Genomic DNA, 72089 nt, shown 5'->3' on the forward strand with positions numbered 1-72089 from the left:
GGGTAAGGAGGAGCTGTCAGTTTATATATGATCCAGAGGCTTGAACAACACTAGATTTATCCACTTCTACAATTGTGTACACCATTTTCTCATTCTATGTACATACACGTACAAGCATCACTGGATTTGCTTCTCTTGGGAACCTAGCCTACCACATTATGAAATACATAAAGAATCCAGAAAAAAAATTCCATTGTTGGAATTTGAGATGAGTAAAATGAAAACGAACCAATGAAAATTATAGAAATAAATGCTGTCTGACAAAAAAATGTGCCTTTAAATGTAGCAGCAGCAGCATGGGAAGTAAAAATCAGAATGTAATACTCCATATGTCCAGAGTTTGAAAATTAACATAAACATAATTGGAAATAGATTAAACTTAATAATAAATCCATATACTAAGCACATCATTCTATGAGTTGGACGATATGAAAAGAACATGAAATCAAAGTTTGTAAAGAGTCAAGAAACTGCGATATGCAGATAACATGATTTTGCTAGCTTATTGTCAGGAAGATTTGAAGCACTTAATGACAGAAATCAAAATACAGTTTCAGTATGTATTATAATTCAATGTAAAGAATACAAATATCCTCCCAACTGGACTTATTAATAATATCATTATAATGCTTAAAAAGTGAACTTTGTGAAGAATTTTCCTTGGATCCACAATAAATGTTCACAGAAGCAGTAGTCAATAAATTAAGCAAAGTATTGCATCAGGCTAATATCCTGCACAAGCCCTCTGTAATGTGTTAAAGAGCAAAGATGTCACTCTGAGGACCAATGTATGCCTGATTCAATCAGCAGTGTTTTCAAACACTTCATATGCCTGTATAAAATGAGCAATTAATAAGGGAGATGAGAAGAATTGATGCATTTGAATTATGGTGCTGGTAAAGAATACTGTAATTATCACAGACTTAAAGAGGACCAAACATATCAGTCTCGAAAGAAGTAAAGCCAGAACACTCCTTAGAAATAAGAATGGTGAGACTTTCTCTCGGGTACTTTGGACATGTTATCAGGTGGGAACAGCTCCTAGAAAAGAACCTCATGCTTTGTAAAATAGAGCAATGGTATAAAGCAGTGATTCTCAACCTGTGGGTTGTGACCCCTTTGGGGGGGGTCAAACGACCCTTTCAGAGGGGTCACCTGATTCATAACCATAGCAAAATTACATCAATGAAAATAATTTTATGGTTGGGAGCCACCACAACATGAGGAACTATTAAAAGGTTGCAGCATTAGGAAGGTTGAGAACCACTGGTATGAAGGAAGACTCTTGAAGAGAAAGAGATTGAAACCAGCTAAGCAATTGTGAGTGTGGCACATGACTGGGTACTGTTGTGTTCTGTTGTGCAGAGGGTTACTTTGAGGTGGAACTGACTCAAAGCCACCCAACAACAACAATTTCTTTCCTGAAAAATTGCCCACTCCCCTTTACACCACATCAAAATTTAGAAGTTTTGGAATCCTCAAGTGGCTTAAAATGTTTTCTTTTTAAAATAATCTGAAGGGGAAAGGTCAGGGCTCTTGTGTGGATGGGGTAAGGTTTCTGACCAAAATTCTCATAGGATAACCCTTGTTACCCACAATGAATGCATAGGTGCATTGTCCTGGTGGGAAAAAAAATCACAGCCTTGGAAATGCACTGGCACAGTTCTACCCTGTCCTAAAGGCTTGCTATGAGTCAGCATTGATTCAATGGCATTGAAAATGATGTCTCAGGGGGATGATTGATAATGTCCTCTAACAAATAAAAATGACAATTACGTATCTAAAGTGGATCAGAGACATATATAAGCCATAGATATACAAATGGATTTCAAGCTTGCACTTAATTCTAGCCCTAATCTAAGAACAATTAGTTCTTATGACATGACCCAGATTGATGCTCACTCTCCTAAAGAGATCACTGAAGATATGGGTGCTATAGCAAAGTGTGGTGAAGAAACTAGATGGTGTGCAGCTATCAGAAAGAAAAGTGATTTAAAGACTTGTCTTAAAACAAACAACCATCTAAGTGAGCTATCAGCTAAATCCACATAGAAGAAGCACACCAGCCTGTATGATCTCAAGGATTCTAAATACTAAAACCCAAATCAGAAGGAAGGAAAGGCATCAGAGCTCACATTTTAAACATCTAGTTTGGAGTTTGGAATAGCTGACAATGGAAGCCCCAAATCCATTTGTAGGGTCAACACAAGAATGAAGCCTCTGGTGAATCCCCACTGATCATAATTTAGGGATATGAATAGCCTTGTTATCTTACAGAGAGAAGTCCATTCTCGTGATATAGTTATGTTAAAATATGATATTTTATCATTTTATCTCCCATTTGACCCAGTTTAAAGTTGCTTCCGTTAAAAAAAATAAGGAAAGGGGAAATACTCGTAGATTAAGCCTCTAGTGAGTCCCCACTTCTGAACAGGAATGAGAATGGCCCTGTGGTCATACAGAATGTATTTGAAAGTGGATTATTGCAGATTCAGTTAGGTTAAACTGTAACACCCTTTGATTTTATCTCCCTTTGGATCCATTTTAAATTGTTCTAGTTTTCATATATTCTGCTTTCTTTTTCATTGGAATTTTTGTTTACATTTTTATTGTTCTTGGTTTCCTTTTAAAATATTTTATATATATGAAATGCAGGATAGGTAAATCTATAGGTACAGCAACTGAATTAATGGTTCTGTGGTAGTTATATAATCATTTGTCAATTTTAGAGGATCAAGAGTGAATGGGTGGAGTCTAGCCTTCCAATCAGGTCATAGCCAATGAGGCCTCTGTGTGGGCATGGACTTCCTCTGAGGATCCTGGGAACTCCTGTCTTTCTCCTTGGAGGCGGGACATATTCTCTTCTCTCTTCTCTCTCCTCTCCTCTCCTCTCCTCTCCTCTCCTCTCCTCTCCTCTCCTCTCCTCTCCTCTCCTCTCCTCCTCCTCCTCCTCCTCCTCCTCCTCCTCCTCCTCCTCCTCCTCCTCCTCCTCCTCCTCCTCCTCCTCCTCCTCCTCCTCCTCTCTTTTCTTCTTCTTCTTCTTCTTCTTCTTCTTCTTCTTCTTCTTCTTCTTCTTCTTCTCTCTCTCTCTCTCTCTCTCTCTCTCTCTCTCTCTCTCTCTCTCTCTCTCTCTCTCTCTCTCTCTCTCTCTCTCTCTCTCTCTCTCTCTCTCTCTCCCCTCTATCCCTCTTGGCTCCCTCCCTGAGAGACATTGCAACTGACAAAACACATGGAACTACTCTAGTGCCCTGAGTGGAAGAAGTCATATGGAGACTCCTGCCAGCACTGAGAAGCTTACACGGTCACTGAATTCACAAGACTTTCCACCAAATGACCTGTGATTGTCCTGCATTCAGCATCATTGCATGTGTTTCATGAGTCTGAAGAGGACTTTGTATATTCGTAGCTGTCATATGGGCTAATATCAGACTTATGGATTTGATTTGGACTGGGATGTTTTCTCAATATTCAATTGCTCTTGTGCTTAAAACGCTCTCTTATACACATATGAGTGTCTACGGATTTGTTTCTGTAGTCTACCCAAATTAACACAGCCTCTTTGAGAGTATGGCAGGGGAAAATGGTTGGAAATGGGAAAGTAATACCAGTGAGTGCAAGAATAAAGAAAATGTTCTAAAATTGATTGTGTTGACGATTGTGTAGCTCTTCTTGTTGTGACTGAACTATTGAATTGTATGTTATGTGAATTCTATGCCAATCAAACTGCTAAAAAAACAATAAAAACCGCACAATCATATCCATAGATGCAGAAAGCATCTGACAATATCCAATACCAATTCCTAATTAAAGTATGCAATAAATTAGGAATAGAAAGGAAAGCCCTCAACATAATAAAGGTCATTATGAAAAGCCAATAACCAACTTCAAGGTTACTGGGAAAACTTACTTCTTAATAACCCTGTATTCTTCAAGAAAATCTCTGGCGAGTATTCCACTGAAATTCCAAAAAAGAAAACAGTCACCACAACTCTCAGAGCTGCGCTATCTGCGTAGATTTCACTGGCCCAACCGATCCCTCTGGAATTAGTGTCTTGATAAAAACTTTTTTCCAAATAATTTTATTAGGACATAATTGAACATCATACCATTCAATAGTTCAGTCATATCAAGCAGTCTCATACAATTATGACCACAATCATTCCAAAATATGTTCTTCCTTCATGAACCTATTGATATCAGTTCTGCCACCCCCACCCCCCACCCATGTCACATGCTATACCTCCAGGATCCCTTATTCTAGTTACTATCTCTATAGATTCACCTATCCTGAGGTGTATATAATGAAAAACAGAAAACACAAAGAGTCAACAACGTCAAAATACAAGAGACAAACTTTTCTTATATGAAAAATAAAACCATAGAAAATATTAAAACCAGATCAAGCTCAAAGTATAGCAAAAGGGAGATCAAGTGGCAAGGCTTTAGCTGTTCAAGTCAGATTTATCCTTTTAATTGACTATAGTCATCTCTCTAATACTCTCTGTCTGATAACCAGGTTATTCCCATCCCTCACTTATGATCTGAGGGTAATCACCAGAGACTTATTCCATGTATTTGGGCATCTGCTGTTATCACAGCCTTCTACAAACCAGAATTTCACAATTTAAGTTCCCATAAAATTCCCTTTTTCAGATTTGGATTATGGCATTTACAATCTTTGGAACCAGATATTGTTGTGCTTCTTCCATGTGACCTTAATTTACATCTCACATAGATGGCTGTTTATTTGAAAACAAGTCTTTAAGACTCCAGACACTATTCTTTCAGATAGCTGGGCACCATCTGGTTTCTTCACCACAGTATGATATAGCACCCATGTCTTCCATGTTTCCTTCATGAGGGGAATCTTGAGCAAGGCCATGTTGTAAGAATTAATTATTCTAATACTGGAGCTAGGATTAAGTGGGAGCTCCAAACCCATTTCTAAGTCTATGTTCTTTATCTGCCTCTGCTTCACCTCAGAGACATCTATGTCGTATTATGATAATCTTATTGATAATCTCCCTGGATCACAAGATCCCTCTGTTTATAGTGCTATTGAATTAGCCCATGGTGATGAATTTAACACACCATTGAGAAAGAGAGATCAAGCAAGTGGAAGCTAACTACAAATGGAATTTCATGGACTATGGATTTAAACAGATTATGTCCTTATATAAGTGGACATGATTGGCACAAACAATGGCACTCTAATAATACTGTCAGGATTGTGCACTCCCTGGACATCATGTTTAGTAAAGTAGAGGGGCAGTGAAAAAGAAGACCTTTCACAAGGGGGATGGACACAGTGGCTGCAGCAATGGGCTCAAGCACGGGAACAATTGTGAGGATGGCTCAGACCTGACCTTTTTTTCCTTCTGTTGTGCCTGAGTAAACTATGAGTTGGAACTGACTTGATAGCACCTAGGAACGAGCAACAAGAATACTGAGGAATCTTGGCAACATAGTGGGCATGTGTTTTGCTGTAAAGACTGGATTGTAAACTCACTGGGGCAGTTTCTACCCTATCCTATAAGATTGCTATGAGTCTGAACTGACTGGTTTGGCAGTGAATTGTTTAGAACGAGACTAAGACAAATATATAACTGAGAAAACTTATGTGCTGTCATTTGTTGATTACAGACACATTTAAGCAAATGTTGTTTGAAATAAAACTACAGATAGGGGACCTTGAACCCAAGTAGCAATACTTTCGACTTAAGCTTGTACTATAAATAAATTTTCTGAAAAATTGTACAAGTTTATATGCAGTAAAAAATGACTTATTTTTGTTTTTCCTGATCATTTGTAAGAATGAGCACTTTATATTGCTGTTATTGAATTGTATTTATGTGTATGTGAATTATCTATTCATGTCTGTTCCACATTATAATACCAGAATTATAATATCTTTGACTTTCATTTGCATGATTATAAATTATTAATATCAACCATAATTTCTCAGAATGCTATATATGATTTCTTTTCAGGTATGATGCCTTTTGACAAAAGAATGTTAACTTTAATGGTACATATTATTTTGTATTGCCTTATATGATTACAAAGTTACTTCCTATTGAATGCAAATTTACCTACACACCCACTCATCACATATTGACATGGCTAGGTTCCAAGCACCAGGTAAATATGTGAAAATTGCCAAACCAGAGGATGATCACATCAGATTATAAAATGAAGAATGACTACATTATGACATGACTGCCAAACCACTTAGACTCATGGTTCACTCAACCTGTCATTTAAACTTAACCACCAAAACCCATTAAAGACTCACTACCATTGAATTGATATCAACTCACAGCAACCCTTTAGGACAGGGTAGAACTTCCCTTGTCACTTTCTGAGAGTGTAACTCTTATGAGAGTAGCACACCTTGGAGGTGACTGATGGTTTCGAACTGCTGATCTTGCAGTTAGCAGCCATACCTGTAATACTACGGCACCTGGCTCCTTTGTAACCATCATAGCCAGTATTACAGCCATTATTATTCTCTCCTCACAACTCAGGATTCTTCATGAGCAAAATAATCTGATAGTAGATATTTTGTCATTGTCATGAATATCAAATATCAGATAATGAAACAATCAAAAGTGAGGGATAAGATTATACTCCTCTAAATGTCATTGGCTTTTTAAATCTGCTGTTGTTTCTGGTTATCACTGAATCGATTCTAACTCATGATAACCCCACCTGGGAAGAGAACTGTCCCACAGGGTTTTTAAGGCCGTTTAATCTATCATCTGAAGTGCTTCTAAGTGGGTTTACAATGTCAACCTAGTATCCAGCCCTTAGTATTTGTGTTCTCATAAAACGCACTGTCATCAAATCCATTTTGACTCATAAAGCTCCTATAGGACAGAGCAGAACTGCTCCTAAGGGTTTCTGAGACTGTGCAGCTTTACAGAAGCAGACTGTTATGTATTTCTCCCAGAAAGCACTAGTGAGCTCAAACTGCCAACCTTTCCATTAACAGTCCAGAATTTAGTTCACTGTACCCAAAAAGGCATCTTCGCATCACCTAGAGACTCCTTTATTTTCTCATGATATATCTCTTGTTAAGTTATAGTCATATGATAAAAAATACAATGCATATTACCTAAGTTTGTAGGTATTATTTCTCTGTTTTAAAACATAGAAATTTACAATGTAAAAACTATCAAGAGGGAAGTTACAAAAGGCTATTTGATTATAATCATAAATCACTGCAGAATAAAGATATATACTTATTTACCACGTTCCATCACTTTTCTATCAGCTTGTTGTAATGTGGTGGCTTTTGTGTTGCTGGGATGCTGGAAACTTTGTCAGTGGTATTTCAAATACCAGCAGGGTCAGCCAGAGTTAACAGGATTCAGTGAGGGCCCAGACAATGAAGAAAGAGTCAGTTGCCCATTTTAGGAGGAAGTAGCCTAAGTAATGGGAGCAGAACCCTGTGGAAGATTGTGCTAGAGGACACGTCCTAAGGTTGCTATGAGTTGGAAAATATTAGATGACACCTAACAACAAGAATAGCTTACCTCTTTTGAAGTATTCTAAGGACATGGAAATGTTACTTTTTACGAGTGAAAAATCAAAATGTCTAAATATTTATATAGTACAACTATATTTATCTAAATATAAAAATTGGAGGGAAATACATCAAGATATTGTCAGTGTCTTGTTGGATTATGCTGGTTCACTTTGTATATATATTCCTTATTTTACAAACTACATTTAATAAGCATAACTTACTTATATTTTGGGGTATATGGGAAAATCTGCTTTCTTTTTTCCTATTACCATATCCAATCATGTTTAATGTTTTATTAATTTTTTTAAATATTAGCCTCATTCTGAAAATATAAAGAAACCATAGAATAGATGTCATAAGTTATTTAATTCAGACTAAAATACATTAGTGTTAAGATGAATTATCTTCAAGATGAATTATCTTCAAACACCCACTCATTTCACTAGTTTTTGGTGAGTATACAGTCTATACAAGTAATTGTGAAAAGGGTTTTATTTTAAGAAAAAAAATTAACAAGTTTCACTTAGCAAAATATACCTAAAAGGAAATCACAATATAAAGAAAAGTTTAAATCAAGGCCTCACCAATTCCTACAGTATTAGTATTATGTCTCAATTTCCAAAATTAATGATTAAAATCGTAAACCTTAATCTAAACGATTTTATTTTTTAAGGTGGTATGGATAAAATAGTATTATTCTAAAGGCAAAAATACAAATAATGAGTAAGACAGAAAAGACGCCATTCAACATTCAAAAAGCCAGGGAAGAAATTTCTGTCATGGAACAACTAAAAGCTACTTGCACCCAGCACAATTGCAGGTCGCCTCTATAGGGAAGTCAACTGGCCACTTATCCTTTTAGGTCTAGCCTAATCACAATTACAATGATCTCTTGCCTTTTGTTATCACATATCTCCTAGTATCTCAGTCTGCTTACCTCTGCAAATGGGAATTTGGCTCCCACTGACCTACATAGCCTTCTGCAAATTCGGTGTTCATAATTTTACCTCCGACACCTTTCTCTTCATCATATCCAATTTTGTAATCTTTGGATCACATGAGCTGGTGTTCTTCTTCTGTGTGGATTCAGTTGACTCCTCGCTTAGATGGCTGTTTGTTTGAATACAAGCCTTTAAGACCCCAGACACTATTTCATTTCAATTGATATCTGGGCACCATCTACTTTCTTCACCACACTTTTCTGTAGCACCTTTATTTTCAGTGCTTATTTCATTAAGGTGAGTATTGAGCAGGGCCATGATGTAAGAGGTTCTTAAGTTAGAGCTAGGACTTAGTGCAAGTCCAGAAGTTATTCTTGGATCTACTAGGAGGTACAAAAAAAAAAAAAACCAAACTCCCCCCCCCAAAAAAAAACACGCAGAAAAAAGCTCTGCTAGGTGGTCCCTTCATATTACACATTTTGCCCCCAATAGGCAAGAATCAAGCAAAATGCTCTGAGTTAGTGCAACCAGTGGCTTCACCTGGAAAGCTTCTCTCTGGTCACAGTGATTTTTTTGTGAAAGCAGTTTCACTCAAGCCTTGTTTCTTGTGATGGCCCATTTAAGAGAACAGCATGTGGCTGTGATATTTTCTTTCCTGCTAAGGAAAAATTCCACAGGAATTGTCACGTTGAGCACACCTTACAAGGACAGCACTATTTGAAAATCTCAAGTGTATGAGTGGTTTTCTCTTTTCAAAAAAAGGTTATCAATTGATGCCAAACTTCGTTCTGGACATGTATCAACTTCCCAAACTGACAAAAATGTCCATAAGTTCATGTACTTGTGCTCAAAGACAGATGATGGATCATTTAAAAGATGGGGAAGTTATGTGGACTATATTGGAGCTTGGTTCAGCAAATTTTAATTGGAGATTTGAGAATGAGAAGGATCTTTGTGAAATTTGCACCTTGGGTTCCAACTGCCAGGAAAGAGATTGTCAAGTGGACACATGTGTTGCTTGGAAATGACTCAGACATTTTTCTCAAGGTCATTACTGATAATGAGACATGATGTTATTATAATATTCTAAATCACTTTATTGGGGGCTGGTACAACCCCTATCATAATCCATATATACATATATCGTGTCAAGCACATTCGTACATTTGTTGCCATCATCTTTCTCAAAACATTTACTTTCTACTTGAGCCCTTGATATCAGCTCCTCATTCCCCCCTGCCCACTCCCTTGATAATTTATAAATTATTATTTGTCATATCTTACACTGTCCAACATCTCCCTTCACCCACTTTTCTGTTGTCTGTACCCCAGAGAGGAGGTTATATGTAGATCCTTGTAATCGGTTCCAGCTTTCTACCCCAACTTCCCTCCACCCTCCTGGTATCACCACTCTCACCACTGATCCTGAGGGGTTAATCTGTCCTGGATTCCCTGTGTTTCCAGTTCCTATCTCTACCAGTGTCCATCCTCTGGCATAGCTGGATGTGAAAGGTAGAATTGGGATCATGATAGTGGAGGTGAGGAAGCATTTAAGAACTAGAGGAAAGCTGTATGTTTCATCATTGCTACCCTGCACCCAGACGGGATTGTCTCCTCCCCATGACCCTTGTGTAAGGGCATGTCCAGTTGCCCACAAATGGGCTTTGGGTCCCCACTCCACACTCCCCCTCATTCACAATGTATTTTTGTTCCTTGATACCTGATACCTGATCCCTTCAACAAACACCTCGTGATCACACGCTGGTGTGCTTTTTTCATGTGGTCTTGGTTGCTTCTCAACTAGATGGCCACTTGTTTACCTTCAAGCCTTTAAGACCCTAGACTCTATATCTTTTGATAGCCGGCACCATCAGCTTTCTTCACCATATTTTCTTATGTACCTGCTTTATCTTCAGGAAACGTGTTGGGAAGGTGAGCATCATGGAATGCCAGCTTAATAGAACAAAGTGTTCTTGCATTGAGGGAGTACTTGAGTGGGGGCCCAATGTCCATCTGTTACCTTAATGTGAAACCTATAAATATATGCACATAGATCTATTTCCCCATCATCGTAAATAAGTATATTTACATATGTACATAGCCATATTTAGACCTCTACAAATGTCCTTTACCTATTAGTTTTTTCCTGTTTCCTTTTTCTTTCCTCTTGTCCCACTATCATCCTCAGCCTTCATTTGCATTTCAGTATTTCCTCTTGGTTACCTTATCCTTGCTGAAGCACTACCAGGCCTCTTACTCCCTCCTCATCCCTGATATTGGATCACTTCTTATCTTGTCCCTTAGTTTGTTAACACCACTTCCTTTCCCCCAACTCCCCTTCTTCCATGTCCTGTTGGTCTCATTGTTTTCTCCTCCAGATTGTTTTTCCAGCTATGCTCCCTTCTTGATTTGTTCCACTTTGGGAAATTCAAACCGCGCTTCTTCTCCACCGTGTGACCCCAGAAATATCCTCTTTCATGATCTGCTCCAGTAGGTGTACAGTGTAATATGTGCTGTATACGTTTGTCCGGTCACCTTTGTGTCCCATTAGCTCTCCACAGGGATGTCATCCTCTGAGCCCGGTGTGCCAGCATGGGGTCATGATGTTATTCTTATGACCCCAAATGTGAAAGCACAAATCCTCCAAGCCAGTGGAACACACCATCATCACCTTACCCCCCAAAGCTCAGCAAGTTAAGACAATCATCATCTGCTTTCCTTTTTTATGAGGGGGATAGTGCATTTGGGGTTCGTTCCACCACGTCAGAATGCTAATGAAGATTACTATTTAGGGGTTCTGAAAAATTGCATATAGGGGACTGGTTGTGCAACCACGACAATTTACCTGCTCCCACAGCCATCTCAGTGCCCCAGTTTTTGGCCAAAAAAATAGCATGTCTCTCTTGTCCCACACACCTGACCTCACTCCTTGCAAAATCTTTTTGTTTCTGTGAATGTAGAGGGACATGAAAGCACAGCGATTTAGAAAGGTAGAAAAGGTGAAGAAAAACCAACAAGGGAGGTGCTGTCAGCCCTCCAAACAGATAAGTTTGAAAAACATTTCCAAGAATGGAATCACAGATTTGACAAAGGTATTGAGTATAATGGAGAGTACTTGAAAGGTTGTTTTGTTAAAAAAATTAAATACATAAGGTTTATATGGAGGGGGAATCCATTTTTTTTGCGAGGGGGGCACCTCCTTGTAGGATTTTTTTGTGACTTGGGGATTAATGCATATGTCATTTCATTCCACAGTTCAAGCATGTGAAAAAATAATTGTACAATTGCTTCCAAATCAGTGTCCAAACATACTTTTCCTACCCGAGCTTCTTGGCGTCATCTCTTTATCTCTCCCACTCCTCTATGTCACCCCTCCCCCAAACCCCTTGCTATGTTTTCTTAACCTGTATTCTCAATGTCCATGGGTTTCATTTACTGAGAAACAGCAAAGCGAATAACACTGCATCAAGAGCATGACCTCCAATGGCGGCGTATCCTAATGTAAACAAGCATAAACTAGAATGAACAAACATGAGAAATGGTTCTTTTTGGTTTCAGGATCTAGTACCTCTTCAGTTTTTTAAAAAAACACAACATAACAAAACAAAAAAACAGATCTTCCAGTGTGTTTACTGTGATACAGTGTAAAAGATCCACATTTCACTACTTCAATTTGGGCATCACTCTGAAGTATGCCACCAAAATTGTGAGAGAAGCCAAACGTTTATCGTTTACTCATTATCTTTATCACATGCCTCTAGAAGGAAGTTTGCATGAACAAACAATGAATAGGTGATTTTTTAAATCCAGATTACACAAAACTCATGGTGCAAAATGGGTCTCACAGCTTCGATATAATAACTTTTCACCACTACTTGTTGGCTGTCCGTGAAATTTGATTGAAATAACTCAAGATATTCTATAAAATTAATCGTATACACACATGCTGTCTTGCTGACCACTATAGCCAGCTATGTAACAGCCACTAGCAGACTGGCTCTCAAGCGCAGTGTAAGTAGACAATGTATGTTGACGCCCTCATGCCCTACATCATTTGTCTGTTGGTCCCAATGATAGTGCCTTTGACTGAATTCAAGAAGAGCTCAATGTATCGGTTCTGCATATTGACCCTGTCTTTCGAAATTGTGGCAACAGCTTAATCATGAGAGCCAAACTCAACATCTGCTTCACTGGTCACTCTTCCATCAAGGCCAATCACAATATTTACTCTGATGGGGTTAAGTGGAGAGAAATTAATTTAATTGATCACAAAATTAAGACAAAGGAGTTATCAGTGTGAACTGACCATAATGACGTCTGATAATTTTTATCTATATTGTTAGAAATAGGAAAATAACTCAATGCCATCAAGTTAATACTCACTCACAGCAACCTTATCGGACAGAATAGGACTGACCCTATGGGTTTCCAAGACTATAACTCTTTACAATAGTAGAAAGTCTCATGTTTTTACTAAAGAGCAGTTTGTGATGTCTAGCTGCTGACCTTGTAATTAGAAGCCCAACTTGTAACTCATTATGCCACCAGCTTTCCTGTTCAAATATAATGCCCAATTTATAGACAGTATTAGTGCTTCTGTCTTAGCTACCACGATCCAATGAACACCCAAAGTATAATAAGATCATAATGTAATGATGAGGTTTTCATTGACTAGTTTTGGGGAGATCACCAGGCTTTTCTTCCTAGTCTACCTTATTCTGTAAGCTCCTCACAAGCCTGTTCAGCATAGCAACACACAAGCCTCCACTGGAAACAAGTGATGGCTTCGCTGGATGAGCATTGTCCAGTAGTCAAATTCAGGTCTCCTGCATGGAAGGCACGAATTCAGCCTGTGAACTGCCTCTACCATCTATGAATATCATTAGTCACACACATTTCTGTAAATGACCAGTCAACAAATATAATATTAAATTTGGTTCTAGATGTATGTTTTAAAGAAATTGACAAAAAAGAAGGCACTCAGAAAAGTTTTGCTAGAGTATTTGTGATTATTTTAAATAGTTAAAAGAAGAAAGGATGTTGAATCAGGACAAGACCAATTTTTAAATAGTTGATTATTGTATTAGGCAAGAGGTGGCTTTGTGTTAACTTTAAGTACAAAATTGTAAGAAAAGGTAATGAACCAAGTTTTACTATAGCATTTTTTCAGAATCTAGGAGTCAATCAGACAGAACTACTACAAAAATATTACCACTTTAAGTGCCAAATTGGACTGTGACACCCAGTATTTCCATTTCAACCTTGAAATTCTCTGATTATGATGTTTCATTCTGTTGTCCATAGGTTCCCTATGAGTCAGAACTGACTCATGACACCTTACAAAACAACAAGATTATCTGATTACTTAGGAATACTTAAGAAAACATGCATTTCTAAAGCATTTATTACAATAACAAATTCTAATGTGGCTTACTTTTTCGTATGACATTGCATCATATTATAAACTTAGAATTGTAATGTTCATTCAAGGAATGATGTATATACTATTTTTAATGTTTCAAAAATGAATGAAAAATTGAAGTAAATACTCTTTTTAAAATGTCCTAATGATAAACTCTGGAGACTCATTCAGATAATAGTATTTCAATTAGTATAAGATTTATTTATTATGATGCTATTCACATTATATTCACATTGCTCTATACATGACAGAAAAATGAATTATAGCAAAATCCATCACCATAGTATTAAAGCCCATCATTGCTCTCATAATTCATAGAGCGAAAATATAATTATGATTTAAGAATTAAATGTCACTCAAACCTTTTTTATTATGATGGAAGATGTATAATTATACTTCTTGAAAGATATTCATTCTTTTGACATTAGAGAATATAAAATAAAACAAGGGTTCTACCAGTGAGGATTTGAGTTATTTATCAATTTGGCATAAAATTTCTGCTCTCAGTTCAGAGTCGTGCCTGCTTTTTCATTTTGTAATCCATATGGTTGTTTCATTTTGAGTAATTTCATTTGGATTACCTATAAGTATTACTGAATACCAGTGTATATCAGCTAAATCACGGGAGGGTTTAATGAACTTAGAGAGAGAACAGGTGTTCCAATGACCTAGACTAAGTTGGGCATATTAATTCATCAATCATTGACTGAGTTCTTAATATAGCCAACTAAGCCTAAAAGTGGCCTAAGATATGATTTCTTCTGTTAACTAGTTTTTAGTGCAATTAACATAATAATTTCATGTGTAAATAAATAATGCTGAGTACAAGGTGATGAACAGTATAATTGAGGGAAAATGAAGGTATATTGGGATATCAGAGGAGAAAAATATTGATTTGAGGCTAGAGGGAATATAAAGGACAAGATTTTTGAATGGACTGCAAAAGAAAATATATTTAGGATTTGGACATGGAAAGATATGGGGCCAGGTGAAGAAGATATTTTTGGAGAGGAATGATGTTACAAAAAAAACTGCTGAGAAGTAGAAAGCATATTTAGTAACTGTGAGTACTTATGCCTGAATAGCATGAATGAGTGAATGTATTGAGACAGAGAACTGAAAAGTTGGGAACAGCATCTGGGGCTTGGAGTGTATTCTTGAATATGAAATTTGTTTGTTACTGAGGTATGTTTAAAGATGTGGAAACAAGTGAAAGCTATGGTCAGTGTGATTCTTCACCTTTCAGAAGTACCTTCACTGTATCTGACTAGTGAGATAGGCAAATAAATTTTCAACTTCTGTAAGTTCCCAAGCAGTTTTGATTGGTTGCAGTTCCTATCCAAAGATAGTTATAATTCCTAAGGGAGTTCATGGATCAATCAGAGTGTACCTAAAACTTTGTGCTGAGGAGGTATTAAATTTACTTCTTTCACCCAGACACCAGCACAGGACTCTGTCTTTCTCATTGCCATGCACTGATTGTTAGGTATAGTTGTATATATGTGCTCAATGAAAAGAAAATTGTTTTAACATCAGATTAAATAGGGTGTGGTTCAGACTCTCTCCCCTCCTTTGATTTTCACCCATGAAGTGATTTGAGAATGCACTGAAATGCTCCAAGTTCACTGTGCCTCCCTGCGGGCTCTGCTAACCCTCGCCAGGTCCAGAAGAACAGCATCTGTCACCCTTTCCTGCACTCTAAACCCTCAGTGAGCAGTAATTTCCCCAGACTGCTATCTAAAAGTGGTCATAATTCCAGGTTAGGAGAAAACCTCTGAGAGCTAGCCACAAGTCCTCACACTGGGGTTCCCTGCACTGCTAGCCACCCCGTGATTAAAGTCTAGGGTTTTGTGAATCCGCTTCCCAGCCAGGAATGGAGTGACTACATTGGCCATTCCCGTCCTGCCTCTCCCCAGCTCCATGCCTTCCAGTGTGGGTAATGATACATAATTAGACAATAATTTGCACCAATTGAAGAGCTGCTGGGATATTTACCTGTGAAAAAACTCAGGTCCACAGAGCACAACTGGCAGTGCAGACAGGGTAGAGACTGAAGGACACAGGAGGTTAACTGGGGGCAAAATCAGATCCAGTCAGCCCCAAACCCACTCTGAGCTGGTCCAACTCCACTGGGGGATAGCGCAGCACAGCCCCAATACCAGTGCACCCCACAAGCCCATTATATAAAAGGGAAAAATGTAAAAACTCTCAATTCCAGGCCATGATCCTTTGTGTAACTTTAAATTTAAGCCTGCATAACTCTACCATTAGCATTCATTAACATAACAAGGTAGCCAGAGTTAATCTCCAGAGTACAGCCTAGGGTTTTTTAACATAACAAAACAGGAAAAGCCAACAGGCACAACCACTCTCTGAAAAGTTGCAAATTGTGGTCTGACAGCCTAGATCTGAACCATGATTAATTAAGCTGCAGGCCTGCCCCCACTTGGTTGGCTCAGAAGTATACATCCCATCACCAACCTCACTCCACTGACTGGCAGCAGCACACTGCCTACATTGCAGTCTGACACATAGTAGGCCACAGGCAGTCCTCAAAAAAACTCTTACCAGTCACACAGAAAAAGAGTTTAGGGCCTCTTGGTCTCACAGAAACATGGCGCCCAATTCTTCCAAAATGACATGCAAACAGCAAAATACCACAACACACCCAACAAGGAAACAAGAAAAGCAAGACACAACAGTGGAGCTAATGACAACTCATGGAAGACTCAGACATGGATCTGTCACAAAAAGAAATATTCAGAAGGCTGCTTGGGAGGAATACAGGAGATGAGGGAAACAAAAGAGAATAGGGACACAATGATTGAAGAGATAAAGTCCACAATAGAGGGGATGAAGTCCACACATCAAAGGGAAATGCAAGAGCTAATAGATGAGGTAACAGAAGGAAAACCCAAGATCATGGATCTCACTAACAGACTAGAAGAGGCAGAGAATTGTACCAGTGATCTCGAGAACAAACATGCACACTTCAACAAATGGGAAAGACAGTCAAAAAGATAAAGAGGAGGAAGAAATTATTTGATCAATGACAGATGCTATGAAGAGGAGCAATATTCAAATAATTGGTCTACCTAAACAAGGCACAATGAAGAAGTCAATAGGTAAATGAGTGAGGGAATTTCTGGAAGCTAACTTTCCCACCTTAATGAATGAGAATCAGACACTCAAACAGTAGGCAGAGAGGACACCAATTACATGTAAATGCAGGAAGAACTCACCAAGCCATATAATAGTTAAATTATCCAACTTCAAGGAAAAAGAGAATATTTTAGTAGGAGATAAAATGGTCGTCACATACAATGGTGCTCAGGCAATAATATGATCAGACCTATCAGCAAAACCATGAAGAAGAGGAGAGATTGGAGTAACATCTTCTGAAAACTAAATAATAATAATAACAAACCTGCCCAAGAAAATTCTATCCTGCCAAACTATCTATTGAGACAGAAGACAAGATAAGAATCTTCCAAAACAAGGTAAAAACTCAAAGAATATGCTGTAAGACACAGCCCTGCAGAAAATTCTTGCCATCTCACTATGGTGATAAGACCAACATCCACTAAGCACCAACAGGAAACCACCATATATTCAAACTCCACCCAGAGGCCAATGCACTGATAAAAATTACCAAGATAATCTAGCCTCAGCAGGAAAAGAAGGCAAGAATGAAGCCCCCATACAAACACAGCACAATAATATAAAAGGGAGATAGGAAAACACCCATCACAACGGGTAGAAGATGAAAGCAACGAATCCACAGATTGTGCTAATAACTCACAAACAGAAGATGACAGCAATGAATCCACAGATCGTGCTAATAACTCACACAGAAGTAGAGATACAGACCAATATCTCTAATGTGCATAATCCTTAACAAAATATTGGCCAATAGAATACAAAAGTATATAAAACATAGCATCCACCATGATCAGGTGGGATTCTTCCCAGTGATGCAGAGATGGTTTAACATTGACAATCCATCAATATTACACACCACATCGATAATAAAGAATGTGATTCATGTGATAATTTTGATAGATGCATAAAAAGCATTTGACAACATCTAATACCTATTCCTAATTAAGAAACTCAATAATATAGGAATGGAAGGAAAGTCCCTCAAGTTAATACAAGCTATCTATGAAAAGCCAACAAACAACACATAGACAATGGAGAAAAGATGAAAATAATCCCGTTGCAAAAGGGGACCACACAAGGATGGCCCTTGTCCCCACTTCTATTCTACATTGTACTGGAGGTCCTAGCTAACAACATAAGACAGCAGAAAGACATTAAAAGTATCCAACTAAGAGAGGAGGAGGTAAACCTATCACTATTTCCAGACAACATGGTTCTATACATTGAAAATCTCAAAAGCTCCACATCAGGAGTACTGACAGCAATAGAAAAATATGGAAGAGTGGCCAGAAACAAAATCAATGAACAGAAGTTTATTGACTTGCTATATACACTGGACAAGATCATGGAAGAGGAAATCAAGAAGGCAGTACCCTTCATAATAGTCAAGAACAATTTTAAATGTCTAGGGATATATTTAACAAAAAAACCTATTACAGGAAACCAAAAGCAAACTCCACATATGGAAGATTATCCCATGCTCGTCGATCATCGATCGGAAGACTCAATACAGTAAAGATGGATGTCAATGTTACCCAAGGAACTATATAAGTTTAATGCTATCCTGGTTTAAATACCAAGAGAATTGGAAAAACTGACCTCTGATTTCATATGGAGAGGGAAGACGCCAGAATTAGCAGAGAACTCCTCAAGAAGAAGAACAAAGTTAGAGGGCTTACCTTACCTGACTTTAACACCTACTACACAGCCACAGTGGTCAAAACAGCATGGTTCTGGAATAATTACAGATACTCAGACCAATGAAAAACAACATAAACCCAAAATTAAAGCCATCCACATATAGACAACGAATTTTGACAAGGGCCCCAAAAGCATCAAGTGGGAGTCGGATGTCCTCTTGAACAAGCGGTGCTGGAAACAATGGGTATTCATTTGTAGAACAATGAAACAAGATGATTACCTCACCACCATGCACAAGAACAAACTCAAGGTAGATCACAGGCTTCGAGGTAAAGCCCTAAACTATCAAGACCCTTAATGAAGGAATTGGGACAAACACAAAAACCTTGCCTCAGGAAACACATAGACTAACTGCAATAGGGAAGGGTAAACACACTGGTGAACCTGAAATTGACAGTGGGATATACTAAGAATAAAAGACCTGTATGCACCAAAGACTTCACCAAGAGGATAACAAGAGATCCCACAGACTGGAAGAGGATTTTTAGCAATGACACAACTGACAAAGGCTTATTATTAAAATCTACAATAGCCTCCTAGGCTGCAAAAAGAGAAAATCAGTTAACCCCCCGAGAAAGTGGGCAAAAGACCAGAAAACAGGTTTCACTTGGGAGGAGACACATATGAGAAAATTCTCCAGATCATTGGCCATCAGAGAAATGCAAATTAAAACAACCACAAGAAACCATCTCACAACTTTGACCATAGCCCAAATCAGAAAAACAGAGATCAACAAATGTTGGAGAGGGCGAGATAGGAACTCTCCTCCACTGCTGGTGGTCGTGTTGCTATGTACAACCTCTGTGGAAAGAGATCTGATGATACTTAAAGTCAATGGAAATCAAGCTACCTTATGAATCAGTTATCCCTCTACTGAGCATATAGAGTGGAGGTATGAAATAAACCACGACCAGTCGTTTGCACGCCAATGTTTATTGCGGCGCAATTCACAATTGCAAATAATTGGAAACAACTTAAATTCCCATCGATCGAGAAGTGGATTAGTAAACTCTGGCACATAAGCACAATGGAGTATTATGCATCATTAAAAAGCACTGATGATCAAAGCAGCATGTCGTTTAATGGGAAGAGTTGAAGGAAATGATGCTAAGCAAAGTCAACCAATCACAAAAGGTCAAGTACAACATAAGTTCCCTGAGATAAGTATACTTAGCACAGTAGATATAGAAGAAAAGTCACTTATCTCATAATATATGGGTTGAGTTACAGGCAGTTGGGTGGAGGTCACACCAATCCAAAGAAGCATGTCTGAATTCAATAGGACCAGGTAACAGGAATCAGAAGACACCCAAACAAACCAACAAACCTAAACAAACATATTGTTGAGAATGATGGGGGTCAGAGCAGTGACCCAAAACCCATCTGTAAACAATGGGACATCTCCTCACAGAGGGGTCACAAGGAAAGGATGAGTCAACCAGGGTGCAGTAAAGCACCCATGAAACACACAATATTGCTCTGGGTCCTTGAGGATTTCTCACCCCCCCACTATCATGACCCCAGTCCTGCCTTTCACTGTGGCTAGACTGAAGCATGTGCACAGGTATAGGTAAGAGATAAGAATGCAGGACATATGGAATTCAGGAACAGGAGTGTGAGTAGCAATACCAGAAGGGTAGGGATAAGGTGGGGAGAAGAGGGGAGGAAGGGGGAACTGATTGCAATGATTGACAAATGACCACCACCACCCTCTCCTGGGGGACGAACAACAGAAACTGTAGAGGAAGGGAGACAGTGGTCGGTGTGAGATATAAAAATAATAATAATTTAAAATTTATCAAGGGGTCACAAGGGTTGGCAGTGAGGGAGGGAAATAAAAGAGCTGATACCAAGGGCTCAATAGAAAATAAATGTCTAGAAAATAATGATGTCAGTATATATACAAATGTACTTGCCAAAATTCATATATGGATTGCTATAAAAGCCCCCGATAGAGTGTTCTTTTAATAAAAAATAATATAAGGAGCTTACAGCAGCTTATATTTTGATCCAAGAATGAAATAAGACAATCATACCGAACTCTAACCCTGCCTCAGTTATCACATATGTAGTCAATGTGTTCTTGAACCAATTTCTGTTTTGATATATGTCAATAAGGTTACTTGAATTAGTAATATTTATAAAAGCTATGACACAATGTTCACAGAGATAACATAAGCAATAAAAATTGCAGTACAATTTCAAGGCAAACAGTGAGGTGCTTACATTTAACAAATATGCACACACATTGACCACTAAATTTCTATCACAGCATTGTGAAGTACAACAATACTAGGAATGCAGATAGAGCGGCTATAAAATTTACTACAGAAACCAGGACACATTTTAGATAGCAAGGAAAATATTAAATAATTATGGAATAAAAGTTGGTAAAACAGGGATATCCTAATCATGCTAAAATATATTATCTTCCTATATTTTGAAGAAATGATATGCTATTTGATGGAGTTGGAATATGAAAAACACTTGAGACTACAGAATAGCATATGACCAAACACAAGGTGGTGTGAATTAGAAAACATAAGGAACGAATTTGAGAAGGAAGTATAATAATCAAGGAAATAGTTTAGAAATCTAAAAAATGAGAAACCTTTGACTCAGCACAGGTGTAATGAATAAGTAGATGTGGAAGTTCAAAGAAGTCTCTGAGAAAAAGTTGAAAGTCAACTGAATGTGAGAGGAATCATGAGAAACTCTACTTGACCTGATTCTATGCTTGGGTCAGTGGAAGGATTATCTGAAAGGAATTTGCTAAGCATGACTCAGTCGGCTCCCATTGGCAGTCCTTTAGAAGCAGGCTTACAAGATAGCACTCCTTATTTCCCCTGTTAGAAGATGTTTTTTTTTTCTTTAGAAAGCCAACTACACTTATGGATTTTATGGATGTGATGCTCAATAGGACAGGATCTGATTACATCAGAAAGTAGTATGCAGTGTGTGCACTTTAAATAATAGTTTGCAATCTTTATGTAAATCAGTAAGTGTTTCTGCCTCTATCACTCCCTCCCAGCATGGCAGGAAAAGTGCAAACTTCATCCCTTTGGAAAGAAATGACTGATGAAATATTAATAAAGATTACTGACAAAGTAAGCACTATGACTCAGGTTGTAGAGAGCCGTGGGATCCAGATGGGGAACAAATTTATTCAGCATCAGAGCAAGTTATTTAGATGTTTGAAAGCAGATGACACCACCTTTATAAATTGCAGGGAGCCCTTGGGAGTAAAGAGGCATGAAGGTACAAAGGGAGGGGAAATATGGAAGAAGTGTTTTTTATTAGGATTAGATATCTGGGGAAAGGGAAGTAAATGTCAATAAAACCCCACAGCATATCTCAAAAATGCATGGAGGTATTCCTTTCATCGCTAAAATGGCCACATTTACCTAAGCCTTGCCTTTTGGACCACCACGGGAAATTATGTAAGTCAAAACATGTTCCTCAGCACAAAATTATTGAATTGAGTTTTTCAAATGCTATGCAAAGGTGTACGGATAAAGTAGATTATTTTTTAATTTGAGAAAATCAATTCATTGACTTGGACTTCTCAGTGAGAAGAAAAGCAAGGTGGGTCAGAGACAATTTTTCTCCTTTTAAGGGATTTTGTTTTATCACTCAGCTGGTAAGGAATCTGTGTTAAAATCAGACAGGGCCCACTGTCTCTTTAATGTAGAAGCTACACACACTTCCCTGAAACAAGGCTTATTTATATATCCAAGCAGATGGGTAGTCATAGCTTTCAATAATATGAAGTGTCAATGTTCAACAAGTGTGTCACTACCTTATCATCTCTGGCAACTGCCAAAGCAGTTTACAAGCATGACTTTTGTGGTGGAAGAGTAGTTATGCGCACCTATGTTTTTCAAGTGGTGCTTTTTGTGCTTTCTTATTCCACCACTAGATAGATCCTCCTTTTTTACCATTATTCCAACTTCACTAGGCCATGAGCTAAAGGTGACATTCTTCATATAAGTAAATTTCAACATCATTGGAGAGCTAAAATGAAACAGCATACAAAAATCAGGACATATGTCCATTTGCACTAAAAGGCTTTCAGTGAATTATTCAAGGTCAAGAAACTAGTTACTGAGGAACTCAAATCTAGCAAGTACCTTTCTTCAAAACCATACTGCTCTCCTGCACACTTGAAAGATTCTGAGAGCCTCTTTTGATAGTTATTTTCCTATAGACTGGAAGAGTAACTAAGGTCACTTTTGTAAAGGAAAGGGAATTAGAGGACTGAAACTTCCTCAAATTTTGCAGTTGTGACAGTGTGTAACTCATGGAAAAGGTGACATGGGTGAAAATCCAGAGAGTAGAATGGGGTCATCCTGACTTCAGATTTTGAGTGGAAACAGTAGTGAGTATATGTACACAATTTCATTGCTATCTTAAAAGAAAAGAAATTATTGTTAGAGGTATTATTGCATAGTTCAAGGCCAGAACAGTCACTCATGACTGAGAGGTTAATTGGGATGGTGACACAGGGTACCAGTTTTCAAGCTTGTACAGGAAAAGATCAGATGAGTTTCACTGTAAATCATTAAATGCAATTGGTATATATGCGGGGGATGCCCCCCCCGCAACCCTTTCCCCCCACCAAAAAGATAAAAGTTCAGCTGGGCATAGCGTCTGTAGTATACAATTTTTCCTGCTAGGTGAGCATCGAGCAACTCTCTCTGAGTGCACCCAGTGACATCACCTGGGAAGGTTCTCTCTGGTCACTGTGAATTTTTTTTCATAAAAGTAATTTAACTCAAACCTTGTGTTTTTTGTCTATTTGTTTATTTTTGGTGACAGCTGATTTAAGAGAACAGTGTGTAGCTGTGAAATTTTTAGTCCTGCTTGGGAAAAATGCAGCAGCAACTGTTGTAATGCTGAATACAGCTTACAAGGACAGCACTATGGGAAACACTCAAGTCTAGAGTGGTTTACTCATTTCAAAAAAAGTGAAATTTTGATTGATGACAAACCTTGTTCTGGACATCTGTCAACTTCTTCAATGGATGAAAATGTCAATTCACAGTGCATTTGGAGTTTATTCCACCAATCAGAATTTTAATCAGTCTTTCTATTTAGAGGTTCTGAAAAGATTGCATGACCATGTGCAATAAAAAAAGGGCTTGATTTGTTGCACACAGGGACTGGTTTTGCCACCACGATAATGCACCTGCTCATGCAGCCATCTCAGTGCACCCATTTTTGGTTAAAAAACCAACAGAATGCTTGTCTTGTTTCACGCACCTCACTCACCTGACCTCGCTCTGTGTGACTTCTTTTTGTTCCCATAAATCCAGAGGGACATGAAAAAACAGCAATTTTTTTTCATTTTTGCTCAGGTCCTATATTTCAATTTATATATCAGTAAAATAAACTCACTTAGCTCATCATTTAATCTCTAAAAAGATTCCAAATCAAGCCAAATTCACTGATGTTCGGTCAATTCCAACTTATAGGGAAGCTATCATACAGAATAGAGTTCCTTCCTAAGATTCCTGGAGTTGTGGTTTTGTTTTGTCTTGTGTTTTGCTGCTTCTGGTTTATTGAAAATACTACAGCATTGTGAAAAATATTCAAATGACTCTATGGGGTGTTTTGAAATTCATTCCAGCTGTTAGCTGAGTGACATGCAGGGTGGACAGACTTCCAAAGTCTAAAAGCTTCAACATTTGCTCAGGGTATTGATCCACCTTCATTGTGATCTCCTGATCCATGGCTGAGTCCTCTGGAATGTAATTATTTCTCGTCTCACTCTCCTCTTCCTGCAGCTTGATGAAAACACCTTTCAGGGCGCCTCTGTGCAGCTGTTTCAATTGTGTGGCATAGTCTGATATCTTGTTGGAGCTTCTTGCTGAGAATAATGGTGAATTCCTTGCACACGCGTTTGTTGGTGTAAAAGTCATTGCTCAGTCATGTGTAGTACTTTTCGGTGATGACCCAGGCTGCCTTCTCACTTTAGGTGTGAACATGGCCCCGCAGGAAGCGGAAAGGGGAAATAGGAAGCACAAGAAAGCTGGAGTTGTAAATTTTTATGGAAACAGACTGCCTCCTCTTTCTCCCTTGGTACAGCTGGTAGGTTAGAACCACCAAATTTTCTGATAGAAGATGATAGACAGCAAATTAGAATCTACAAGCCAGTAAAAAAAATTGCCAAATTGTCAGTTAAGGCTAACAGACAACAATGAATAAAGGCAACTGACATTCTTATAGCAAGCTAAAGGACATCATTTTGATGACTATACACAAGCAATTAAAAATACTTGCAATTAGAAGTCTTTTGGAGTACCAATGACATACCTAAATAAACACAAAAGGAATAATAATGGGCAGATATTAGATAATCGTGTTAGTCTTCAAGGAATCCATTCAATTTTATCATCTTTGATATGAACTTATAAAAGATAAAGCTTATATTTTGCTACCTTTCCATATATTTCTGAAAAAAACATATTTAAAATATCTCATTTCTCATTGGTACTAGATTTTAAAAAATTCACCATACAAAAATATGGATTGTAAAGACAGGGAAGTAAATGTAACTTAAGCAAATAATCAGAAGTAGGGCCATCCCTAGGGTATTGAGGGTCTTAGTTAAGTAACTTAATGAAAAATATATAAAATTAATGGGTCCATATGAAGTTGAATGGTATAGGGATGATGATTTAGAAAATTGATACAGAAGATTTAGCACAATGGGAAGAGAAATGATACTTTGTATTTGCTTATTGTGTAAATGTAAATGTAAAGTGTAGTAGTGTCCATGTGTAATTTATTTCCATTTAGGTCGAGAAATAATATCTTGATCTATTTTATTGCCAAATATCTACTCCTGGTTAATTTCAGATGGAAGTGAGTAAAAGTGTATGACTACAGATTCATACAAAGCTTTATTAAACATAAACTTTAAAATATGAAGTTATTGTTTCTCAAAATATTTTCTATCTAGGTCTATACACTCCTAAATGTGGTATTTCCATCTCTTTAATTAATCAGAAGGACCTGTGGCGGTGTAGTGGTTTATGTATTGGACTGCTACCTATAAGACCAGCAGTTCAAAATCGCCAGGTGCTAATTGGGAGAAAATAAGAAAAATTGTTAGCCATGGAAACCCACGGGGGCAGAATTAAATCTATAGTAGTGAGTTTTTTTGTTGTTGTTCTGTTTTGTTTTGTAATCTGCCACCCCCCCCAACCAAAATCAAAAATCCTCTGTGCTTTTCCATTTAAACAAGAGATTCCAGTTGTTTTCTTTTTAAAAAGTCTAGTGTGTAGTTTCCAATTTCTGAATATGTCTTTCCAATAATCCCCTGTGATAATCCTGGATTCCTTAAGAAAATCTATCCAGATTATCCTTTGAAAATTAAAAAAAAAAAGTCACCACAAGCTTCTGAGCTGACCTCCCTGCCTGGAATGTAACTTGCAGGGCCCCCCCAGAAGCCGCTTCTTTTACTGGGCCATTATTTTTAAGGCACCCGAACCAGACTAAAACAGGTGTGTTACTGAGAGAGCTTGCCTGTAGCCACTCACATATTTAAGACGTTTCTTTACATTCTGTTTTAAATAAAACCATGAATGAATGCACTGGAACCCTTTTCACTTAATCTCATATATGTCACCATAAAAAAAACCCATAGCAACCCTCTTATTATTCACAATATCATGATTCTTAAAAATGATATTTTAAAATAATGTAGATCTTCTTTCCTCTGCAATTCCCTAGTTTTATTTCTTTCATTCTGGCTACACCATTACTCAGGAAGCTGTATCATACACCTGGTCTCTCGTGAATGATTACTTCTGATGACTCTCTGAAGGTTGCTACTGTCCTTTGTTGGTGATGACCCCAAACAAGTCTTGCGAAGAGTATGAAGGGAAATGTGAATCACTTGTTTTTCCAGTTATGTCCAATTCATTGATTTTAATATTAGAATACATAGAATCACATCTTTAATTCATGTCTCATTTTGAATTCTTTACACTGTAATTTCTGTATTCCTATAATATCTCTTTCAATATTGATAGGACCTCTACTTTCCACACCTAAGCACCATAAGGGGTGCTAAACAAGGGATTCCTGGAAAAATTGAGAAGACTGCATTTGTTCAAGGAATTTTTGTCCCTGATACAGCATGGGGTTAAAACTGACTGTAGGGAGTTCAATAACCTCATATTGATTAAAGCCAAGAAAGAACACCAATTAAAATTGCCTAATGGCATTGTGAGGGCAACAATCTTGTTTGTCTGCAATGAAGATAACTGCAGTCACTCCCAGTGGACTATCTACCTCATGACCCTAAGCATATGAATTGGGTAGGATGACTCCTATGGGTGCCAGCAGCAGGGGGCATACAGGGTAAATGCTCACGAATACAACTCAAGCCCCAGGCTAAATGGTGAGTTATCAGTATGCCAAGACTTTTAACTCAGTTTCTAACTCAAGAGATGACCAAATCAGCAAGTTTGGACTATTAACACTATCCATTATGACACAAGAATATTATAGAAGTACTGTGTGGTAACTGGAAACCCAGCCCTGTATCAAGGATTTTCCTCTAAGCATAGATCCTAAAACTTCTTTGGTCAGCCCCACAGATAAGGTTTGACAATACATTATATAATAAGGAATGAGGCCTATGTGGATCTCAAGATAACATTCCCAGATGGCATTTTTCATCTTAGTGGGTCCCAAGTGTGAGAGAGACTTAGACAAATCCAAGAAAAGGACACTGGGTCATTGGCACCCACACAGACTTGAAATACTCTGATCAGAAGTCATTGCTCATCTCTACTTCTCCCACTCAATGAAAGTGGACTTTAAAAAATTAACTAAATCACGTGAAAGTGCATGGGACCTCAGGTCAAAGGTCGCTGAGGCTGGGGTCTGAAGCTCTTAGAAGGGTATACTACTGTGCAGAAGTATTGAGATCCAAAGAGAAGATGCAACAGAAGGCAGTGGAACACTTGTACATAGACTTTGTATGGAACTTTGATTGCTCTATTCTATGTCAAACACTTAGCTACTTTACCACAACATTCCATATATGATCTAGTTCCAGACACAACCTATGATTTACCCCAGGTGTCCTAGGTTGAGTCAATTAGAGTCCTCAGAAGTGAGTGTTAGGTACTTTGTCATGACCCTTTCTTTGGTATGGTCAACCAAAAGGGCTATGTGACTTTGAAACTGCTGGTTTATTTACTTCCATGGAGCATGATCTTACTGAGAAATAAAACAATAAAGAAACAAGCAGAACTAAAGAATGGAGAGAGAAAATCTAAATCTAGCCTAAGTCAAGATTATGCATAATCCTCCTGTTACTTATACAAGTTCAAGATGGATTTCTAATGTCTTACTGTGCTTAGACATTCCCCAAGTCTTATGATTTCAGTTATCAAATAACTCAAGTTTCTATTCCTATACTTGAACTCTACCCTGTGCTACAAATATGAATATATGGGCAACATTTCAGTGTCTCCACCTGGGTATATCAGCTTATCAAGCACAATATAGCTAAAAGAGTCCATGCAACTCCACCTCAAACTTAGTCCTCTACAATAGCTCTATATCAAGCATTGTCATCACCATCCACTCAGATGCTCAAGCCAAAAATATAGGTGTCATCCATGATTCCTTTCTTTCCCTTACCATCAAATGAAATCTATCAGAATCCTGAAAGCACCGGCTACGAAATATATTATAAATATGACAACTCTCTGTCTGAACTTCCACCATCTTAATCCCAGTGACCATCTTTTCTCACCTAAAGGACTAGAAAAGGCCCCAAACAGATTTTCCTTCTACCATCTGATTCCTGACATTCTTTCCTACCCAATAGACAGAGTAGTATTCTTGAAACACGTCAAGCCAAACCACTGCTGAAAACTATCTAGTGGTTTCCCATCACAATTTTAAAAATCATTTTATTGGGGCTTGTACAACTCTTATCATAATCCATACATGCATCCATTGTGTCAAGCACATTTGTATATGTGTTGCCATCATCATTCTCAAAATATTTTCTTTCTACTTGAGCCATTGGTATCAGCTCCTCATTTTTCCCTTCCTTCTCCCACCCTCCCTCCATATGAACCCTTGATAATTTAAAAATTATTATTTTTTTCATATATTAACACTGTCCAATGTCTCCTTAAAACCAACTTTTCTGTTGCCTGTCCCCCAGGGAGGGAGTTTTAAGTAGATCATTCTGATTGGTTCCCCTTTTCTCCCCCACCTTCTGCTTCTCCTCCAGGGATTTCTACTCTCATAATTGGTCCTGAGGGCTTTATCTGTCCTGGATTCCCTGTGTTTCCACTTCTTATCTGTACCAGTGTACATCCTCTGGTCTACCTGGATTTATAAGCTAGAGTTGGGATCATGATAGTGGGGAGAGGAAGTATTAAAGAACTAGAGGAAAGTTGTAAGTTTCATCAATGATATACTGCACTCTGACTGGCTCATCTCCTCACCGTGCCCCTTCTGTAAGGGAATATCCAGTTGCCTACAGATAGGCTTTGGGTGTCCACTCTGCACTCCCCCTCATTCACAATGAAATGACTTTTTTGTTCTTTGATGCCTGATACCTGATCCTGTCGATACCTCATTATCACACAGGCTGGTGTGTTTCTTCCATGAGGTCTTTGTTGCTTCTCAGCTAGATGGCCACATGTTTATCTTCAAGTCTTTCAGACCTCAGACTCTATATCTTTTGATAGCGAGGCACCATCAGCTTTCTTCAACACATTTGCTTATGCACCCACTTTGTCTTCATTGATTGTGTCAGGAAGGTGAGCATCATGGCATGCCAGGTTAATAGAACCAAGTGCTCTTGCATTAAGGGAGTACTTGAGTCAAGGCCCAATGTCCATGTGCTACCTTAACACCAAACCTACAAACATATGTACATATATCTATTTCCCCTTCATCATATATAAATATATTTACATATATATATGTGCCTTTATTAAGACTTCTATAAGTGCCCTTTGCCTCCTAGTTCTTTCCTCTATTTCCTTTTTCTTTGTTCTTATCCCACTATCATTGTTCAGCCTTCATTTGGGTTTCAGTAATTCCTCTCCACTACATTGTCCTTGATCAAGCCCTACCAGGCCTCCTACACCCTCCTTGTTATAGATTTTGGATCACTACTTGTTCCCTTGTCCTTGGGCTTGTTACTGCCCATTTCGTTTCCCCCGCCTTCCCATCTCCTATGTCCCCCAGAACTTTTGGTCATGTTGTTTTCTCCTCTAGATTGTTTATCCAGCCTATCTTATCTAGATAGACCTGCAGAAATAATAATATGCATAAAAAAACAAGACAGAACAAAACAAAGCAGCAAAAGAAAACAAAAGAATAACAACAACAATAACAAAAAAACCCAGACAGAAAAAAAAGAAAAGCCTATAAATAGTTCAAAGTCTCTTTGTTGACCTTTAGGTGTGTTTTCCAGTCGAGTCTGATGGGGTGCCACGCCCTGACCCCAAAGTCTATTTTTAGTATCCCCTAGGGACTTTGTTGCTCTGTACCCCTTGCTGTTCTGTTGAGCACCCTTTGTATTTTGCCCCACAAGACACTGTCCCATTACAATTTTAATGAACTTCAAATTCAAACAATGTACAAAAGAAAGGCCCTCATCATTCACCCCTCACTAACTTTTTTTCATCACTTCAAGTTGATCACTGTTCTCCTTCCATATTTCTTAGCTACATTAAACTTGATAATTGCACCAGAGACTTTGTGTTATATGTTTCTTTTCCTGGAATACTCTCTCTTCAGATTTATATATAACTAAAGAGAAGTATTTCACCATTTAATCCTCACCTAAAATAACAACCACCTGGAAAAAACCTTCAATGATAACCTAATCTAAAGCAGTTCACCACTTCATAAGTTATTTACTATCATAATTTCATTTATATTGTTCATAGTAATAATTACTTGATTGAAATCTGTTAGTGATCAAATTGGCACTATTACTGTAAAGTGTGTGTGGGGGTCAGTTCTTACTCATAGCAACATCATAAAATAGAATGAAATATCACTCTGTCCAGCACCATCCTCACAATTCTTGCTGTTTGAGCACATTGTTTTAGTCATTATGTCACTCCATCTTGTTGGGGTTCCTTCTTTTTTTCACTGGCCTTCTACATTACCAAGCATAATGCCCCTTTCCAGTCACTGGTCCAAAGTACATGTGATTAAATGTCAATATCCTTGGTTCTAATGAGCATTCTGGCTATACTTATTCCAAGACAGGCCTGGTTGCTCTTCTGAGAGTCTGTGGTAGTTACATAAATCTGGTGTCAATTTGAGAATTAAGTGTAGGGGTGGAATCTAGCCTGTCAATCAGTATATATAGCCAATGAGTCCTCTATATGGGAACGGCTTTCCCCTAAGGATTCTGGGAACTCCTGTATTTTCTCCTTAGAGGTGAGAGACTCTCTCTCTCTAGACTCACCCCCTGGGAGATATTGCAGCTGACAAAACACATGGAACTACACTGGTATTCTGAGCTGGAGAAGCCATGTGGAGCCTCCTGCCAATGTTGATATGCTTACACCACCAATGGATCCTCAAGATGTCCCTCCCACTGTCCTGTTATCTTCCTGCATTTGGCATCATTGCATGTGTTTTGTGCATCTGAAGAGGACTTTATAGATTGGTATGGGACATATGGGAAAATATTGGATTTATGGACTTACTCTGGACTGGCTTGGGATGTTTTCTCAATAATTAATTGTTCTTCTATATAAAGCTATTTCTTATACTCATATGAATGTCTATGATTTTGTTTCTCTAGTCTACCTAGACTAATATATTATGGTACCTTGGGACTGGGGTACTTGAGAAACAAATCATAAAGATGGAGAATAGATGTTTGTTTGACTTCTGCCTCATGGGAGTGTTTCTTCTATGTCTAGCCAGAGGTCAGATATGTCTGTGGAGTTTACAGGTTGTTTTCTGGAAAGAACATGGGAATTTAAAATTTTGATTCTTTGCATTGGTTGTAGTCTTTGGTTATTCCCATGAGAAATGGCAGAAATGAATGTGATTAATGTCTATTTTGAGCTCAGAGGACATAATCACCCCTTCAATTTCTTAGAGCTGCTTAGGGCAAATAGCTGCCAGAAGGTCAAATTGGCTGATAGAAGCCTAGCTCTGGTTTGATGCAGAGGCCTCATCCCACATTTTGTATCAATAGAATCGTTTAGATAAGGATAAAAATAAGATAGATAAGGATTGAACTTGAGTGTTTTAAGAATTGAGTTTAAGATCTGATTCTACATCATTTGTACTGATTTCTTCTGCTTATTATTGTTGATATAAGGATTTAGAGAAATGATTATTGTGAAGTATGAAAATAGAGAGCTTTTAAGCCCACTTGCCTTGAGTCATTAAAATTTGATCTTTAAGTGGGTTTAAGGCATGCCTGCAAAGAAGGCTCTGAAAAGATTTGCCCCATCCAATGGTTTAGAGTACTCAGGACATTTGCATTCCAAGAGACTTGCCTAGAGGACAAGATTGACAAATTGAAGAAAATCAAGGAACTCTTTGGAGTTTTGTATTTTGAACTAGTAGTTTTTGTCAGAAGCTGGAAAATATCTGGAACCGTGAAGAAAACTCTTCTCTAGGACTGAACATTAAAGGGAGCCTGGTCAGGCTGAAATGAAATGCATGCTGGTGACCACCTGGATCATCTTGTTGAGTGGAAGTGGGAGAAATACAGTAATAAAGAGATGGGATGTGTCTGGCCACTGACACCCATGGACCTGGTTCACAGGACCTACAAGAGAAGATGAGAGTGGGTTGACTGGTCTGAAGTTCATGACCTAGCACAAGCAGTCTAGGCTTGTTGGGAATTTGTGACAGTGCCCATGGTCTAAAGGCGAGGCGACCAATGGGCCACCAAGAGAGGCTAAGTGAGACAGCCCACATTGAGTTGACTTGAACCTGACAGGATGAAGTGAAGAGTTTTCAGCCTGTGAAATGGCGCATATTGCTGCAGACTTTATGGATGGCCTGTCCTAATTTCACTTTACTTATGGATGCAGACTCACAAGGTTCCACTGGAATGAAGATTCCTCAGATCAAAAAGTATGAGTGCCTCCTCAGGGCACTGGGTTGATGTAAGTGGGCAGTATACAAATTGGATACCCAAAATGAGGCAGATAAAGGCATGAAGTGATTGGATTACAAACTTTCATTGGTGGGGGAATATATTCATAGGATTATGGTATTAAGGTGTAGGTGTTACTTAACTGTAATTGTTAGGCATAGGATATTTTTGTTTGTTCACTTATAGAATGTTATGTTTAAATGAGAGTTGCACATTTTTGAATTGTATGCATTTTAGTTTTATCCTGTTAAATCCAGATATGATTTTATTATTGTTTGTTTGAAAATTGTATATGGCTAAAAAGTTGTATGAAGGTGTCAATTTGGTAAGGGATGGTCTGTGGTAGTTACACAATCTGGTGTCACTTTGAGGATTAAGAGTGTTGGGGCGGAGTCTAGCTTGTCAATCAAGGTATAGACAATGAGGCCTATCTATGGGCCTGGCTGTTTCCTGAGGATTCTGGGAACCCTTGAATTTCCTTCTTGGAGGCAGGAGACACACTCTAGGCTCCCTCCATGGAACGCTAGTGCCCTGAACTGGAGAAGCCATATGACGACCCCTGCCGATGTTGAAAAACTTACACCACCACTGGATACACAAGATTTCCCATGCACTGGCCTATGGTTTTCCTACATTCAGCATCATTTCATGTGTTTCCTGAGTCCAAAGAGGACTTTATAAGTTGGTATTAGATATATGAGCTAATATCAGACTTATGGACTTGATCTGGACTGAGTTTGGATGTTTTCTCAATATTCAGTTGCTCTTGAATATAAAGCTCTTTCTTATACACATATGAATATCTATGAATTTGTTTCTCTAGTCTACCCAGACTAACACACAGTCCATGATCTTTTCAATATTATTTGCCACTGCCACAATTCAAGTCCATTTCTTCTTCTTCAGTCTTCTTTGTTCATTGATAAATTATCAGATTGCTGGTCTGTTTATTGCATTTCCCACCGCATATATGGATTTCACGAAAGTAGAGATTTTGTAATTTTACTGCTACTTTACAGAATAGATACCTTTGAATTATGGCATTGATGAAGAATGTTCAAAATGTCATAAACAACCAGAATCCCAAAGAAAGAATGACAGCTATAATTCTCCCTCAAAGCAAGAATGGGGAGACTTTGTCTCACATACTTTGGATATTTTATCAGGAGAAGTCAGTCCCTGGAGGGGGATATCAGCCAAAAAGATAAATACTCTCAATGAGATGGATTTACACAGTGGCTACAACAATGGGATCTAATATAACAACAGTTCAAAAGACAACGCAGGCTTGGATAGTGTTTTGTTCTGTTGTACATGACGTCTCTGAACCAACTCGACAGCACCTAACAACAATAATATAGTTGGCATTAGACTGCAGGGCGTAAAACACAATCCAATAATTCCTTAAGGAGGCTTGAAATATATTTGTAAAGACATGAAACATCTAAAGAAATACAGTCCTTAGCCAGGTATTGATATTTTATATGGACCAAAAGAGATAGTAAAGGAGAGGATGACCTTATAATACTTCAGTGGCCAATATTAAAATTTATGAGAAAGGGTTATGAAACTTTCTGAAAGAAAATTATGCCATTAACATGCAAGCTAGTCTTGTCGATCTATTCAAAAGAGAAGCTGCAAGTAAAGCTAATGAGGTACCAATTGGATTCTGTAGCTGCTTGTACCATGAGAAAAGGTTGTAAAGAATTTAGAACATAATTTAGACTGAAATAAGACAAACAAGAACAGGGGAGCAATAGAATAAAACTTTCTGGAGTATTTACAACTTGAAACAGGCACTGAAGACAAGAATAGGAAGCAAAAAGATTCCTAAACTCTGATTCAGATCAGCGAAAGAATTGGCAATGGGAGTGGATGCAAGCTTACATTAAGAAAGCTGGGTATTATTGAAGTTTTCTCATAATTTGCCTCAAAATATCTCAGTTTCACATTAGTTATTTATATTGAACTTCATATTTACCTTTATTTTGTGTGCTATAAATTTAAAATCTTAAGTGGGAGCAACAACATATGCTGTGCTCCTGAAACCCAAGAGGAACCTATTCTTGAAATCTTCAGACTGCTTGTGGCTGTTCAACATGAGATGAGGTGTACCACCCTCTCACAAGGAAAATACTTGTCTGGCTTCCCAGACCAGGACAATAAATGGACTGAAGTATTTTTAAACAACTACAGTGGAGTGTTTTCTGTGGCTTTGCATATTTTCTAATGCACATATATTACTTTTAAAATGATGAAAATTCAAAACATTCATAATCCCACCACCAAATGATTAAACACAGTAAGGTAAGCATTGGATTGCTAACCGAAAAGTTGGTGATTCAAGCTCCCCAGATGCTACTCAGGAGAAATTGAGGCTGTCTATTGCCATACATATTTTCAAAACCTCATAAACTCTATATAGGGTAACTTCAAGGCAAACTTAACTCAATAGCAGTGGGTTTGTCATTGAATTACACTGGATATGTTTTGTTTCATTCTTGGAATTACTTGTCCGTATTATGCCCTGCCACCACTTGTCGTCTTGTCATACTGTGGTGGATTGTGTTTTACTGTGATGCTGGAAGCTATGTATTGTATTTCAAATACCAGCAGAGTAGCCCAAAACGAGCAGGTTTCAGCAGAACTTCCAGACTAAAGACAGATGATGAAGAAGGAATAGGGTATCTATCCAATTCTGAGGAGGTAGTCACTTATGAATAGCAGTGAAAAATTGCCAGATACTGAACAATCTCATGAATAGCACCAGAACATTATCAGAGTTCATGCCATAAAATGAGCCCCTCAAGTTAGGAGAGCTGCCTGAAAATCCAGCTGGCCATAATGCCATGGATGGAGTAAAGGTTCAAAACATTCATTTCACTTTGGGGTATGACTCAAACATAGAGAAAAGAGCTGCAAAAAAAAAAAAGCATTAGTAATGAGAATTTGTAAAGTACTAAGTACAAATCGAAGAAAACTCGGAACTCATCAAAAATAAGTGGAACACGTAACGATTGATATCCTAGGCATTAGTTAGCCAAAATGGACTGGTATTGTCCATTTTGAATAAGAAAATCAGATGATTTGCTATTCCAGGAATGATAAATTCAAGCGGAATGACATGACATTCATAATCAGAAAATAAACCAATCAGACCTGCAATCAAAATGTGTTAATTATTATTGGTTATTAGAATGCAAAAGTTTGAAACAAAGGGGCAGGAACAGTAGTTGGAAAGTATGGTCTTGGTGATGGAAACAATGCTAGAAATCACGTGATAGAATTTAGTAAGAATGATTGCTATATAGTAAATATTTCTTTTAACAACACAAAAGACAATCATTATACACATGGACTTTTAACAACACAAAAGACAATCATTATACACTTTCCAAGATGGAACAGTCAGAAATACAACTTGAATCCACCCCACTGGAATTTTTAGAACATCTCTAGGATAGATTTGAGTCATTGAACACTAATGACAGAAACCTAATGAACTATAGTATGACATCAACAACATCATACACGAGAAAGCAAAAGGCTATTTAAAACAAGAAAGAAAGAATAGATCAAAGGAGATGTTAGTAGAGATTCTTAATTTTTCACTTAATCATAGAGCAGCTAAAGCAAAGGGAAAAATGATGAAGTCAAAGAGCTAAACCAGAAAGTTAAAAAGGCAGCTTGAGTAAAGTACTGTAATGTAATGGGCAAAGACCTAGAGTTAAAATGAAAAAGGAAGAACACACTCAGCATATCTCAAGTTGAAAGAATTAAAAAAGAAAATTAAGTCTAGAGGTCCAATATTGAAATATTTTATGGGAAAAATAATTGAACAATGGCAGAAGGATCAAAACAGGATGGAAAGAATACACAGTCACTCAACAAAAAACAAACAGAAATGAAACATTCAACGGTATCAAGAAGTAGCATAAGACCAAGAAATAATGCTACTGAAAGTAAAAGTCCAAGCTACACTGAACACATTAGGCAAAAACAAGGCTCCAGACATGGACATATTTTAACAAGCTGATCAAGCACTAGAAGCAATCATTCATCTTTTCTGAGAATTTTGGAAGACAGCTACTTGGCCAACTGGCCGGAAAAGATCCATATTGTGCCCATTCCAAAGAAAGGTGGAAAAACAGAATGTGGAAATTATAGACTAATGTCATGAATATTACATGCAAATACAATTTTTCTGAAGGTAGTTCAACAATGATTGCAGAAGTGCATTGACAGATGCCAGAGATTCAAGCAAGATTCAGAAGAAGGTCATTGCTGATGTCAGATTGATATTGGCTGAAAGCAGAGAATATGGGAAAGACTTTTATTTGTGTTTCATTGACTATGCAAAGGCATTTGACTGTATGGATCATAATGAACTATGTATAGCCTTAAGGAGAATGGAAATTCCAGAACACTTAATTGTGTCATGATTAACCTGTACACTAAAAGAGGCAATTGCATGAACAGAACCAGGAAACACTTGGTTTAAAATCAGGAAAAGTTTACATCAGTATTTTATCTTCTCATCATATTCATTAAAATCTATGCTCAAGGAAAAATCTGAGAAGCTGCATTATATGAAGAAGAACATGGCATGGGAAGATGGGAGGGAGGCTTACTAACAACGTGGGAAATGTTAATGACCCAAACTTACTTGCGGAAAGACAGGAGGGTTTGAGGCACTTGGTGATGAAGATAAAGGATTGCAGCCTTAAGTATGGATTATAACTCAATGTAAGAAAACCCAAATCTACTCAATGCTCCCTCAATTCAAGAACACTTTATTACATTAAAGTGGCATTCCACAATGCTCACCTTCCCAACAAGATCTCTTAAGACATAGCGAGTGCATAAGCAAATGCGAAGGAAGCTGATGGTGCCCCACTCTCAAAAGATATAGCCTCTGGGATCTGAAAGGCTTAAAGGTAAACAAGCGGCCATCTAGCTGAGAAGCAACAAAGCCCTCATGGAAGAAGCACACCAGCCTGTGTGATCACCAGGTGTTGAAGGGATGAGGTATCAGGCATCAAAGAACCAAAAAATCATATCATTGTGAATGAGGGGAAGTGTGGAGTGGGGACCCAAAGCCCATCTATAGTTAACTGGGCATCCCCTTACAGAAGGGACCCGGGGAAGAGACAAGCCAGTCAGGGTGCAGGGTAGCAACAATAAAACATACAAATTTCCTCTAGTTATTTAAAGCTTCCTACCCCCACTATCATGATTCCAATTCTACTTTACACATCCGGCTATACCAAGGGGTGTACATTGGTACACATAGGAACTGGAAACACAGGGAATCCAGGACAGACGAACCCCTCAGGGTCAATGGTGAGAGAGGCGATACCAGGAGGGTGGGATACAAAGGAGGAACTGACTACAAGGATCTACATATAACCACCTCCCTGGAGGACAGACAACAGAAAAGTGGGTGGAGAGGGTTATCAGACAGTTAAGACATGACAAAATAATAATAATTAACAAATTATCAAGGATTCATGAGGGGGCGGCAGGTAGGGAGGGGAAAAATGAAGAGCTGATACCAAGGGCTCAAGTAGCAAGCAAATGTTTTGAGAATGATTATGGCAACAAATGTATAAATGTGATTGACACAATGGATGTATGTATGGATTGTGATAAGAGTAGTATGAGCCCCCAATAAAGTGATTAAAAAAAGACAGTCCAAATCCTCACAACTGTAAGAGTAGGTAACATTATGAGAAATGAAAAAATTGAAGTTGTCAATGATTTACATCTTGTTTGGAAGTACAATCCATGCTATGGAAGCAGCAATCAAACGGAAAATGCACAACACCCCTTTAATATGTTACAGAGTAAAAAAGTCAGTTTGAGGACTAAAATCTGCTTGCCCCAAGCCATGGTGTTTTCAACTGTCTCATGTGTGTGTGAAACTTGGACACAGTATAAGGAAAACTAGAAAAGAATCAATGTATTTAAATTGTGGTGCTGTAGAAGAATATTGAAAGTGCCATGGACTGCCAAAATAACAAACATATTTGTCCTGCAAAAAGTACAGCCAGAATGCTTTTTAGAGTCAACGGTGGAGAGATTCCATCTTACATTTGGACATGTTATTGGGAGAAACTAGTACTTGGAAAAGAAAATCATACTTGGTAAAGTGGAAGGGGAGTGGAAATGAGGAATGTTTTTGACAAGATGGATTGAAACAGTGACTGCAACAATGGGCACAAATGTAATAATTGGGAAGAAGATGCAGGACAGGGCTGTGTTTTGTTGACTGCATGTAGCATCGCAAGGAGTAAAAACTGACCAGATGGCAACAGCAAAAACATCAACAATATGCTCTGTAACACAGATTTGGAGTCCAGCATAAGGTCACATGTCTTCTACTACTCAAAACAATATGACTCTGGACCTCATCACACATATTTCCATCAATCTTTTCATTTTCTTAAATGTTGTTTTACTCAATATTCTTCAGAGTGCTAATGGTAGACAGGAGATTTCCATTGACCACTTGACCTAGACTGTGGCATGTGGACAATTTTCCAAATGGAAATCAAGTTACCATGTAAAAGAATAGATGAAGTCTCCACTACCCTAAACCAAAAGCAAAGAAGGATGAGTAGAACTTGGGATCCTAGATAGAAGTGGAACCAATGTTGTTACATTGTAGGGAATAAAACCAATGGGACTAAACAAAATATGCATAAAATGTTGAATGAAAATTAATTTTCTTTCTGCACTTTCATCCAAACTTTGATAAAAAGTGGAAGAGGTAGAAGGTGAATGAATCCTGAGTGGCTAGGAGTTGGATCAAGAAAATTTGATCTGTGTTCCCCTAGGTCAGCAGTTCTCAACCTGGGGATCGCAATCCCCTTCGGGGTCAAATGACACTTTCACAGGGATCTCCCAATTCAAAACAGTGGCAAAATGACAGTGATGAAGTAGCAACGAATATAATTTGATGGTTGGGGGTCAGCACAACATGAGGAACTGTATGAAAGGGTCGCGGCATCAGGAAGGTTGAGGACTCCTGTTCTAGGTTCAGGGATGTAAATAGCCTAGCTATCAGACATACAGCAGGGGAAATCGATTTCTGGCGGATATAATTAGTTTGAAATGTCTCCCTTTTGACCAGTTTTAAAGTTGTTTAAGTTTTTAATATTTTATGCCTATTTTTTTATTAAGAGTTTTCAGTTTTGTTTTGTCATTGTTTTTTTCTTTGTTTCCTCCCTATTTCTCTTTTGTATGATTTCCTGTATATGAAATTCAGGATAGGTAATCTAGAGACAGTAACTGGCTTATTAATTACCTACTGATATAATAGGGGAGGTTGGGAGGAAATGAGGCGCTAACCAAAATGATTATGAGACAAAAAAGCTCTGAAATTGATTGTGGTGAAGATTGCACAACTCTTCGTAATATGAATGATTAAATTGTATGATATGTGAAGTATATGCCAGCAAAACCATTTTTTTTTAAAAAAAGGATTCAGGTTCTGACATTTTGTGGATCATCACAGAGAGGTTGCAACTTTCATTTGAGGAACTCAGCTTGCTAGTACAAAGAAAACACTGAGCAGGTCTTTTCCAGTTTTGCATTACATCCTTTCTTTGAATTATGTTTCCCTTGTCCTAATTGTAGCTATTTTCTTAAAACACAAATACAAAAATAAACTAGAGCTTGAGCTAATCTCCTTTCCGATGCCATTTCTGAATCATTAACCATCCATCTAGTTTGCATTTGTCTTTGATCATTCCATCATGATTTAGAAGACATGAAGAAAATATTAAAATCTGTAAGGTAAATGAGTGCAGGTAAGGAAAGAGCGCTGGGGAGAAGAGAAAACTAGCAAACCTGTTCTTGACATGTGTGGCCCATGGTGTTGATGGTGATAAGGCACTTTATTGGCTGATACTTCTTTCTGTTATTAAATTACTTTACTTTTAAGGAAGCACAGTGGCATGTATATGACAAATGCAAAATCTCCAAATGATGTGAGGCCCTTTGTATACATTATAGACTTCTGGCAAGATTTTGAAAGTTTATATCCTGAGGTTTGGAGTGCACACTTAGTTGGTGATCATTTTATATTAGTAATTTGGAGTTTGGGATCTGGTATATTGAACCAGTCTAGAGAGAGCCAAAGTAAAAACAGTAATATATAACTTCGGGATCCACTGTCTTTGCTTCTATATGGTGTCACAAGACTTCCTAATGTCTTCCCAGTTCATTGGAGCTCCTTACTGAAGTATAATATTGGAACTAAGCATATCCTATACTCCTGAATTTTTCTCATCTCCTTCCAAATATATATACTAGAATTCATTCTCCTGGGGTCTTCCTCTGTATGAAAATGTTTCCAGTGAATTAGATTAAGTTTAGCTATAGACGATATTTACTGAATGCATTAACTCCTCTCCCACATGATTGATTTAGCATTAGCCCCGTCTCCCAGAACATTTACTCATCTACTAGGTACCATGCATGGTGAAAGAACAGTATACTGATTAAAAGCATCGATGATTGAGCAAGATTGACTCGGTTTGAATTCAAGCTCTTCAGGTTTTTGGCAGGAAGATTTTGATTCATGTAGAATCTCTCTGAAAGACGTCGATAGTAAGTGCACATACGCATTGTGAGGTTTAAATAAGTACACTACTTAGAACAATGTTTGAAACACAATAAAAGTTAAACAAGTATTTCTTAAATAATTAAATGGTAGAACTGGAGATAATTTTTAAAAGCCTCACTCAGAGGCCTTGGCAGTACTTTGAGAGGGTTGTTCAATACCTAGCCTGATCATCTCTAATTTTTAAATCTCAGAACACTTTAGTCAAATAATATTTTACAGATTTACTGGTACTTATTCAGCATCATGATGCAATAGAATAAACATGAGTTTGAGAATCAGAATGATGTGCAAACAAATTTGCACTGATCATATATAATTTGGAAAATGTACAGTATTTTTATAGATTTGATGTAATTTTTATTATAAAAACTCTTGGTTGTTACAGGAATGGGGAGCAATAATGTGTGTAAAATAAAGAAAAAATGAATATCACCCATATTCTATTATCTGGAAATAGCCATGGTTAATATTTTGGGATTACATTTTTGATGTAATATATTCTTCTAAACAATGTACAAATCTGTGGCTGAACACTAAAGTGCTATTATGGAAATTAAGTGATTTACTAGAATTTAAAAGCACCTGGCAAGGGAGCCCTGGTGGTGTAGTGGTTATATGTTGGGCTGTTACTTGCATGATTGGCAGTTTGAAACCAATCTTCGCTCCAAACCACTAGAGGCTCTTAGGGAGGAAGAATGGGATCTCTACTCTTCTCAAGAGTCTTAAAAACCTACAGGGGGTCATTATGAGTCAGTATGGACTCCATGACAATGAGCTTTTGTTGTTGTTGGCAGTAGTTGTTATCAAAATGCCTAGCACATAGTGGGGCCTCAATAAATGTAATTAACATTTGTCAAATTATTTTCAAATTTTAAGTCTCATTTGCCTCCCCACCAATAACATTCTCCTGATGTAAATTAAGTCAACTGTATTGTCATTATGCTTGTCTACATGTCTAAAGAATACAGATTTTCAGGCCCTGATTTTTCAATTCAGTAGATCTCAGTACAATCTTGGATTTTTGTATATGTTAATATCTTAACACATTAATATGGTACCCAGTCATATATGATATCCTCTCATTTAGAAATTCATCAGGTGAAGTGATCAGTGTAAGTACCACAGACCTTCTCCTGAGAACTTTGGCTCAAACTCAAACAGGCCTCTTGTTGGTAGGTAGGTTGATGGCCAGAGCCATGGTGATTATGACATAAAACCAGGGTTGATAATCTATGCCTTATATCTGATTGTTTTTTGTCACATGTTCATATCCTTTTGTGTCTAATGTCTTCTACCTATGTGTTATCCCCAACTCTTGCTTTTTATTAGCAATCCAAGGACAGCAAATCCTATTACTGCTGTCTTAAAATAATTTCACATTACATAGCATAATGTGTTGCACCCAAACACAGATCAATGTTATCGACTCACCAAATGATGGATTTGACGCAACCAGTCAATACTACATTAGCCTTAAGGGGGAAAATGTTGTGTGCACTTGTTCTGAACAACCTCCATTTACCCATTGTTGTTGAGACAACATCCTTCTGGGCAAGAAGAAAAATAATAGTCTTCCCCATGCTCTACCAGATCCTTGCTTATTCACAAGTCCATTTCTGAGTTTTGCCCTTATATTTAACCAGTATAATGTGAGCCCTTGTAGATATTCATAGAGGTAAGTCAAAACATATACCCAAGATACTCTCTTTGAATTCAAAATTGTCTTTGAGTCATTTCTCAATCACATCAACCCTACAGAACAATTTCCATTGGGTTTCCAAGTCTTTGCTAATGCTGTCTCATCTTTCTCCTGCAGAGAGGCTGGTGGCTTCAAACCACCAACCACTCAGTTAGCAGCCCAAATGTTGAATTTTGAATTTCACTCTCTTCTAGAAGCTTTGAAATACTGTACAGTCCAGAACTCTTTTAAACTGCCAATTCTTATAGCTGTTAAAATTAAATCAGACTACCTGGGTTCTCGTACATGCTTGGACATTCACTAGATGTTTAACCCTAGCCAAGGTCTTACCTTCTCCAGGTTTCAGCTTTCCACTGTATTTGAAAATGAATGTCAGTATCTACTTGATAGAGTTTGTGTGTAGATAAAATTTCATATTTATGGAGAACTTCACAAAGTGACTGGCACATGGTAAGTCATCAGCAAGTGTTACGGAGTGCTACTGCTCTCATTGGCAGTAGCGGGACAGTGAAAACTATGCTGGTTTCTGGTCAAAAGAGCCGAGATATTACAGTAGCTCTTTCTGTAGCAGACATCAGAGTGGGGAGCAGGTACTGAATCCGGAATACCATAGTCCAAGCACTGACATAGTAACTAACTTTATAAGGAAATGAGGTCCCTAACTTTTCCACAAGGGTCTTATATACTTTCATCCATGACCCACTGGTCTTTGTAGGTAAATTTATTACTCCTGGCTAATTAGAAGATTGATGATTGTACTCTGATATCAGTGTTTCCTCCCCAAGATGTGTTATGAGACCTTCTTGATAATTGGTGTTTCACTGATAGACAAAAACTTATTAATGCTGTTTATTTTAATTAATTTTTACTCCTAAAGTAGGAAACTAATCCATCAAGTGACCAATCTATAATAAACCTCTGGAGATCTTGCCTCAGTAGATTTTTAGAGTCCATATCAACTCCTCTTATGTCCAGGAACAATGACTCTATCAATTCTGATATCTAGCCTGGAAAAAGTAGAGATGACAACTGACAGTATCAACCATGAATCCTCATAGTTAATTCCTACATGGCCCACCACATAAATACACCCTTATCTGCCTCCTTTGAATGCATCCTGAAGAGCCATACCTAGGATGTCAATGAGATACTCTATTTGAGGGACTACATCTCCCTTCAGGCTGCACCACTTTCTCAAGAAGAATTTTTAAAGGTCAATTTTCTCTGATTCTCATTCACTATAAATTTTGAGCAACATTTTAAATTTGGGAAAATGTAGCACTGAAATATGACTTGCTCAGTCTGTACAACTAATCTTTTTAACCCTGATTGCTACTTTTTTGTCTATTCTACAGTTCCAAAATTACATACGGAAAGAGTTTTGGCCAACTATTATAATATTAAGTAGGACATCTCTGCCCTCTATCCTTGTCTCCCTTCCTGCCCTCGTGATTTGAATTAGATTAGACTCTCTTCACCTCTTTCTAGGTAAAGTCTCTGGGAAGCCTTCAACTCCATTAATAATTTATCCTCATCCTACTTTTCTCACACCCATTTCCTCATTGCTGTCAATGTATACTAAATTTTTTTAATCCACGATGTTACTTATGCTGTTTCCCCTCCTTGAAATGTGCTCCCTCCTACTTGCTGCCTCTCCAAGTTCTACCCACCTTTCAACACCTAGCTCAAACTATAGCTCATTAATTAAGCCTTTCCTGCTGGTTCCAGCAGGCATATTCTTAATCTCCTCAGAGTTGAAATAACAGTGTAAATCAGTCACTAAGTCAAATTATTTCACTAGAAAAAAATCCATATCTATATCTATCTATATACAGATATATCTCCAGTACTAACATATATGCAATTATAGTCTTCTTGGTATGAGTTAAAAATCCTGGAGAATAATTTCATATGTAATATTTCTTTTTTAATCCATACCACATCTTGCACAGATGTTTTAAACATCAATAAAGACTCACATCCCTAGGGAACCCCAAGTGTTACTACCCATATGTTCTTTGCCTGCTACCTACTTTATGGTACTTTCTTCTTCACAGAAATGTAGAGCACTCATTTTCTTTACAAAATTTTTTAAAAGATTGAGATATAAAGGAAGTGAAAAAATCAATATGGAATTTTTTAAAATTAAGAGAACAGAAACATAATTTGCCTGAATTACTTGTTTTCCTTTCTCATGTGAGCAAAACTAATTCTAGACCTCACTCATTGGTTTACTGATTCTGTTGTTTGGTACTAGTTGCTGCAGAAACCAAGATTGAAAATTTAATGAGATAATGTCTATTATAAGTTTTCTTGATTCCAAATGTTCAGCATAGATTTATTTCTTCCAATAATCACGTGAAGAAAATTTTATTTCTCTTTTGCAGATAAGGAAAGTGTAGCCCACAAAAGTTAAGCAATTTGCTTGATTTGTTTTTAGTTATTTGTTTTTAAATAATTTTATTGGGAACTTTTAAAGCTATTATCACAATCTATACATATCTGTTTTGTCAAGCACCTTTACACATATGTGGCCATCATCATTTTCAAAATATTTTTTTACTTGAGCCATTGGTATCAGCTCATTTCCCCCCCAGCCCCCTTCCTCCCTTCCTCATAAACTCTTGATAATTTATTACTATTCTTTTCATGTCTTACGGTGACCGCTATATCCCTTCACCCACTTTTCTGTGTCCATCCCCCTGAGAGGGGGTTATATGCAAATCATTGTGATCAGTTCACACTTTCTCCCTACCACCTTCCCCTTCCCCTACTCTCAGTATTGTTTCTGAGGAGTTTATCTATCCTGTATTCCCTGTGTGTCAAGCTCTTATCTGTACCAGTGTGAATGCTCTGGTCTAGACGTATTTGTAAGGTAGAATTGGGATCATGATAGTGGAGGGGTGGAAAAAACATTAAAATACTAAAGGAAAGTTGTATGTTTCATTGGTGCTATACTGTACCCTGACTGGCTCATCTCTTACTTGTGACTCTTCTGTAAGAGGATGTCCAATTGTTTACAGATGGGCTTTGGGTCTCCCCTCCGTGCCCCCCTGCATTCACATTGATGTGATTTTTTGTTATGGGTCTTTGATGCCTGATACCTAATCCCATCGACACCTCATGATCCCACAGGCTGGTGTGCTTCTTCTATATGGGCTTTATTGTTTCTCAGCTAGATGACTGCTTGTTTATCTTCAAGACCTCAGATGTTATATATTTTGATAGCGGGGCATCATCAGCTTTCTTCACCACATTTACTTAAGCACTCATTTTTTCTTCAGCGATCATATTGGGAAGGTGAGCATCACAGAATGCCAGGTTATTAGGACAAAATTGCTTGCATTAGGGAATACTTGAGACAAGGCCCGATGTCCATCTGCTACCTTAATGCTGAACATATAACTATAGGTATATAAATCTATTTCCATATCATTTTATATAAATGTATTTACATATGTACATTCCTGTATTTAGACATTTATAAATGTTCTTTGCCTCCTAGTTATTTCCTGTACTTCCCTTTACTTTGCTCTTGTCCCACTATCATGTTCAGGTTCATTCAGGTTTCAGTAGTTACTATTGGCTACATTGCCTTTGATCAAGCTCCACCAGGCATGCTATGCCCTCCTTTCTATGGATTTTAGATCACTTGTTGCTCCATTGGCCCTGAGTTGGTTGACACCCCTTCCGTTCCCCACCTCCCCCTCTCCTGTGTCCTCCCAGAACTGTCAGTCCCATTGTTTTCTCCTCTGTATTGCTTATCAGCAATTTGTTTTATTTGTCATAAGTATGTTGCAGAGTAAAATTTGATCAAGGTCCAACCTGTTCCACTGTCCATAGTCATCATTATTATATTAAGAGTTATGTCTGCTTCGGGGGAGTTGGCTAAGGGCCCAAATGTAGAGATTTGGATTATGCATTGGGCTGCTCATCACAAGATTAGCAGTTCTAAACCACCAGCTGCTCCTTGGAAAATTGAAAAAAAAAAGATTAGACTTTCTACTCCCATAAACAGTGACACTCTTGAATACCCACAAGGGCAGTTTTACCCTGGCTTATTGTATCACTATGAGTCAGACTTAACACAATGGCAGTGAGTTGGGAAGGCAAGATGTTATAGTCATGTGATGCCAATGTACACAACAAGAGAGATATGATTTACTGTTGACAAGGGGGAAAATATGGACTTTAAAATTATATGCATGTCGGTTTGTAGTCTCTGATTCTGCCACTACCTTTGTAATAGTAGTTAAGTTACTTAACCTCTCATGGCCTTAGGACATTTCTTTGTTTTCTGTTTTTCTATCCCTTTCTTGAAAAATGAGTGGATTGAACTAGTATAAAGTTGCTTCTAACTTTAAAATTTTATGAAGTAAATATCAACTTCTTATCCTGAGAAGAACAGATACTTTTCTTAAGGATCTGCAATTAAACGACCAAAGGAAAAATCTGACTCTGTAGGTTTAAAAATGTGTTAAATACAGGTATCAGTACTCACAGACAAGTCTGCCTTGCAAGTTAGTACAGAAAGCATTTGGAATGGTGAAGTTTCCCTAACTTAAAGAGGAAAGCATCCCATTGCATTGTCATAAAAATATACCCAGCAGTTAAAAAAGTGGGAATGTTACAGGAATTTACATTTACACATTGAGTAAATGAGGTTATGGTATAGAAAATAGAGTGTCTCAGGGGTATGGGCTGAGAACTATTCATGAATAAAACATTATAATGTAATGTGCACTATAGTTTTTCACCCTTCATCAGCTTCCTGACTCAAGAAAAGCATTTCTTTAAGCCTCCCTGTGTCGATTCTGGCTGTTTATCTGCACTTATCCTGTCTGAGCATTTAAACTCTAAGCTTCTGGGGACTTAGCTCTTCAGGAAGATGAAATCATTCTTAGCCAGATTAATAGCTAGATAGCTCAAAAATACAATTTAATGTTACTCCTTTTGTAGCTTGATATCTGAAGTAAACCTAAGTCACATAGCTTTCTTATAGTAAAAATATTTAAGTCACAATGTCATCTTAACCAGTGACCTAATATTTGTTGGGTAAAATTTGAGACCGGGCTTCTATGGACAGGAGAAATAAGTTCATCTGTCTTCATTTGATTCATGATTGATTAGAAGTTATTTTCACCACTCAATACCATGCATTTCAAAGGACCTCCAGTAGAAATTTGTGAATGAGAGAGGATTTTAATTTTGGTGATTTCATAAAATGTGAGTAATATCTCAGATATAAAGGCATATGCGAAAGGACCAAGTGAAAAGCATACTACTGTTTCCCAAATCTCTTAGTGTCTAATTTAAATTCAAGTTGTCCATCTGTTTAAAAGTCGCATTTTTGTGATATTCTCTCTCTCTCTCTCTCTCTCTCTCTATCTATCTCTCTCTCTGTAAGCAAGCAAGAGATGAAGACAGAGAGACAGAGTAAATAAAAGATACTTAATTTGGTTGCAAAGCATGTGCCGGTTATTACATGTTCAACACCATATTCAATTTTGAAAATGTAACAAACACTGTTGACTTATCCCAAAACCGTTTATTTATTTTTCCTTCCTAATAGGTTTTGTTTGCTTAAATGTGCCCAACCCAGGAAATAAATAACAGGTCTAAGTTACTTATGGCAATTCAATTCCCTTAACACTGGAAAGTCTGGCTAATTCAATCTGAACAGTCTGCTCAGAAATTTTGGAATAGATTTTCCTCCCCAGTGTTTTCAGCAAGCTTGCACATACAGTGAATCATCTTTTGGTACTGGGAATTTTTTAGTTTTAACAAAATCCAGGTGTTTGTTCCCTTGTATTTCTTCTTGTTTTGACCATTCTCTTCAAAGAACATGATGCTTGGATCTATTGTGGCCCCTAACAGACCTCAAAAAAAGGCAAAATACTTCTAGAGATGCTCACACTGTTGAATTGGTTCTAGCACCAACTACCTGTATGTTTCCCCTTTCATAAATACTAAGTGGAATTGTCTTCTGTGACTCTGCTCATACTTTGTCTCTATCTTGAAATGTTACGACTCATGATGTTTGTCCTTCCATTCCATTCTAATGTACTGTCCATATATTGTGGCATTTGGATATTATAGAGGTTTATAGTCTCTATTTTTAAACTTTTTTGTTTTTACCTCTCTAACAAGATTTTAAACTCATTGAGGATGGTGCTTGGGTCTGACAGCCAACCCAACATTTAGGAAAATGGCATCTTCTCCAGGGTGCGTTGAATCATAACTCTCTTCATTGCCATGCTATGCTACAGAGTGAGGAAACGTGTTTTTATCCAGATGGATTCTAGTAGGAGTTTGATCCTCGCCTCGAGCCTCAAGAATGAGAAGTTTCTGTTCTATTCCTCATTCCCTGGTGCAGCTTCATGTAAACAGGTCATAAGTATATAACATAATTTTAATAAATAGTAGTATTTTCTTACCTCAAGACTCCGCTTGGTCAAAGTCTGATCTTTTTGAGATTCGGTCTGTTTTCCTAACAGCTCAGGTAACTTGAATGTATAATAAAAGAAGGCATCTGGACAGATATTTTAATGGCCCAAACAATGACAGAACTACTATATCAAACCAAAGTAAAGTGAACAAAATCATCAATGTTAATATTCTATCGATTAGCTGTAGAACCATGAGGATTATGAAGACACAAATACTTTTGAGTACTTACTTTTTATTGGTCTTAGATCATAGGTTAATTAAGCCCGAGTCTTTCAAACTTATGCACATATACTAATTTTGCAGGCTGTGTAATATTTTCAATGTTCAAAGAAAAATATGAGACTAAACTCAAACATTCTTAGACAGTCTTCTGAACCCAGAAACTTTTCATTTGTTCCCCTAAAACATTGAAGTTTCATAGCTGCAGATAACACCAAATCCCCATCTTCGATTGAAAGACGAGATTTGTGGCATTTCACAAAAGTGGATATGCCTGCTTTCTATTTCTCTTACTATAGACAGAGTACCTATTTTTGTTTTCAAATTCATCACATCCAAAAGTGGATTCATATGAAAAATGATCTTCAAATATGACTAACCTGTGTTTTGACTTCCAAAAGGCCTTCATTTTATTTTTTTATTTTTTATCTTCCATTCCCGCTATCATAGTCATCATTATATTTTACATGAGGAGTCAAAGATAATGTATTCTTTCAGAAATTCTAAGATGAATGTCAGGAAAAACAGGCAATCAGAATTTTAGCACCTGCACAATTCAATTCCAAAGCATTTTAAAAAACAGTGCTAAATTTACTATAGAAAAGCAAATGCTTATCTTAAATATGGCTTAATCATCTTTTCCAGGAAGTTTATATAACAAAAGATACAGCTGGAGGCTACAGTGACCCATTTATAACTGCAGTTGGGTCTGTGACCAGGGAACCTGTTTGAATCAGCTTAGCTTGTTTGAATGTCTCACTCTAGCTCTCTGTGTTTTTCTTTCTATTTGATTTTATAAGCTCGATGTGATTTAGTGATGCCAGCCAGGGGAAATGGGTTTCTTTGACTTTTCCAAAAGGACAAGACTGGAATAAATGCAATGGATGGCTATCCACATGGTGTCATGTTGGAGGAGTTGTTCCTTTGTCGCTGCCTCTCTCCAGTGCTCTCCTTTACAAGCTTAACTATGGTTTTCCTCCTCAGAATCAGTACTGCAGATTAAAACACTAGCCACAGCAAGTTAAATATGACTTGTAAATATATTCCCCTTTGGGGAGTAATTCAATGTGTTCCCTTGCCTATGTCTGTCGAGGAGAGGACACAGGAAGTTTTTGTGAGAAATTAAAATGATAAGTAATATTCAAGTGAGACTTAAGCAGCCAGACCAATCTCCCTGTTTAAGAGCAGGAAGTAGTAGAGTCACACTAACCATGGCTGATATGTCTCTCATCTTTCTTCTTTTAAGCTTTTTGTTGTGAATTAAGCGGAGCCTTACATTTCAGCTTATAGTTTTTGTATTCAACAATGTAAATGGCTTATTAAACATCCAAATATCTTGCCCTGTCCCTGACTTTCCCCTTCATCTTTGTTCTTTACAAATTGTACCCTGGTAGCCCTCATTCATTAGCCATTGCCTTATTCATTTAAAAGCTCTGGCTAATGAAGTTACACAACAAACAGTAATACCAAATGCAACAAAATTAAAGATGTTAAATCAACTTCTTCATACTGAAATTTATGAAACATACAACCTTAATAATTACTTGTGACTGGAATGATTTGGAAACAACAAAGGCATATCAGTAGTTAGAAAATATGGCCTTGGTAATAACCATGACTCTGGAAACTGCATAATAGAAGTCTGCAAGCCCAACTATGTATTTATGGTAAATGTTTGTTTTCAAACAGTGACATGGCTCTCACTACACAGAATGGCCTTGGAAACTCATAGGGGCCATTCTATCCTGTCCTGTAGGATCACTATGAGTTGGTTTTGAGTTAATGGTCCTGAGTGAGAGATCCGAGGGAAGATATTTGATAAAGAGAAAAGGAAAAGCTCAATATCATCAAGCAGCACAAGGCAAGGGGTCAATGGCAGAACAGGCCACAAATGATTCATGCAAGTTCAAGCTGGAGAGGAAATTTAAAACAGTTCCCGGAGAGCTATAGTCCCACCTTGAATATATCACACCTGATTTTGCAAACCCTCTCAAGGATAGAATTTTCATATTGAAAAGTAACATGGCCAAGAGCTGTAAGATGACTATATGGACATCACAGATGAAGACAGAAAATGGTAATTCAAAAAAGAAGGAAGTAAAAAGCAGCAGAATGGATTCAGCTGTGGCTCTAAATCTTGCTCTAAAATGTAGAGTGGAAAGATCAAAGGGGAAAATTATGACATAAAAGCTGAGCAGAAGATACCAAAGGGCAGGTAAAGAAGAAGTTCAAGAGTACAGTATTATAATAAAATGTGCAAGGACATAGAGTTAAAAAAGCAAAAAATAAGAATATATTTAGTATTTATCAAGCTTAAAGAACTGAATGAAAATTTAAAACTCAACTTGCAATATTGAAGGATTCTAGCAGCAAAATACTGAATAAGGCATGAAGTATCAAAAGAAAATGGAATGGATACACAGAGTCACTGTACCAGAAAGAACTGGTCAGTATTCAACTCTTTCAGTAGGTAGCATGTGATGAAAAATTTATGATATTGAAAGGAGAAGCCAAGCTACACTGAGAGCATTGGCAAACATAAACCTCCAGAAATTGACAGAATATGGATAACTATTTCAACAAATAAAATCAATACTCGAAGCAAATAATCCAAGAAACTGAACTATAGTTTGTAGGAAGACTTTTTAACAAACCCAAATATGCAGATGACACAATCTTGCTTGCTGAAAGTGAGGAGGACTTGAAGTACTTACTGTTGGAGATCAAAAACTTCAGTATAGATTACAACTCAATGTAAATTCCTCACAACTGTACTAATAAGCAACATCATGTTAATTACAAATATCAAGGTTGTCAAAGATTTAATTTTACTTGGAAGTATCCATGGAAGCAACAGTCAAGAAATCAAACGATGTATTGCAAACGTCCTCTTTAAAGTGTTAAGAAGCAAAAATGTCACTTCGAATTATACCTTACCCAAACCATGGTATTTTCTATGCAAAATAGGGAAAATGATTGGAAAACTGGAGAAGAATTAATGCATTTGAATTATGATATTGATTCAGAATATTGCAAGTAACATGGATTGCCAAAGGAACAAACAAATCTGTCTTGGTAGAAATTTAGCCAGTATGCTCTTTGGAATCAAGGATGGTGAGACCTTCTCTAGTATACTCTACATGTTAGCAGAAGACACCATTCCCTAGAGACATCATACTTGGCAAAGTGGAGGGTCAGTGGCTTCAACAATGGGCTAAAACACAGTAATATTACTGAAGGTGGAGGGGAACTGTGTAGTGTTTTATTCTGTTGTCACTATGAGTTGGAACCAACTGATGGCACCTAGGAACAACAACAATCTAATGATAACCTGCTGTATTAATTTTCTGTTAATGTTTGCCAAATTATCACCTACTGTGGGTTGAACCAACATTTATTCTTTAGGTCAGTCTTTCATAGAATAGAAATCTAGGTTCTTTGTTCTGGTTCTCACAGGACTAAACATAAAAATTTGTTGGTCAGATTGGGCTCTTTTCTGGAAATTTGGGAAAAAATACCTTTCTTAAGTCATTCAGATTTTTGGCAAAATTCAGTTCCTTGAGGTCACAGGGCTGTTGTCCCCATTTTCTTGTGGGCTCATGCTCAACTGAACCCAGTCCTTGCACATAGTCCTTTCCATCTGCATCTTATTTTTTTGCCATGTAATCTAACATAATTATGAGAATAACACAGAAGACAAAGGTCTGGGAACTATTTTTAACTTCTACTTACCACATCTTAGTTTTTTGGAATATATATTTTTTTATCTTTCTCTCATGTGTAATGTAAGGCTTACATAATTTTAATATTAATCTGCTATGCTGAAAAGTGCATACATTGTCTTCCTCTATGATCCTGGCTCTATATACTACCGCTTCATTTTTTTGAGATGTTCTAAGTCATAATCCACTGAATCAACAAAGATAAGATTATGACATTTAATGAAGATGTGGGTTAGATGTTACATTCTCAAATTTCATTTTTTAGGTCTCTTTATTTAGGCATTTCTATTGAGATGAAGGGAGAGATGATGAACTAGAAACATTTTTAATGTTCTATTGTGGAAGGGCTTTGTTGAAATATGTGTGTCATGGACAATATGAACTCCTTTGAGAAAGCCTTCCTGTATTGTTTTATCTGTTCTCCAGTGAACATCATTTTTCCAGGAGTCTGAGAACCATACCAATCTCTTCTTTGCAGACATTTCCTGAGAGACTATAGCAGTTAGATTTTACATAAGAAACTGATAAAATTATATTCTCATGATAGCAAAGAATAAGCATTTGGGAGCATGTGAATGGAGTTCCAGTTATTCAAGGAGAGTCGTGTAGAAATGGAACATCTGCACATGAATAGAGAATCAGAGACCCACAGATGTAAAAATTAATACATTTCCTTTCCTTAATCTGTCTCAATGGAAAAATGTGTTGGTATAATAAAAACATCACGATATAAGGTAGTGAGAGTCAAACTCATGAGCAACAGAGGGAAAGACAACATGAATAGAGAAAGATCTGTACAGTGAGGAATAAGGAGTGAGGAGAAGGATGGGGAAAGGGAGAGCAAATGTTACATGTAAAGCCACTACTGAGAATGTTACATGTAAATTGACTACTAAGAGAAACCCAATGAATCTGAGTAGTCAGAGCCTCTGTGAAAGTCTGCCAAAGGAACCTGGAAGAAAGTGGACAAGATTCAGTAACCTGACTTCTGGACCTCCCACAAGGAATGGAAGCATCTGCTACTCACACCTTGGCATCTCAGAGAGGAATTTACTCAAAGGCTCTTCCCCCAAACCATGGATTCTGTGCATGATGCTGCAGAGGCTCCTCTCCAGACCCCAAAGAAGGAGGCTGGGAAACAGTGAGCTGATGATTCCACTCCTTGCCCTTCCTCATAGCTAACATCAGGGGAGAAAAATAACACTTTTCTCTCAACATACTTGGAGGGAGATCAAATCAGAACTCGGGTGGGAAATTTACAAGCACCTCTGTCCTGAGGCTGAGAGGATCCAAAACCACTCACTGCCTTCGGGCTGCATAGGGGAGTGTTAGTTCGGTTGTTAGCTGCCTCCCAGTGTCCAGCTGGACCGCTTGGAGACTGGATTTTTGCAGAACTTCCTCAGCGCAGTGGGAATGTGGACTGGCTCTGAGGGGGATGCAGAATTTAGTGGGCTTGTGTCAGGAGAGAGAATTTGCATGACAGAGCTTGAGCTTTTCTTCACGGGCCCAGGATTTAAAGGGGGCATTACCGGATTGCCTGTCAGTCCTCACCCAAATAGAATCTGGGATCAGCGCAGATATGCACGGTCAATGAAAATTGCTTGGCCAGGCATGCTAACAATGTTTCAAATAGTCTACTATGTCCTCCATCATGTTGGTTATGTTGATTATTCCCTGGAACAATCTGGGAATTTGCAAGCCATCCTCAAAACTGGATTTCTGCCTTTGACTCTTGCTGTGGGTAGGCTAGTGCTGAAAATCACAATGACCCTGCACTACCCAGGATTGTCTTGTACCCCGAGGCAAAAAAAATATAGCAATGCCGTGTCACCAAAGCAGCAATCTCTGCACACATCTAGAAACAAAGGGAAACAACTCACTTAAGAGAGTACATACAGATGAGGACCAGAGGAGTCCTGGAAAGAGGAGAAAGCTTTGGATCCTCCCATTAAGGAGTTTAGGGTAATAACCTCCAGCTGCTTAAGCTATTGGAAGAAAAAATTTGATCAGAATATAGAAAGACACCGAAGAGATAGTAGAGGAAGACTGGAAAGCACAAGAACAATCTGAGAGAATAAGTGAAAAGCTAGAAATATTGCAACTCCAAAGAGAAAGTCAAAGGCAAATACTTAAATAAAAAAAGTAGATAACTCTTCAAAAGAACAAAACACTTAGCAGTTGGGTTTGGGGTCGGCCCCCCAGACCTCCCCCTGGTGCCCTACTCCACTGCAGCATGTTGCAATCACATCTTGGAGCACTGGGTTGAAATCTGGTCCCTCTTTCCCTGTGGAGATATAAACAATACCCTACCCTTGGGTGGGTTAGTGCCCTGTGCCCCCATTACCTATTTCTTTCTTATTATTTTTTTCGCTTCTGCACCTACTTTTTAGTTGGCTACCATGTGTATCCCTATATTTGGTCTGGTCCCTGCCATATCACCTGGTCCTCACCCCAGGAATGTTTGTATACAGTAGCTTTTTCCCTATGCCCCCTTTGCATGTTTTTTAAAAAAACTTACCTCAGCATATTCATGTTGTACTTATCCTTTTGTGCTTGACTAACTTTGCTCCCCACAGAAGAATTTATTTCAAAAGACGGCATTGAATCTGCAGCTCTGGGAGGGGGACATACCTGATCAGAGCACATGGGTTCTGATGAAGGGGGAGGAGGAGAGAGTGGAGCACATCCTGGCCCACGAGGCCTTGAGGATGATGATCCCAATTAGAGCAGCCAGTCCCCAGAGTGGACCACATGGCCAGCCCCACTATGAGACACGACGCCCCTCACTGACCCATGGTTCTACAGAGGATGACACCGGAGACACAGTATGGGAATTGCACCTGACCTGATCCTGCCACACCGAGGAGGCAAAACACTAAGCCAGGGACTGGAGTGGCGAGGTCCCCAGGGAATGCTGAAGGTGGGTTTTGGGGCCAGAGCATGCGGCCCCAGCACACTGGATTGGAAAACGCTCCTAAAGGCCAACAAACGGTCCTTGAACTAACTACAAGCTTGTCATTCTTGTTGTGTTTTTTTTTTCTTTCTTTTTTTGGTCATTGGTTTGATGTTGTTATTTTGTTGCTTGGTTTTGCTCTGTCTTGTTTTTGTGCATGTTATTATCTCCACAGGTCTGTCTAAATAAGATAGGTTGGATGAACAATCTGGAGGAGAAAACAATGGGACCAACAGTTCTGACGGGACATGGGAGAAGGGGAGGTGGGGGGAAAGGAAGTGGTGTTAACAAACCCAGGAACAAGGGAACAAGTGATCCAAATTGGTGGTGAGGAGGGTGTGGGAGGCCTGATAGGGCATGATGAAGGGTAATGTAACAAAGAGGAATTGCTGAAACCCAGGTGGGGACTGAGAATGATAGTGGGACAGCAGGAAAGTCAAGGGAAATAGAGGAAAGAGCTGAGAGGCAAAGGGAATTTATAGAGGTCTAGATAAAGACATGTATATACGCAAATATATTTATATATGAAGATGGGGAAATAGATCTATGTGCATATATTTATAGGTTAGGTATTAAGATAGCCGAAGGATACTGGGCTTCCACTCAAGTACTCCCTCAATGCAAGAATACTTTCTTCTACTAAATTGGCATTCTATGATGCTCACCTTCCCGACACAACCGCTGAAGACAAAGCGGGTGAATAAGCAAATATGGCAAAGAAAGCTGATCGTGCCAGGCTATCAAAAGAAATAACATCTAGAGTCTTAAAGGCTTGAAGGTAAACAAGCGACAATCTAGCTCAGAAGCAACAAAGGCCACATGGGAAATTTACACCAGCCTGGGCAACCACGAGTTGTTGAAGGGATCAGGTATCAGGCATCAAAGAACAAAACATCTTACCATAGTAAATGAGTGGGTGGGGTGGGGGGAGTGTGGAGTGGAGATCCAAAGCCCATTTGTAGGCCATTGGAGATCCCCTTGGAGAGGGATCTCGGGGAAGAGATGAGCCAGACAGGGTTCTATGTAGCAACGATGAAAAATATAACTTTCCTCTAGTTCCTAAATTCTTCCTCTCCCCCACCATCATGATCCGAATTCTACTTTGCAAGTGTAGCTAGAACAGAGGATGTACATTGGTACAGATAGGAACTGGAAACACAGGGAATCCTGGGCAGATGATACCTTCAGGACCAGTGGTGAGAGTGGCAATACCGGGAGGATGGAGGGAGGGTGGGATGGAAAGGGGGAACCAATTATAGGCATCTACATATAACCTCCTCCCTGGGGGATGGACAACAGAAAAGTGGGTAAACGGAGATGTCAGACGGTGTAAGATATGACAGAATAATAATTTATAAATTATCAAGGGTTCATGAGGGAGGGGGGAGTGGGGAGTTAGGGGAAAAATGAGGACCTGATGCCAGGGGCGTAAGTGGAGAAAAAATGTTTTCAGAATGATGAGGGCAATGAATGTACAAATGTGCTTGACACAATTGATATATGTATGGATTTGGATAAGATTTGTATGAGCCCCTAATACAATGATTAAAATTTTGAAAAAATGAACAAAACAGAAAGATTTAAACAATGGAATCAAGAATCAATTATCTCATAGACAAATGTCTTGGGACCAAAATACAAACAGATTCAGCTATAAAAATGACCAAATAAACCAAAACCAGATATTTCTATGGGACACTATCAAAAGGGACGTTCATTTGATAAAAGTCTCAGAACAAAAAGAACGAGTAGCTACAGAGAAAATACTTCAGCTAGTATATATATATATATATATATATATATATATATATATTCAGTAAGTCCAGAGAATGATAAACAGAATCAGTCCCAAAGGAATATCACCACAACATATTTAGACAAACTTTCTAACATCAAAAAAAGGGAAACAATCTTGAGAGCAACATGGGGGTGGGGGCAGGGGAAGAATTCTCATATATATTAAAGCCAACCAGTTAGTATAAATTCAGATTTTCAAAATCAAAACCATGCAAACAGGAATACAGTGGGTTGATATATTGAAAAAATATATTTTTTAGATGAGTTTGCCACCAAAGGCTACAAATCCATTTCAACTTTATTTTCTTCATGTTTTAAAAAAAGCAACTCAAACTACTATTTAAGCTTGAGGGACAAAGCATCTGGAGGGGGTTGTTGTTGTTGTTTTTAAAGATACATACAATATAAACATATATAACTCAGCCTGTCTCAATAAATGAAATCAACAACAATATTCTGTTAAATGCTCCACTTTAGTCAACCACCCATCCACTCTGGACTTCCCGTTCCCACATAGTCATCAAAGTCTTGTTGACCGGTGTATAAACCACATGTCTTCTTTGTTTTTCATTAATACAATGGTGATATTAAATATTTATCTTTGTAAGACTGACTAAATTTGATAAGCATAATGTTTTCTAATTCTGTCCTTATTTGTGGTGTTTAAGAGAGCTGTCATTTTTTAATTGATGCATAAAATTGGATAGCTTTTTTCTACTTTCCATAGAATGTACCAGATCTTGTTTATCCATTCCTCTATATTTGGTATTTTGGGTTGCTTCCATGTTTTTGATATTGTCCAAATTGTTTCAATAAACATAATATACATGTATCTTTTTGCATTGTATATTTCTAATTTTTTTACGGTTTTTTGTCAGTATTGAGATTGCTGGACTATAGTTGCATTAGCATGTGGGCTTTCTTGTTTCTTAGCTAGATGGCCACTTGTTTATCTTCAGGTCTTTAAGACCTCAGATGCTATATACTTTGGTAGCCAGGCACCATCAGCTTTCTTCACCACATTTGCTTATGCATCCGTTGTCTTCAGTGATCATGAGAGGAAGATGAGCATCTCAGACTGCCGAATTGTTAGAACAAAGTGTTCTTTTGTTGAGGGAATACTTGAGTAGGGGCCCACTGTCCTTCTCTTTCCTTAATACTAAACCTATACATATATGTACATAGATCTAATTCTCCCTTGTCACATATAAATATATTTATATCTGTATATGCCTGTGTTTAGATCTCTATAACTTCCCTTTGCCTCCTAGTTCTTTCCTCTATTTCTTTGTACTTTCCTCTTGTCCCACTATCATGTTCAGCCTTCATTTGGGTTTCAGGAATTCCTCTCAGTTACATTGCCCTTGATCCAGCCCTGCCAGACCTTTTACACCTTCCTTGTCTCTGATTTTGGATCTCTTATTGTTCCCTTGTCCCTGGGTTTGTTAATACCCACTTCCTTTCCCCCACCACCCCTTCTCCCCTGACCCCCAGAACTCTCATCCCATTGTTATTTCTTCTGGCTTGTTTATCCCACCTATCCCTTCAAGGTAGACATGCAGCAACAATATATACCATAACAAGATGGTGTACATCAAAGCAACAATAGAAAATAAAACAATAGCGACAACAGCAACACAAAAAAACCCTATAAATACTTCAGGGTATATTTCCTTTAGGATCGTTTTCCAGTCGAGTCTGATGGGGTGTCATGCCCTGGCCTCACATATATTCCTGGGAACTTCATTGCTCTGCTTCCCCCGCTGCATTGCTGCATGCCCTTAGAGGCTGGCTTCAGTGTAGTGGGCTCAGGGTCTCCAGTGTTGTCCCCAATGGTGCCATGGTTCAATGAGGAACATTGTGTCCCGTGGTGAGGCTGGTCCTGTGGTCATCTCTGTGTATTGCTGCTCTGAGCAGAAAAATTGTCCTCAAGGTTTGGTGAGCCAGGATGTGCTTCACTATCCTCCCCCCCACCCCTCATTGGCTCCTGTGCTCTCTGATGAGACAAGTCCCTCTTCTTGAGCTGTAGTGTCAGTGCTGCCCTCTGAAGTGAATTCTTCGTGGGGGAGGGTGGTGCTGTCCACTTAGTTGGTCATGGGGCCGGCCCCTCTGGCCTCTCTATCGGTTCCCTGTTTCATGTTAGTGTGTTGCGTTCTTGTCTTGGAGCTTCGGTTTGAGGTCTGGTCCCTCTTTCCCTGTGGAGACACAATCAACACCCTCCCCCTGTGTGAGTTAGTGTCCTGTTCCCCCAGCTACCCATGTCTTTTTCCCCCTCTTTTTTAGTGGGTTACCATGTGTATACCATATGTATCCCTGAGTTTAGTCTGGCCCCTGCCATATTACCTGGATCTCACACCAGAGATGTATGCCCCTTTTGAATATTTTGAGCTTACCTCTGCAGACTTATGTGGTATTTGTCCTTTTGTGCTTGGCTTACTTCACTCAGCATAATTTCCTCCAGTTCTTTCCATGCGGCAATGTGCTTCATGCATTCATCACTGCTTTTGAGGGATGCGTAATACTCCATTGTATGTATGTACCAGAGTTTTTTAATCCATTCGTCTGTTGATGGAAATTTGGGCTGTTTCCAACTCCTTGCAACTGTGAACTCTGCCGTGATGAACACTGGGGCACAGATGTCTGACCTTGGTTTGTTTTTAATCTCTTCTTGGTATATTCCCAGTATGGTGATTGCTGGATCATATGGTAGCTCAATATCCACCTGTTTTAGATATCACCAAACCGATTTCCATAATGGCTGCACATACCTACAGGTTCACCAGCAGTGAACAAAAGTTCCTATCTCCCCACATCCCCTCCAATACTTGTTAATTTCTGATTTCTTGAATTGGGCTATCTTTGAGGGTGTTAGGTGGTATCTCATAGTTGTTTTAATCTACATTTCTCTTATGGCTAGTGGTTTGGAATATTTTCGCATATATTTATTGGCCATATCTCTTTCTGCCCTTGAGAAATTCCTGCTCAGTTCCTTTGCCCACCTACTGAGTGGACAATTGGTTTTTTTCTTGTTGTAAGTTAGCAGAGTATTGTAGAATTTAGTAATAAGGCCTTTGTCTGATGTGTCATTGCTAAAGATGTTTTCCCATTCTGTGGTCTCTCTTGTTACTCTCTAGGTGAATTCTTTTGATGTACATAGTGTTATATCTTTAGTATATCCCACTGGTCAATTTGTACCTTCTCTGTGCTTGGGTCCTTCCCAATTTCCAACAGCCTTTGTAATTCCTGTGCCAAGGTTCTCAGGTTTGTCCCATTTCCCTCAAAAAATGGCCCTAATAGTTTGGGGTTTTACCTCAAGGTCTGTGATCCACCTTGAGTTTATTCTTGTGTATGGAGTCAGGTAAGGGTCTTGCTTCATTTTTCTGCAGCTCTGTATCCATTTTTTTTCCAGCACCACGAATTGAAGAGGGCATCTGCTTCCCATCTGATATTTTGGTGGCCCTTATTAAAGATCAGTTGTCTTTATGCTGATGAATTTATTTCTGGGTTTTCAATCCTTTTCCATTGATCTGAATATCTATAATTATACCAATACCATGGTGTTTTGACCACCGTGGCTGTATAGTAGGTGTTAAAGTCAAGTAAAGCAAACCCTCCAACTTTGTCTTTCTTCTTGAGGAGTTCTCTGCTAATTCTCAGCTTCTTCCCTCTCCATATGAAGTTGCTAATCTGTTTTTCCAACTCTTTGAAGAAAGATGCTGGAATTGGGATCTGGATAGCATTGAACTTATATAGTGCCTTGGGTAAAATTGACATCTTTACAATATTGAGTCTACTGATCCATAAGCATGGGATGTCCTTCCATTTGTTGAGGTCACTCTAGGTTTCTTTTAATAGTGTTTTGTAGTTTTCCTCATTCAGATATTTTTTGAGTCAGGTATGTCCCTATATATTTCAATTTGTGTTTGGCTAACATGAAGGGCACCCCCTTTTTGATCCTCTTTTCTGTGGCCTTGTCCAATGTGTATACCATCCTACCCTGGAACGATCACTGAAGACAAAATGGGTGCATGGGAAAATGCAGTGAAGAAAGCTGATGGTTCCCAGCTGTCAAAAGATATAGACTCTAGGGTCCTATAAGCTGGAAGATAAACAAGAGGCCATCTAACTGAGAATCAACAAAGCCCACACGGAAGAAGCACACCAGTCTGTGAGATCACAAAGCGTCGAAGGGATCAGGTATCAGGCAGGCATCAAAGACAAAAACCAAAAAAAAATCATAGCATTGTGAATGATGGGGGGAGTGTGGAGTGGAGACCCAGGGCCCATCTGTGAGAAATTGGGCATTCCCTTGGAGAAGGACCACAGGGAGTAGACGAGCCTGTCAGGGTGCAGTGTAGCAATGATGAAACATACAATTTCTCTCTAATTCTTGAATGCTTCCTCATCCCCACCATCATGATCCCAATTCTACCTTACAGATCCGGCAAAACTGGAGGATGTACACTGATACAGATAGGAACTGAAAACACAGGGAATCCAGGACAGATGAGTCTCTGAGGACCAGTGGTGAGAGTGGCGATACCGGGAGGGTGGGGGAGAAAAGGGGAACAGATTACAAGGATCTACATATAGCTCCTCCCTGTGGGATGGACAGCGGAGAAGTGGATAAAGGGAGACGTCAGATAGTATAAGATATGACAAAATAATAATAATTTATAAATGATCAAGGGTACAGGGGGTAGGTGGGAGGGGGGAGGGAAGAGAAAAATGGGGTGCTTATACCAAGGGCTGAAGTAGAAAGGAAATGTTTTCAGAATGATGATGGCAACATATGTACAAATGTGCTTGACACAATGGATGGATGTATGGATTGTGATAAGAGTTATACAAGCCCCCAATAAAATGATTAAAAAAGATAAATACCTAAATATAAACCCTGGAACTATAAAGACCATCAATGAAAAAATAGGGACAAAATTATGGACTCTAACACAAGGTATAAATACAGTTCTAAATATAATGAAAAATAATCACACTGTATGAGAAAAAATAAAGGATGGGAGCCATTAAAAAACATTTGTGTACATCAAAGGGTTTCATAAAAGGAGTAAAAAGAACCCACAGCCTGGAAAAAATACTTAGCAATCATATATCAAGTAGAGGGCTAATTTAAAAAAATATAACACCCTAATAAGAAAAAGATAAATAACCTAAACAAAAGTGGGCACAAGACATGAACAGAAAATTTACCAAAGATGATATTCAGGTGGCTAGCAATCATATGAAGAACATTTCGCATTCATTAGTCATAAGAGAAATGCAAGTTAAAACAACAGTGAGATACCACCTCATGCCAACATTCTTAGCAATATTCAAAAATATGTAAAATAATAAATGCTGGGAAGGATGTGAAGAGTACAGAACACTCATACATTACTGGTGGAATAGCAGAATTGTACAACCACTCTGTATATCATAATGATCCTTCCCAAACCAAATGCAGATACAATTACCTTAGAATCCTGCAATATCTCTACCGGTTAAAGAAATAAGAAACATCATGAAATGATACATGTACACTTATGCTTGTTGCAACAATTTCTACAATAGCAAAAAATTGGAAACAATAAAAATCACCTACTACAGAGGAATGGATAAACTCTGATACATTAATACATTGGAATATTATGTATTCCTAAGAAACAATGAGTCTGTCAGACACCTTAAGAATTGAATAAAATTTGATAACATTGTGCTCAGTCAATCACATCAGGAAAAATATTCTATGATACTATTGTTATAAATGAAATAAGAAAATGGTTTCCACCTGAGAGGATAAGACTTTAAAGACTATAACAAGATAGGGGATGGAGGGGGAGGAACTGAAAAGTAAGGAGGGAGGGCAGGTGAGGATAAAAGAGAATCACACAGACATGTATGGGGTTTATGTCCTGAGATGGGGTGTATAACTGCATATAATGTTTTTAATTGTGCACATTATATTCCAAAAACACAATGGAAAAATACATACGTATATAAATAATTTTTAAGTTAAAATTAAAGAGCAAGATCACACTTACATGTAAACATTGGTTGAGTGGCCATAAAAAGACAAGAAGTAATGCTGAAACTGATTTGGATAACTTCGTGACATACAAGTTGGTTTCAAACAAATCAAAAAGTTACTACTCAGTTGCAGCCAATTGTTGTTATTTGATAATGTTGCACTAGGTATTTTCTAAATTCCAATTTTACGTAAACCTTTGAAATATATATTCAGCGTGCAAATTACTCAGTTTTAATATGGACAATTAAAATATTGAGTACAGAACTTCTAGATTCAGCTCTTGACATATGAGTATCTGGCAAACCTCCATTCTCATTCTTGAAATAAGAAAAATAAAATAAATTTGAACGAATAAAAAATCATTGACTTTACTTGGACCCAGCAGAGAACTGAGGTCATTATCCAGTATCCGGAGAGACAGGAACATGATATAGAGTAATCTAGATCTGACTATCTAAAGAAGAAAAAACTGGATCTAAAAGTGGTATGAGCACTTGAATGCTGTTACACAAAGTACTTGAAACTGAGTACAAATTGCTTTGAGAGTGAGAGATTCCTGGCTATGGTAATCCTGAATGTTCCCCAACATGTTCTGGCCAGTCATTTCATGGGTTTGTTCTACAGGAATTCTATCAGATTCTCATGATGAAGATCAAGGAATGAGACCCTTGTGTATCTGGCAGAAGGAATGGAAAAGGAATTGTTTTTAAAAATCAGTACTCTCCATAACAAAAGGCTTATCCTAGAAGAAAAAAAGGCCTTTATGAGAGATCCATTCAACCCAGGTAAAACAGTGTGGATGGTATCATAAGGCTCCAATGGTTTTTATTTTTCATGCTATCCTTGCTCTAGTAATTGGTCAATTTCCCTTTAAATATTCCTTCATGAGATAAAAATTACAATATTCTGAACAAATTATGGACTATAGGTAACAATGTATCAATATTGGTTTATTATTTTTGACAAATGTTAATGAGATGGGGAAATTGGGTATGGGTTATATGAGAACACTCCATATTAGCTTCATAACATTTCTGTAAATCTAAAGTATTCTAAAATTAAACGTATTAAGGAAAAAGAAAAAAAGACTGGGTTCTATAATGAGGGCAAACAAAGCAGAAAACTGTGTTCCTCCAAGATTAATATGAGTTGAGATACTAAAATGTTGCTACTGCTAAAAAATGTGAGAATAAACAAAATCTTGTGAAAGGGCTTCACACATTTCTAAGGTTAGAATAAGTAATATTCCATGACTGTGAACCCTGATGGGCTGACTAATGGTTCAAGATCAGAGGTTGTAATCCACCAACCACTCTAAGGGGGAAGGTGAGGCTTTTTTGCTTTTGTAACCATTCTGAGCTTCAGAAATCCAAAGGGGCAGTCTGCTCTGTCCTATAGAGTCAACTATGAATCAGAATCAACTTGATGCCAGTAGGTTTGTGACCGTGGAGAAGCCTGGTCTTTAAAAAATTTAATACAGTGGTACATGTTGGTTTAGGAGACCACATCTAGAGCAGTGCAGATGTGTTGAGAAACAGATTTGGGGGACTTATGGAGTACATTATATGAGTTATGATCCATGATGACTTTGCCTTGCAAACCATTTGACATTTGCAAACATCAATTAAGTATATCAACATTTAATCAAATTGTCAATGAATGCAAGATGCTGGGTATAAGGGAGATTTTCCCCATATTAATGATTACCATTGAGTCAATGTTAACTTATGGAAACCCCATGAGTTCAAAATAGAACTGTTTCATAGGATTTTCTAGGTTGTGATTTTTAGGCAACATATTTACAGGGCTGTCTCCCCAGGAGCCTCTGGGAGGGATTGAAATACTAACCTTTTGGTTAGTAATTGAGTGCTACACCACCCAACGACATTAAAGTAGCTGAAAAAAAATATAGCTCTTACATGATTAATTATTTGGGAAGAATAAGCATTAAAACCAAACAGCAGTTTTCCTTGAGCATTATTTTATTTTAAAAGCTATGTTGTTGATAGGTGCCATTGGGTCAACACTGACTCACGGCAATCCAATGCACAACAGAACAAAACATTGCAAGGTCCTGTGCCATCCTTACTACGTGTGGGGCCCATTAGTGTAGCCACTGTGTCAATCTATCTGGCCAAGGGCATTCCTATTTTGTGCCACCCCTTCACTTTACCAAACATGGTGTCATTCTCCAGGGACTGTTCTCTCCTGTCAATATCCAAGGAGTGCTCTGGCCTTACTTCTTATACAGACTGGTTTATCATTTTAACAGTCCATTGTACTTCCAATATACTTCTCCAGCACCACAATTCAAATGAATTGATTCTTCTACAGTCTTTCTTATTAAATATATAATTTTCACATTCATGTGATGTAATGCAGAATATCAAGGCTTGAGTCAGCTGCATGTCAGTCCTCAAAGAAACATCTGCATTTTTCAATATTCTAAGAGGTCTTGTGCACCAATTTATTTAATGTAATATATCTTTTCTTGCATTCACTGCTCTTTCCATGAGCATTGAGTGTGGATCCAAGTAATAAAAAATCCTTGACAACTTCAACTTTTTCTCTATTTATCACAATGTTTTCTATTGGTCTAGTCGTAAGGATTTTGGCCTGAATTACATTGAGTAGTAATCCATACAGAAGGCTGCAATCCTTGATTTCATCAGCAAGCACTTCAAATCCTTCTCGCATTCAGCAAGCAAAGCTGCGTCATCTGCCTAATGCAGGTGGTCAGTAAGTATTCCTACAACCCTGCTGCCACATTCATTTTCATATAACCCAGCTTCTCTGATGATTTGCTCAGCATACAGAGTGAAATAGTATGCGAGAGGATGCAATCCTGATGCACATCTTTCCCTATTGTAAGCCATGCAGTACTCCCTTGTTCTGTTTGCCTCTTGATGCATGTACAGATTCAGAATAAGCACAAAAAGGGTTTCCATTGTTTATTATGATCCACACATTCAAAAGCCTTTGTATAGTCAATTAAATACAAGTAAACATCTCTCTGGAATTCTTTGCTTTTAGAAAGGTCCATGTGACATCAGAAATGATATCCCTTGTTCTATACGCCACCTTCTGAATCTAGCCTGAACTCCTGGCAGTTCCCTGGCAGCATGCTGCTGTAACTGTTGTGGGGTGATATGAAGTAGAATTTTCCTGTGTGTGGCATCAGTGCAATTGTTCTATAGTCTGAGCACCTCTCCTTAGAATGGGAAGAAATTTGGGTCTGTTCCAGCAGGTGGCCAGATAACTGCCTTGTAAATTTCTGGCATAGACAAGTGATTGGGTGCTTGCTGTTTATAAATTATAGGAGATCAACTTGACAACCAAAGCAAAAAAATAAAAAATAACTGCCATCGAGTTGATTCCAACTCATAGCAACCCTATGATAACAACAACTTGAAAACAAAACCAGAACCTTAGGGGCCAGTAGGTTCATGTTAATAGGAGCAAGAATTCAGAAAAGGAGTGTAAGAATGGCTGCAGAATATAGAAATAACAATAAAATAAATACAGAAAAATTTCAGCCAAGATATGTTTTTTAATCAGAAAGAGTGCATACTTTTTATGAAGTAAATGTTTCCTAATGAGAAAACAGACATAGTGAAGGATGGCAGAGGACACCTGGCACAGGAAACTGATCATCCCAATTTTGTAGACATCAAGCCCTCCTTAGAGAAATCAATCTCAGGAAACATGGTCTAAGGGAAACCCAGCAGAAGCCCATAATGTGGTCTTTTTGTATTATTTTGAACTTATAACGAGATAGTTTTAATTCAATTTATTTGTACTCAAGTTGTTTGAGTTATCTTTGGGGGATAAAGATTATTTTATTTTATACATATATGTTGCTTTTAGATTTTGTGCCTTCTAATACGAAACGGTGTAAGATAGGCGACATGATTCTCCTTTCCAAGAGGAAAGGACACTGTGATGGAGGGAGGCTTAGTCATTCGTTTACGGTAATATATACAAAAATTGGTGAGTCTAGATTTGTTCATGAACTTTCCACAGTGCCATGCTGTGTCACCTTTATGACCACCTTGACCTATTTTCCTATCTACTCTAAAGTTTCAGAGAAGAGATTTCACGTGAGTAGCGCATGCGATGCAATGTGCAGTGGTCCTTTATGCAATTGGAACTGAAACAGGCGCAAAGTCACAGAGGCTGTTTGAGTCAGAATGTACTTGATGGCAGGGAATTTGAAGTGAGTTATAGGAACAAGGTGACATCAGAGAGTTGCCTCTGGTCACTAGAAGAAACCTGCGGCAACCTTGCCTATTGAGATAATCCGGGCTAGGGGGAAACTGGATAGAGACTTATGATAGGACCTGAGTATATTTATTTTCAACCAGAAATTTAAGTGGCATAAGGACATTTTTATATCATCCATACCCTGACAGGGTGCTCTGGTGGTATTATGGTTACACATTGACCTGCTAAACACAAGGTCAGCAGTTCCAAACCCCCAGCTGCTCTGAGGGGGAAAGTTGAGATTTTCTGCTCCCATAAAGAGTTATAGTCTAAGAAAGTGACAACAGCAATTCTACACAGCCCTAAAGGGTCTCTCTGAGTCAGCAGCAACTCAACGGCAATGAGTTTGTTTTGGTTTTTGTTGTTGTTTTTGAATAGGGTGATATAAACTAAGCCTTGTCTAAGATTCCAAATCCTGAGATTTGGCCATGGGAAGTTTTAGCCAGAGTAATATTTTGTTTTAATTTAAAATTGGGGTATTTGTCTGTGTGGCATAGCGGTTATGTCTTGGGCTGCTAACTGTAAGATCAGCAATTTGAAACTACCAGCTGCTCTGCAGGAAAAAGACAGGACCTTCTACTCCTCTAAGCAGTTACAGTCTCCAAGAAGAAAGAAAATGTTTTGAAGCGGGTGGTGGCAGAAATTGTACAATATGCTTGATCTAATTGAATTATGGATTGTTACAGTATCTGTAAGAGCTCCAAACAGAGTGATTTTTTTAAAAAGAATAAAATAAAAATTGGGTATTTGATTAGACACCAGTGATCTAGCTCTCAAGATACTCACAGGTTTGGCCTTATTTTATCATCATTCTTTAAATGGGCATCTGACATCATGGAGGGCAAGGGTATAAGGAGATAGGAAGCACAGGCTGACACTTGAAAGTTGAAACAAAACAAAACAATGATTACAAAATGACTACAGACATTTTCTGGCCTGTGTAAAATTACAGGGGTGGGGGAGCACAAGAAACAGCCAAGTCTCCAATGACATAGAAAATGATTATCATATATAACAGGAGAGTACCAGCACCTGGAGAAAGAGTTTGAAACAGGAACTCGAGTCTGAAGTGATTTAAGGATTGATTGTTATCACTTTAAAAATTATATAGCTCTAGTGATCCTCAGCATCAACTATGAACTCCCTTAGACCATATTTAACTACCCAAAGAATTTGACCCAAAAAATCCTCACAAACCAAAAGCAGTAGTTGTCATTGAGTGAACTATGACTCATGGTGACCCCATGTGTGCCATGAGTATTTTCAATATCTGTTTTGTTCAGAAGCAGATAACAGTATTTTCTGGGTAGACTTGAACCTCTAAAGCCGGCATCTTCAAACTACGGACTGCCAGCTACATGCGGCCCACCAAGCACATTTATCATGCCTGTCGGGTACTTTTGCCCCATTTGTTTTTTTGCTTCAAAATGGGATATGTGCAGTGTGCATAGGAATTTATTCATAGTTTTTTTTTAAAACTATAGTGCAGCCCTCCAACGGGTCTGAAGGACAGTGAACTGGCCCTCTTTTTAAAAAGTTTGAGGACCCCTGCTCTAAATTTTCAGTTAGCAGTCAAGTGCATTAACCATTTTCATCACCGAAGGACTCAAATTTATAAAGCAATATAAAGGAAATAGTTGACCAATCCTGGGCTTCATATACTGAAAAACATAAAACAAAAACAAGTGAGTGATCCCCAATAACATTACACATCTGAGATAAACCCAAAAATGAAGAAACAAATTAAAAAATACAGAAAATGTTGAAATCCAGACCAGGCCTAACGTGCATTAGACAGGGGATCAACTGACAAGGCTTTAACCATGTAAGTCAGGTTTATTATTTTGATCTTCTATAGTTATCCCTGCAACGCATTCTATTTACTAACTATTTTCCTCCTGTCCTTCTAAGGGATTCTGGGGATTACAGTGGTGGTGGTGGGATGGTAAAAGGGAGATGATGTCCAGAAGTTTAGGAAGGATAAGAATGTTTGGAAACTGATAGTGGTAGCAATTGTACAATACTGATTGGTGTGATTTAACTATGGAATAATTTGATATATGTATTAACTCCCAATTTTTAAGAAAGGCTTCTAGCAGGCTGAAAACAAACAAAGGCTGGCACCATATGCTAAAAGATGACTAGGCAAGTAATGTGGAGAGAGTTTAGAGAGGCAACCTTGGCAGAAAAAATTAGTAAAGGTTCTGATAAGTTAGATCATGTAGCTGATGGAGGTACTAAAAGTAGTTTAGCATATGACATCATGTAATAATGAGCAATGAAAATGGGGAGGTGATCAGGGATCAACTCAAAAAAGGACCTTGAGGACCAGCCTAACTGTGCACTCTCTTGAAAGCTGTTAAGTGTTACTGAATTGTTTTAAATCACAGGATGCATTAGAATTTTGATCATGACAATAGATTATATGGAAAGGTTACCACTTTGGCATGAGCCATTCCTTGACAGGAGTTAGTAGTCAAGGTTATGAGACCTGGATTAAGACAAACAAGTCAACCTGATAACACTGGATGATAACTAGGCTTGGGTAATGGCAAATCCTTTTAAACACGAGGTTTGGGAATGTACAGGCTTATATATGCTTATGCAGGCAGAGTGGAACTCATGACAAATTCCAACGTGTCATATATGTGGGATGGAGCTTCATAAGACCTGCAGAAACCACTAGCCTGTCCTTCTCTTCCCCCTTTTTAAACACCATAGTTCTCTTTCACCCTTGGGCATACAAGGAACGCTCATACAGCCCAATTAAGGACTTGACTTCTAGCCAAAGACTGGCAGTTCAAACCCATCTAGAGGAATCTTGGAAAACCAGCCTGGTGATCTACAACTGAAAGGCCAGAGCCTGAAAACTCTAAGAAGCAGTTCTATTCTACATATATGGGGTTGCGATCAGTCAGAATTGGCTTCAGGACAAGTAACAATAAGAAAACAAGCAAAATATGCTCTTCGGGGCCTCAAAATGTGACTCTTAGCAAATGTACGCAATTGCCTTATGCCAACGTAGCCAGAAACTAAAGAAATTATTCACATCAGTTTCACTCAATCTTCTCAATCTTAGAATTAGGCTTCCCCCCAGTAGCTGCTTTCTCAGTTATACATTGGATTAATTACTTAGAAAGCCAGCCACTTTTAGTAAAAAAAATAGTCTCCCCCATGCTGAGCTTAAGTAAATCCCAGTAAATCCCAGAAGACAGAGTAGAGCCCCATTGGGGCACAGATCTTTAAAGTATGTGTTTACTCTCCAACCTTTAGATCTAATTAGCAATCAGCAGGGCAAAGCAAGCTCCAGAACCTGTGTTAGCCCCCTCTGAGCCTTTGACACAGCCTTTGGAAAGCAGTTCCACTGCCAATAATGCCACCTGCATTAATATTTAATTCTCATTTCCATCTGCAAAAGCTGGAAAAGCTAGAGAGGGT

The 72089-nt window shown here is 38.1% G+C and overlaps 1 pseudogene; it reads right to left on the bottom strand.

The window, feature by feature from the left end:
- Nucleotides 1-24348: 24348 nt before the first annotated feature.
- LOC142434732 (small ribosomal subunit protein eS17 pseudogene) lies at nt 24349-53625 on the bottom strand (annotated as a pseudogene).
- Between the last annotated feature and the right edge of the window lie 18464 nt (nt 53626-72089).

This window comes from Tenrec ecaudatus, chromosome X, assembly GCF_050624435.1.
Source record: "Tenrec ecaudatus isolate mTenEca1 chromosome X, mTenEca1.hap1, whole genome shotgun sequence".
NCBI lineage: Eukaryota > Metazoa > Chordata > Mammalia > Afrosoricida > Tenrecidae > Tenrec > Tenrec ecaudatus.